This window comes from Ciconia boyciana, chromosome 2, assembly GCF_034638445.1.
Source record: "Ciconia boyciana chromosome 2, ASM3463844v1, whole genome shotgun sequence".
Classification (NCBI taxonomy): Eukaryota; Metazoa; Chordata; class Aves; order Ciconiiformes; family Ciconiidae; genus Ciconia; species Ciconia boyciana.
The window spans coordinates 64,462,334-64,526,802 of NC_132935.1; the positions used below are offsets into that span (position 1 = coordinate 64,462,334).

Consider the following 64,469-nt stretch of genomic DNA (forward strand, 5'->3'; position numbering starts at 1 on the left):
TTTATCTCCTGCAACCCTGCTCAGGTGATAACCACCAGTGGTGATCTAATGGATGCATCTGGTCATGATGGCTGCATCCAGCTCAAAGTGGATTTGGGAGACAGATAACAACACAATAGCCTAGGGCTATTGTGCAATGCACCCACCGGAGAAACTAAAATCTGTGGTCAGCATGCCAATATGACTATGGGTCAATCATCTTATCCCCATAAATAGTGAGCAGCCCAAGAGCTCTTTGGGCTCTCCTGCATGGCAGCGGGCTGCCTGCCAGGATCTCCCCTTGGGCAGGGATGCCTCCCAAGGTTACTCCTCGAAGTTGAGAGATTCCTTGCTGCAACAGATCCTCGGTAAGTGACTAACAGCATGCTAAACTTTGAAATCTTAGCTAAGTGATATAAAGGATTGATTGCGCGCATATATAATCCTTTAGACGTAAACCATTGACCAAGTCTGGGACTAGGACTGGATCTAGCTGCGCCTAGACTCCTCTCTGAGAAGGAGCTTAGAAAGCAACGGGATCCTTTTCTGAACCTCGTGACTCAACGGGAGGGTCTCCGTGACAGTTTTGTCTGACCCTGTCCTCTATGCAGTAAATGATCAAGTGTACCTTGCCATTGAATCTTGTTAAAACACTGTTGCATTGAACTTTGTTAACTCCCTATTCTGTATCAATAAACTATATTTTTACTTCTCTCTTACGAGTGAAGTGGACGCTCACTCCATCCGCGACACTGGAACTCTCCATGTCAGCCTCCCATGGGTACTCTGTGTCCACACAGTCTCTGATCGTACACTGCTGTCCCTCACGGCGTGCGTTAATGATTTTTCCCTTGTAGCTGGCTAGCTATTTTTACAAGTAGTGTCAAAATTTAATATCTCCAAAACCTTTTGCCTCCTGCCAAATTTATTTGACAATAGCCAATAATTTCAAAATTTTTCAGGGGAAATAATACACACTTTTGATTCCAAAAGTAACAGTTATTTAGAAAATAATAAGAGCAAAAGATGGGTTAATACATTTTGCACTCACATTACATAAATAATTTCTTCATTGGCTGAGCAAAATTAGATGAATCCACACCTGAATCTAACCTTGTGAGCCATTGAGCATCTATTTCTGCTATGATTTTAAAATCCCAGCATAGGACGACAACTCTTAAAACAGTCACATTCTCAGGCCTGGAGAAGATGAGATATTTTCTAAACACTAAGAAAAGAACTGGTAAGTTACCTGTTCCACCAGAAAATACACTATGATACTCATCTTGCTTTCAAACATAGTGGTTTTTTTATCCAGAATAACAAACCTGGTGTGACAGCATATTTAGTGCACAACTTTGTTTTGAATTTGAAAAGGGGTTTTTTTGGGTTTTGTTTTTTTTTAATGGTAGAGAGTCCTGTTGTTTATGCTTTGACTTCACAGTATTCCATATCCAATAAACTTCTGATTCTCTTTTCCTCCCCTCTCAAAGTGGCTGTTCGAAAGGAAGGGAGAAACAACTACTCTTGCTGCACCAGTACTTTAGATATGTAGAATAATCTGTAGTTGACATATTTCATTACTAGAGGGAAATCCATTACAGTGCTCCTCTCAGTAATGCTGGTAGGCACACTATTCTCCAGAGCTGCAAAATGTGCAACAGGCTTGAGTTTGGATGCAAAAGTTTTAGCAACCGAGTATGGCATAGGGAAGACTGTTTTTCCCTTTCTCAGAAGGGTGCCCAGGGGAATTGTTCCCAGTCTCATCACATCACACCGGAAAATAAGAAGGAAGAGGCTGGAGCACAGGTGTTCCTGGGAAAGAGAAAACCCCAAACTGGGCCAACCTTAGCGGTCCAATTGTCCTGCAGCAGTGTCTCCAAGCCAAAACCAGGACAGAAAGCTATCTCCCTGAGGGGAGCACAGGAAAGGAGACACTGAAGCCTGTTTGCACCACCAGCCCTCAAACCTTGGACACTTGGAAGAAACAGGAGCATTTTGAGACACTTGTAAAAACTACTTCCAGCTGCTAGTCTCCATCTTACACCAGAGCTCATGTTGCTGTTGACCATCAAACAAGATATTGAAGACACCTTGTTCTGTCCAGTTTTAAAGGCCTGGGACCAAAAAGCCAATTTGGAAATTAATGGTCATAAATGAAAAGCATGGCAAGCAGAGAGCTGGGGTGCTGCAAAGGCAAATTTATTGCGCTCTGCCTCATAGCCTTGATGTCACCTTACATATTCCTGTACTCGCTCCCTGTCTGCTACGTGCACTGCAAGCTTTCGGGACAAGAACATGCTGGATGCGTACATCCTTGCCTCGCCGCCCCCGAGCCTGCTGGCTGCCAGCACTGCTGCCTGGGGCAGCCGCTTGCTCCAGCTCCTGCTGCACATCCCGGTGCCAGCGCAGCACCCGCCCTCGCCCAGCTCCCCACGGGGAGGGTCCCAGCCAGCACCTGCCCCGGGCGCTGCTCCAGCCCTCACATCGCTGAGGATGATCTGCATCCCTAAGAGAAAGATAGAAATGAAAGAGAACTGCTAACGAGAGAGCAAACCTGATTTTCAATGCTGGCTCTTAGGGATTTTATAGTACATCTTATCTTTGACCTCATTTGGTAGGAGTCAAAGCAAGTCAAAGAGAGAATAGAAGAGGATTGCATGAGCCACTGCCATTTTGCATGACAGTTTGTCCACTTCCAGTTTAAACATTTCATTTCAAGATAATAAATTGAACTTGTCTCCAGAAACACCACTTCATGCTGGTTTTACAGTGACCTTCTGTGGCAAAGCACTACAGAAATCGGTGTTGCGTGTGTAGCTGGCATTAATTATGCTCCTTTTAATCAAAAACTCATTTTTAATGAAACAGAGTTGCCACAATTCAATTCTTACTACTTTTATTTTCCTTTTAAAATAGTGTTATGCTCCTTACCATTCAAATATTGCATCTAAACATCAGGACATTCTAAACCCTGAACTTCATGCTATGAATGAAAGAAATAATAAAGAGATTTCTGAGTGATTTTTTGATAGACAGATCCTCACTTTGCCCTCCATGCTTTCTGGTTTTTTGTTTTTCTCTCCACTGCAGTGGTATACGCTAGGAACTACTTTGCTGCTCTGGTGTCCTACGCACAGATGCTGAAATATGGAGTAAATCTTTGGATTGACACAGGGTTATGTTGACTTATACTGGCAACATCCTAAGCTCTGATCAGCCTTATATATAATTTCCCAAGTATACTGTTCCTTTAACTCACTGCAAAGTGATTTTCATCTTCTTACACAACTTTCTTTGAATGCAGCTGAGCATTAGATTACAAGATTTTCAGGCTTCACAGATGAATGCCTGAACCTCAGAATCATCAAACCCTCGGAGACCAGACTGAGGAAATACTCGCTATAATTCTAGTTTTGAACAGCTGTCAAAATCCATCTAACTTTCAAAGTTTCTTATTCTGTTCCAAAAACTGGAGTAGCTCTGTGTTTGCATATTGAAGAGCTGAAAAACCAAGACACAGTAATACATCATGTGTCCTAGGAGGCTTTTTCTCCTAACAGCATTTTCTTCTCCTATGGACATATACTTTAGTACACAAACTATGGTCATTTAAAAAGGACTTATATGGGATTTAAGTGCTATTCCTAGAGAACAGCGACTGGCAGAGAAAAGAAGATTAAGAAGAGCAGGAATACAGGGAGGAAAAGAAAAAACTAGGGAAATCGCGAACAAGTTATCAGCGAAGGCTGATCAAGACAGGCTGGTGGAGACACCAACAACCTGCCTCCACCCTGCCTTAGGCCACCACCTCCGTCTCATTGCTGCAGGTCACTTTTTGCTATGCAGGCAGGCAGGACTTATAGATTTGCCTGTTTTGGAGCTAGAAATGCCAAAACACCCAGCATTCAAGCCTGTTCCTAGATTTTTTCCCTCCAAGAAACAAGTATCTTGGGGAAAAAAAAATTAACTTGCAGAAATCCATCAATAGTACCTCCTTACTCACATGGGTTGGTTGTCCTATAGCTGATTTTCCATACTTACATGCTTTAGAATAGCAAGATAAATGACAATCATTTTCTTTACTCACTGATTTAGCCAGAATGCCTTATGACAAATTTCATACTGATGTTTTCAGGGAAAATTATGTCCTTAGGCTGGAGCCAAGGAGTAACCTTCTTTCAGTACTTGTTTGCATACACATTGCATACACATATATGTATGCAATACAGTATGCAATTGTATAATATATATGCAATACACATACAGAGAAACTCATAGAAAAACCTCGGTCAGAAGGATCCTCCTGATCTCATCTAGTCCAATCCCTGCTCAAAGCAGGGCCAGCCTTGAAGTTAGATTCAACGTTAAAATTAGATTGGATTGCTCAGGGTCATGTCTAGTCAAGTTCTGATTATCTCCAAGGATGACCATATATGCTCTTTCCATAATAAACAAGTGGCTTAGATCCAGAGCACAGGCAGCTCAAGGACTTAACCTTTTGGAGTTTATCTGCAAAATAAATTAAGAACACTAATGGAAGGGATCATGTGGAAGCAAAGACACTTCACCCCATTCACTAGAATCAGATCTGGGCTTGGATTATAATCTACTGTTCTGTGATTAATTACACTTTTCCATTTGCAATGTTTTACTCTCACCCTAATAACACAAAAATCATGGGTGTTTTTCCCTTGGGGGAAAAAATTAATTACATTATATGCAGGTATGCAATTTAAGGGCTAAAATTAAAATTGTATCAAGATGTTTCTTTTATGTTCTCTCTCACACACAGACTCCGAAAAACTTCCTTTACTGGTTAATAGACTTCTGGCAATCAAATAGTCCAAAGTTTTACTGGCAGGACTGAACTCTTTTGTTCTTTATCGATGATAAGCCTTTTCAAAGAGCTGTAAAAGTAATTAGTTAGGCTTTTTTAATAAATTATCTGGGGAAAAAATTTTCCTTTTCACCAGCTCAGAGTTGTCAGTAAGCAAAATAATAAAATCAATTGGCAAAAAAAAGGTTCATTTCGAGATAAATTTCAAAATGTTGTGGCATTTGATGTGTTCCACATTTATTTTGAAAGGCTATGCAAAATGTTGATGTTTTGCATTATAAAATATAATTGCTTAAAAATATGAATTGTTTTGGAAAAAATTAGCATACACAATGTTTTAAATACACAAAATATGGAATAGCAACATGAAATTTTTCAGCTAGGTAGGTCCCAGGTGAAATACAGGACCCGACTAGAAAACAAGGGCTGCTCTAGCTTAAGCCAAAGTCATTTCAGATATTCTTGACCCCGGTGAAGGTCTCTCTTCACCACCGAAGGTTGCTGAGCCCATCCCTGTCTCCATTCTTCATCCATCACAGTCATGGCCACTGCAAACCTCTCTCTTATGAAGATGGGCTTATACTAATATGCTGATTTGTAAACTGGGATATACGCCAGCTGCCACTGGCACAGAGCTGCAACCTCCAGCAGAATGGGGCTAAATCCACCACTACGTGTCTGTGAAAGCTATTAGGCTCAGCAGTACACAACATTAAAGCATTTGTCCTCAAGTGAAGAACAGGCTCTAGTTTCCTTCTCCCTTTGCCTGCCCCTCATCTCTTAGAAGAAATGTTTAGCCCCCACTGTGTAGCATGCTGAGTCTCAGCCTGTCCATGTTCTCAGAGGATACCAAAGCCATTCCTCTCCGATCAAGCTCTTGGGGACTTTAAGCAGAAGGACATCTATTTTATGGTTCACATGATCGAGGTATCAATTTGCTCAGCCTGGTTAATGCTGGGACATCTCTGGATGCGCATACAAATGCTACTGTAGTCATGGGGGAAACTTAAGTCAGAAAGAAAGGTTTTTCTCTAGATACTAAGAGACTCCTGGTTAAGCAACACCCAAGCATAGTTTTCAGGACCTCTAGTTTTGGACACCGGGCAACACTTTCATCTGGCTTCCAGCACCATCAGCAACAGTATATCAGCAGTAAGAAATAAAACAGGACCAGGGCACAGGTCCCCACCGTAAAGACCTAGCCCAGGCAGCCCTACGCAGCTAGGAGGGTTGTGGATGGCACAACATGCACAGTGGCAGGCAAACGACCCGCAGAGGATGAGTGCATCTGAGGAGGTTGGTCGCAGCTTGCTGATGTAGCACCATTGCTCCACGGAGCAGTGAGTGAGTGAGACAGCATCATGCAGAGATGACCACAAACCAGGAAAGTCACTTGCTGTAACCTCAGCTGACTTCTGTCTGCTAGCCTGGGCCTCTGGTAAATTGGGATTGCCATTGACTCCTCTTGTCCTCACTTCCAGACAGAGTATCCAGAGCACATCAACACGTCAGTGGGTTGAGAAGCGTGATCCTAAATCCGTCCTTTAACAAGGCCTCAGTTCTCATTGCCTGAGCAAAGGCAGCCCTTACTGTGAGCCTAACCCAAGCCCAAGAGCAGCCTGTGCCATACTGTCCCCAAGTTGTTTGCATGCCATTTCCCTGTTGGGACATGAGAAGGCTGCCATGACCCACCAGGACACTTGTCCTGTGCTCAGTCTCCAGCCTCCAAAAGATAAAATCACAACTGCAGCATCAGCCATAATCTTACCCCATCAGATGTAGGACAGGACATGGCAAGAAGTCCCAAACTTGATCGCTCGGGGCTTCTTCTAACTGAGGCCTTATTCTTGTTCAGTGAACTCAGGCACACATCTTACCCCCCCCCCCCCCCCCAAATCGACCTACGCTGATTTCCAAATCTGCTCCCTGTCTGTCCCAGCCCTTATTCCCATCAAATGTCCCATCATTGCAGCCCAAGAGCAAACAGCTGCAGTTCCCTCCAAAACATTACCTGTTCACATCAGCTTCCAACAAACCAAATGCATCTAACCATAGCCCTAATCCTTTACACATGCTTAAAAAGGCAATCCTGATCTAGCTGTCTTCCTCAACACATTTCACACAAGATATTCTGAGACTCCAGACTTACAACTTTAAAATAAATAACCAATAGCTCAATATAGAAATTAGAAAGTTATGTCTTAAATAGTTATTTTATTTCCCTAATGCCTCACTTCTTTAACTGAAAACTGTAATTAACTCTAACTACAAATTATCCAAAGGCACTCCTATCAGCTCAAGAGGAAAATCAAGCTAGGACATGTTTAACAAAACTGGGCATTTTTTCTGAATGCAAGACTTACCTCTATATTTAGACCACTGAAAAAACCTACTCCTGCAAAGCCCAATCAAACATTATAGAATCACAGAATCACAGAATTGTATAGGCTGGAAAAGACCTTTAAGATCATCAGGTCCAACCGTAAACCTAACACTACCAAGACCACCACTATACCATGTCCCTAAGCACCTCATCCAAACGTCTTTTAAATACCTCCAGGGATGGCGACTCAACCACTTCCCTGGGCAGCCTGTTCCAATGCTTGATAACCCTTCAGTGAAGTAAAGTACCTATTACTAGGAACCATTGTACCTATTGGTACAATTACAATAACCATTGTACAATTGGTACAATTACTAGGAACCATTGTACCTATTACTAGGAAAAAAGGTGCTTTGCAAGCCCAAAATGCACCAATGCTAACCTGAGCCCTGGATGAAGGGTCTTTTGAAGGTGGAGACTTAAAAAAAAGCCCTCAGACCATGCCAGTGCATATCCATAGCTTGGTGTAGCTGCCCTTTACACCAACTTGCTCCACTGGAGAAAAGGGTGGTCCTTCCAGAAGAAACTCAGAGGAGCAGCCCCATGAGTTAGCCTGAACTCATAGTAGCTCAAGATAGCCATTTTTGTAAAAGCAACCAACCTGTGTCAGAAGCACTCTATCAAACCTCCTTTCAGAAAACCGGAGTCCGAAACATACAGAAATAAATTCAAATCTTCCTAAGACCTAAACCCAGATCCCCAGCATAAAAACTTTTTCTGCCTGCATCATCCTCCCCCCACCACTAAAAACTGTCAAATCCCAAACCAAACCCCCAAATAAGTCTTATTTATTCTAAACAGCTCCAAAACATACACACCCTCCAAAGCATCCCCCACTTAGAAATCAGGCTGATTAAGGAATGAGACTGGGGATAAAGTTAGGAATATAAGTTACCAAAACAATAGCCAAGAGCGTAATATGTTAATTACAAAATAAATGAATCCTCCCCTCCCACCTAACAGGATTAAAAATTAGCATCTGCAAAACCTTGGTCACCAAACCCAGGAAGGATCCCATGCTTCTTTGCAAAGCTGACATGGCAAGGGGATCCCAGCACATGACCCATGTCAACCCTAGGCCAAAACAGAGAGAAGAGAGCCTCCTCTGGTATTGCCAACACAAAATTCACCTTGCTACCTCTGACTGAGCCCAAACACTTCCAGTCCTCTCCCACCTCTCTCTGAGGCCACCATGAGTTGGTGGCTCCTGGCCCAGGAGAGCCAAAGGTGTTGGGGCTTTCCCGACAGACCTCAGGCCGAGATGAAAATCTGGCTTCAGGCAGGGTCCGCACCACCGTGGGAGGCCAGTGCCCCAGTGCCAAGGACGGGGCGAGGGATGAGGGTGCAGCACCATAACCCAAGGGGGCTGAGAAGGCACCAGGGATCAACCCGTGGGCTGATGCCTACACGGGTCTCTGGACAAGCCTGAACTTGCTTTCTCATGAGGACCCCTGCACTGGTGCCCCATCCCACAGGGGATGGTCGTGCTGGGTCACGGGCTCATCCCGAGAGAAAACAGGGGCCCGGGACAAATTTTGAGGCCACATGCACATGGGGCCACGGGCTCAAGGTGGGGTTTCAGAACCTGCAAAGCCCGATGCAGGCAGGCGACTGAGCTGATAGAGGCTCACCGGGCTGGACCGAGGACTGCTTTCCGTGTTCGGCACCATGACGTTTCAGCACTTGGGGCTACACGGGATGCCTAGACTAGGATTAGGTTTGGGGTAACTTTTCAGGATGGCATGAGTCCTCAGGTTTAAAAAACGGGGCGTCCAGGACACACTGTGGGCTGCAGCCTCATAAAGACGGCACAGCTGTTGCAGGTAACAGGGCACAGGCTTTGCTTTGACTTTGCAGAGCCTCAGGACAGAGGCTTATCAGGCTTGCTTTGCCTGAATTTGTTTAGACCTGCTTGAAGCTTTCGATTTATTTGGTTTGATTTGTTGCTGTAACAGCCATTTTTCTAATGACCGTGTAGCTACGCCTAATTTGCCTTGCTTACCTTTGTACAGTATAACCATAGCTTTTATACAGATAGTAGTAACACGCAGCTGTTATGTGTAGTGTGAAATATTTATGACCTTAGCAGAATGATGTAATGCAGAGAAATGCAGGCCTGGTACGAGAGCGGAGGCCCTGAGGGTGGGCTCGCAAGAGGTGGTGTAGAGGAGTACAGGCGCAGGACGACAGGGACGGGGCCCGGGATAACGCTGAGGGCTGCAGGGCTATAACCAGCACATCAGTGGTCAGCTAGAGAAGTACAGACATGGGAGCTGAACAAAACCCATCTTAGGAGCAACAAAAAGTAACAAAAAGAATAAAGAGCAAGTTTCTAACATAGTTAAAATGCACCTTATATAGTAAATTCAGATGTAATGTAGAATTGCAGACCAATGAAGAAAGAACAAACCGCAAAAAGCACTAGGAAACATGAAAATGACCCTAAGTGGATCCTAGAGGAGGAGGAAGAAACCACCAATACCATACTCTTCCCAGCAAAGGACTCGGGATGCTGTTGCCTCGCCATACCTGCTCCCTTAGGCTGAAGCCATTGACCCAGAGAAGCAGTGGAAGGGTTAGCAGAACACCAGGGGAAAGGGGTAGATCCCAGACAGTGCATGCATAACAGTTTTGAATTATTATTATTATTATTATTATTATTATTATTATTATTATTATTATTATTACTGAGGCTTTCCATAAATAATAATAATCCTAATTTTTTTCCTCCTTATTCCTGTTTTGAAAAACAAACAAACAAAATCGATCTGCATAATACCAATTTTTTTATTAGCCTGATAAGACTTCAGTTATACTAACACTAAATTTTCGGCATCCCCTGCTCTCTCCCCATAAGATTTTGAATGTCACAAGGTTTGTACAAGCATGGATGTATTTAGGCAAAGGGCAGCAAGGGTTGCTAGACACTGAGGCTGGAGTCAGAGTTTAGTTTAAGGTTGGGTTCATAGCTCAAGTTTGAAGGGCTCTTCCAGAAAGCATAGAGCTTGGGCTCCAAAAGGTCTGTCAGGTGTGGCTGAGCTAAACCAATGTCATTCACTGCGATCCCTTCACATTTGCAGCTACATTTTTGCAGGCATCCCTAACTCTAACAAAAGCATCGGTCCTTGTTCAGTGACCCTGTGCAGAGATGGAGCTCAGTGACCCATGCAGGCAGCAGCTGACGGCTTAACCTGCCACCACCTTTTTTAACCTATCATCAGTTGCTTTGGTGTATCCCGAATCCCAGCTGTGGCCAGGTTGCGGGCGAGGATGATGGCTCGGGCTTGCACACACCCATGAGTAGGAGCCTAGCTGGTACTGCCGGCACTCCTGCACCTTCCTGCCTCCTCTCCTGCTGCTGCCTGAATTTGGGGGCCTGAAGCTCAGAATCACAGAATCGTATAGGTTGGAAAAGACCTCTAAGATCATCAGGTCCAACTGTAAACGTAACACTACCAAGTCCACCACTACACCATGTCCCTAAGCACCTCATCCAAACGTCTTTTAAATACCTCCAGGGATGAAAAGGGCTCGGCAAAGGGTCATGCTGTGCCAACAGGAGAGGAAAAGGAGAGAGGCTGCCCAGGGAGAGCCCAAATCAGTTCACTGTCCCCAAGACAGTCTCACCTTTCCCTTGGGCTTCCTGCTCTCTGGTGTCTCTGGACTTGGCTTAGGTCTCAGGGAATGCATTACTCTGGATGTTTTTTCCTCCAGTTTGGATACTGCACCATGATAATGGCTCTTAGGCAACAGAAATGGTTAATTAAGCAGCGAACCTCTGAATGCAGTTGTCATGCAACAGGGTCAATTTAAACCTTTTGCCTTGGACTCTGTCCCAGGCCTGTTGCCTCCACACAGTCCAGAAGGACACAGTCAAAGTCCGAGTAAACAAGAGATTATTGGTCTGCTTGGGCAACTGGGAAGAAGAGGAAAGATTAACTGCCTGGATAACCATAAAATGATTGATTGTTGTTACCAGCGTAGGACAGCGATAAAGAGAGGATAAGAGGTTTATCCAAGTTTTGCCGTGACAAAAGATAGAAAAAACATCAAGAACAAAGCCTTAGCTACTTACACTTATATGAAAATTACACATAGACACTGAGTTAAAAAATTTACTGAATGAGTAGGAGGGAAAAGCTTTTTATCATTTCCCCCTTTTTTAAAAGGAATCAAAACCAAGTGTAAAGGCCTTGTTTACTTTTAAAAAAACCAAACACATTATATTCTTTTCTGTTTACACACTTCATATTTACAAATAATTTACTAAGGCAAAAAAATATTTTGACCTATAATTACACTGAAAAAAAAAATCTTAAGGGTTTTTTTCCATCTTCTTTCAGCTTTGGATGTTTTAGCAAATGGGAATTTTTACAGACAACACTACTCTCATTCAAGATGTCAGCCTCATTATGTGTCTCCAGTTAAGCCCACAGCCTGACATAATGATATTCCTCATCACCGTAGAAAACCTTTTTGACAGCTAATCAGCTTCACAAGATTCCCTCAAGGACCCCAGCATTTGCTGTTCCCTTAGCGCAACTTTATGATGCCTCGCTTCTAAGGTCACGGAATTTCTTTTCATTAACGCGCACTTGCGTGACACAGCTGATCCTGGCACACCTTCAAAAGAAACTCCTGAGCAGCCTCTCGCAACCCCCCAGAGAAATATTTGCTCTGAGAGCTTAGCAGTCCTCAGAGATGCCTGTGAAAGGAGTCTCGCAAATAAAAACGTACTAACAGAAAAGAAAGAATTATGGAAACACAATAAGCAGCCCTAAAATATCACCTTTATGACCCAACTCCTCCACAGCCAGACATTTGTTTAAAAAAGCCTCAGCTGTAGCTAATTAAACCCTCGGCCGCAGAGGGAGTCGGCAAAGTGCCTTCAGCCAACAAGCCAGCACTGGCAAGCCTTGAGAAAACACACACGAATACAAAATCCCCTGTTCTGTGGTGGGTGTGCAGCATTTCTTCCTCCTCTGAACCTTGAAAACTTAAAAAAAAAAGTCCACTAAGAATGAGGGAATCATCCAGAAATTCCCCTGGGCACAGACTGAGCCCCTGCACGACTCAGAGCCCTGTTACTTCAGCAAGGGCAGCAGGAGTTAGCCTGAACTTACTGTCAAGCAGCATGTGGCCCAACATTTTTTTAAAGGCACTGAGTTTTCTTCTGCCTCTGCCTAACTTTCAATTAAAGGTAAACCTAAGGGAGTGGGACTGAGCAGGGTATTTATACCGATTCCCCAGCCGCCCCTGCCTATGGCATGCTCTGCATCACCCATGCTGGGGAGAGAAAAGCTTTAAAGGAAGAAAGCACAGCAGCAGTGCTTACAAAAGCCAGGTAACCCCATACGGCATCTATGTATGCAATTTTACCTTGACAAGGAAAAAAATGAATAGATCGACTCAACCTCTTGGAAAGTGTTTTGTTCCTCACTGGTCGTGTTGTCTGGCAACAGAACAGCTCTGTGTTTGGGCTGAGACCTGTATCTCAGCTGTGTTTTGGCACAGCTACAAAATCCAGACACAGGTTTTGCTCCACAGAAGAAGGTGTTAAGGACTTGAGCGAGAAGGCAGAAGAGAGCTATTCATTCTTAGCTAAAAATTTGAACAGACGTTTTCAAAAAGAAAAGGATTCTTCAGTGTTCGGTTCTCATGGATGAGCAGATGAGCTTCAGAATTGATTTTTTTGAGAGAGCTTTCCCTGTTTCTGTTGTTAACATATATCTATATATATGCAGCTAGATAATTAGGATGATATCTAGGTCCTTTCAGCAGCATAGAGCATTAATCCAACTAGTTTTTGGCATTAAGCGACCTTAAGACCCTGATACCTTAGCTCAGTAAATCTTTTTGCTTTGCTCAAGTATTTCTAATAAATACTGTGTCTCCTTCACGGTTGTGCCTCTGAGAAGTGCAGCTACCTCGGCACTAGGTTGCAAGAGGCTTGGAGTATAGGTGGAACAAGTGGGTGACGGTGGCCTTGTTTTGCCAGCACAAGCCCTCTTCTTGTGAATGCAGCTTCACCGGTACAAAGCATCTTTAAACTGAGGCAATGGTGCCCATTTTGGAGGGATCAGCCCGGTCAACGCAACAAGGCACTGCCGAAGTGCTCTGGAGTAAGGATACCCTCTGACACCTGAGGAAGCTTCAGCAGCCAGAGCGTGGTGGCTTAGTAGAGTACAGGAGCTGCAACATGTGAGGAGCAGGGCAGGAAGACTGTCACTACCCAAAGATAACTCTAGAAATCCTCTGCTTTTGAAAATCGGCACCAGCGAAGTGTTGCTGGACACTCAGAAGGTGGCATAAGAAAAGCAACTCTTACTTATTGTTAACTTAAAACTTGTTAAACTTGCACTTACCTTCCTTACTCTTTTCTCTTGCCAACAATTTAAAGAGCCCTGATGAGTCCCATACACTATTTCTATTTTACTATGACACTTCTAATCTCCGAACTGCTTGGTGACGTGGTAACTCAGAATATCATCAGAAACTGGAGGAACTTTTGGATGCAAACTTCAGTATTAGAAATACTAGAGTTTAAAAAAAAAAAAGTAATGTAGTAAGTTGGCAAACCTTTCATTTGTCTTTTAGAGTGGAAATCAAATCAAGTTCTGTTCACAGTTCACTGTCAAGTTCACAACGACTTGTGAAGTCGTTGAATGTACCCTATGAAATGTTTATTACTAGGGCAGAGATATGAAATGCCTGCACTCTGGCTTGGGCACATTAAATTGTAATAATAAGACTCAAACTATTTCATGAAATGGAGAAATCAGGAGGAGGATGATAACCAGGTTATACAGTATATCTTTCGCTAATGTCTTAGGCACTTAAAAGCCACTAAAACTTGTTTTGATACTACTTTCTATTTATATTGTTTATAGTGCAACACATTGATAAAGATGACGCCTGTTTTGTTATACTCGTAGGAGACAAAATTTGTCATATGCTGAGCAGCTGCTTGAATGGATTTGTGGTCTACACATAGCTCATTTATGCAACAAGACGCTAAAAAATACATATGCCTAAGGGAACATGTTTCTGGAAGAAGGCTATCCTTATTCCAGAGCATTTGACAGCACTTTGTTGCATAGACTGGGTTGATCCCTCTAAAATGAACACTGTTGCCTCAGTTTAAAGTTTATTTAAAGTTTTAAATTAAAAAAGAAAGCATTTTTATGATATAGCAATCTAATTTCTGTGGAAATCCTGTTTTCTTCATGACATTCCTGCTCACTGATCTCCAAAGGTAACATCACAGCCAGGATACGATCAACAAATACTAGAACTCATAACACGTATATGACACTTTAAAAACCTAGAAGTCCTTTTTTATTGTGTTAATAAAACAAGTATTAAAGTAAATTTAGCCTTCTTCTAATAGCATGGTATGAGTGGATTCAAAATGAGATTATTAAGGGAAGGTTTACCTGAAAGATAGAATGACTAGAGTGCAGTATGCCAGAAGAAACAGCATGCTGAGCAACATGCGTACCCCCTTGCTTACTTTTAAATAACACTCCATAGCACGGCACACAGCCACAGTTCATCACAGCGTTCTCAGGTGGTGTCTCATTTTGTGCTCAGTTGCAAGACAGAGTTTGTAGTCTTAATTCCCTCCATACTTCAGATTTTTAATTGTTCTGGTAGTTTACATAGTAAACAAAAAATCTAACACTGACATGTACAAATTTGTATTTATAAGGGAATTTAGACTTACCCGCTTGCCTGCAAGCCCTATTACTGATACCCTTTTCAGCAGTGTTATTAGAACTACAGAGCACTCCAAACAAGATCAGAATCTGTTTGCACTAGGTATTTTACACATGAGAGTGAAGTCCCTGCACTGATGGTTTTAAAATATGTGGACTTTTAAAGTACAAAAAAAATGCATTTTGGTGATTTGTTATTAATGTCAACCCTATGCTTTTTTTTTTAAATTCATATTAGCAGCTGGAAGTAAGAAGGCCATCTATTTTTAAGGGATTCATAATGAGCTCACGCTGACTTCAAGAACAAACCGAAAGGTTCCCACGTGGAAGCGTGCGGCAAGTCTGGAGCTGTATTTCTCTGCCTCATGCAAAGCAGAAGCGGGGCCCAGCGGAAACCAGTAAGGTCACGCCTACGGGAATGATGCAGAGTGTGTCCAAGCTCACTCTAAACTAGGCCACAGTTCACCCAGGCTGTAAAACTTTGTCCAAGAATCAGGGTAAATATTCAAGCAGTTCATCTGTTCCAGTGAGAGAAAAAACAATGCCGAATTCATAGCAGAGAGGAAAGAGTAAGACTCTCTGTAGCTTAGCATTTGGGGCACCGAGCTCAGAAAGAAAATGCTGGATGATAGTCCTTGCTTCACAGGCTATTTCTGTTTTCTCCAGCGACTGTTCCCGCTCTTTCTCACCTGCTGACACTATTTGTGAATAACAACTTACTGTATGAAAAAGCACAACTTGTGAAGAGTCTGATCCTGTTGATGCGTGTTGTATGTGATCTGAGACACCATCCTGGATCAAGACTCTCATGGGACCTTGAGGCAGGAAGGTCTTGTTTGGCCAGACTTACACATCTACTAGATGTTGAGCTTCTCAACCATGTGATCATATATCCTTCAGCAAAGGTGCAATAAATTATCTTGCATGCAACCACGATTAAGAGCAGCCCACCACCAGGAGCTGCCAGGGAGCAGCTAGCTTTAAACACCCCAGCTTGTATTCTAGTAATGTGTTCACCCATATCCTCAGGTCTGAAGATCTCCTCACCATCACAACGAAGTATGTTATAACCTGTATTACTCAAGTGTCTTTGTCACTTCAATAGGGTCAAAAAGTAGTTCTGCAGAATCACCTAAAAAATAAAACAAGGTTTGCTCATTCTAATCCCAGAAGCTGTGACTGCTCCAATACCAACTTCCCTTTATCATTCATAAATTGCTTGTCCTCCTCAGACTGATGCAGAGAATATTACTCATTGCAACACTACTCTGAAAATGGATCCAAATAAATATGAGTTGGGAATCCATTCCGTTTACAAATGAAGGAACACATCTTCTTGTGTCCAGTTACCAGTCCACCACCCTGCGGGCTTCTAAGCAGCAGGCTAAGCTCTTATTTCATGTCCACCCTCAACACCTATGTAGACAACGTACCTATCGTGCTCTTATGGACACCCCTGCAAGTCATGTTAAAGACTAGATGAGTGACAAGAAAAGCACTAATTGGCTTCCGAAATCTGTGACAACTGATGTGAGAGGAGGATGTTCTCTCCTTATTTTCAAGGGGTCATTTAGGAAAGCACTCCCCTTGCTGGCTTACCTTTTTCTCTCTAACCACCCCCTCCTAGACCTTGAAAGCAGTTTCCAGAACACATTCTGTTTAAAGAGACATTTTCCCACAGCTGACAGGTAAAAACCTTGTCATTTCAAACAATACAAGGCTGCATTTATCCCGGGCCTAAGGAGGTGGAACTCCAGAGATACTGTGGAACGCTCTCACCCTGCAATAGGATCAGTCAATCAGTCAGCTTTATCCATAGATGGCGGTCTATGGAAGAAGGCAATATTTCTGTGGTAACTGTGCTACTGGGTACTGTTCCTAGACTCTGGGGGCTGCATGAATTCTGAGGTGCCCTGTCCAGAGCACCAAAAACCCTTCCCTAAGGTTTTCCTGTGTGTAACTCTTCCTGCCTGACAATGCTATTTTCCTCTTGGTGAGCAGAACTGACAGCTCTTGACAGTACACTTCTGCCTAAGTGCAGTAAACTGTAAGACACAGGCACAGAAATTATACTACACAGGATAAAAGTCAAAATCTGTTCCTTATACATGAGACTCTGCAGTGCAATTGAGTCCATTCTGAGCTCTGTTTTAGCAGCCATCAGTAGAGACCAGTAGTTGCGTTTATGTCCCCAGTTTTAGAAAGCTGGAAAAGAAAGTGTCAAGGACTATTTTATGCACACTCTTACATGTAAGAAGATTAAGAACACGTCTAACTAGTTTTCAGAACGCACAGAAAATCCACCATTAATCATCTACTGAGATCCAATGTTCCAACATTTCTCATGAATTCATGTGCTTGTCTGCCCACCTACTTATAAGCCAAGTCATTCAAAACTCAAAATATTTCAACACATAATGAATTAATCATGAGAAGGAATGTAAAGTAGTATGAAAGGAAAGTAAAATTCAAACATATGATCTGTCAGTTACTAGCTTCACCTCAGATCTGGCCAGGCATTAGAGCTAAGCATACAGGAGAATGAGCTTCCTTCTCCTCCTTGTTCCTCTTATACAGTTTCTGAAATCCTTTTCTATAATAGTGTTACAGCGTTTTCTCCTGAATGATGTTCTACATGTTTTGTATGATACTTCGATACAGCTCATTCATTCTCACTGAGTTTTGGTTAATAATCTTCATTGCCTGCCTTGCAGAAAATACAGCAAGTTTTGCTCAAAATGGCCAAGAATTTATAAGCATTCGTTTACTGTCAGTAGTCAAACATTCAGAGAATAAAACCAATAGTGCCTTCCCATTTTTTTGCCTCTGAAGAAAGATACACTGTGACTTAAAATTTGTGGTCAGCTTCCATTTGCCTAGCTTTTACCCCCTTGCAGTTTCTCTCTAGCATTCTGCAAAATCCCGGCTGCAGCACAGCATTCAGCACTATCGAAAGGCATTGGACCACTGTGCCGAAGCAAGCAAGCCAGCGAAAGGGACAGCACACTACCTTTTTCTCATCCTAGCAGAGGGAGCAAGTGAACAAGTTGTGCTGGCTTTACTCCACAGAGACCAAGAGGAAGCCAAGGCTGTCTCCGTTTAATGGAGCTCTCTGCCACTATGCATTCTTGTGAACAACAGAGGAGAGGCAAATGAAGGCCAAAAATGCAGTGCCCACATAATTTCTTTCAGGATACAAAGGCAATATAAATATTGAGAAGTTGTACAAGTAAACAACATGAGATGACATCCAATTTAAAGCATTAACCACCAAAACCTGCCTCTCCACACAAAAATGAGTATTAAAGCTAACTGCCAGACAATTAGAGCAAGTACCTTCAGATCAGAGGACAAAGGATTTTGTTCTGAGAAGAAAGCAGGCTCTCTCCATTTTCTTTTTGCTCTCAGACCATAAAAACATTGACTATCCTTAATTCATTTGACTAGTTTTTCAATAGCACAGTAATCCACTCCTCACCACACCCATATACCTTTTCTCTTCCTCTCATATTTATAATCAAAAGCTACAGTCACATAAAACCTCCTGTATGACCCCCTATGGAAAGCAGCTCTAACCTTAGGGTATTAAAAAGAAAATTATAAGCCTGATTATTTTTGGAATTCACAAATTTATCAGTTTACATTTAAAAACCTGAAACAGTCATGTCCACCTCTGAGAAAAAACTTACACCAGCACTGGTAGAAGGGAATATGACAAGACCAACTACAGGGAACAAGCCGTGCGCACCTACATTAGCACTTCAACTTGTATCAGTTTTTGAAGCATTGCCTACTCGTCTCCACTCACTGTGGTTTTGGTATGCACTGTGGAAATTCCCTGCACACACCAGCTGGACTGCTTTTAGATGGAACTGAGCTTGCACCGGTACTCCAGGGGACTGCATCATGTGCTCCAGCCCCCAATAAACATCCAGTACATGGGGCCCAAACGGAGCTATACTATGCTAAAACTCCCAAAACATACACAGCATGGAAAAAAAGGCTTTTTGCAAGAAGTGTTTTGCCTTATGAATCCACTCTGATTGCACTACCCTGTGTGCTGCTGTGGACATAATTATCCCAGTTTGAAATTCTTCCAAAAAAGATACAAAAGGTTAAGCTTTCTGAAGTTGTGGGGGGGAGGTTTTTGGCCTTACCTAGATATGTAAATTTAAATGTTATTTTAAAAACAAACAGAAAATTCAGTACTTCAAATCTGATTTACCAGTCTAAATACTAACCTAGAGTTAATATATCCTTTTTAAAGCCTATCTGTAAAAAGTCAATAAGGCCTGAATTTTTAAACTCAGCTTCACCACATTCAGAGGAAGAGCTAGGGCAAGAACAGGACAAAATAGGTTAGTGCTAGACACAATCTCAAACACTACCATTTGTACTGCAGGCTAAAATTTACAAGGTAAAGAACTTAACAGGATCTACTGTGAGTGCATACCTCTCTACATCTGTAAACCAAGTCTGGCAGAACGCATGAACACAAATGTTAAGAGGTCCTAAACACTTTCACAGTTGAAGCTGAGAGCTCTTTATTTGCTGTAACAGTAAAGGAATTCCCACAACAGGAATCCCACAATAAGGAATTCTTAAAGGATTCCTATATTGACATATTCCTAGGTATGCACAAGACAATCTCCTGAAGTCACAGCACTTTTTTTTTTTAAAGCTATGTACAATGTACTCTTTCAATTTGATTTGACTTGACACAGGGCCTAAACTGCATGCATCTTCCCTGGTGCTGCCAAGAGGCAGCCCTTGGAATAGTGTTTCAAGTCCTGATGTATGTCAGGGAGGCAGAGCTTGCAGAGCCAAACCACTGTTAAGTCATCAGTTGGTGTTGAGGTTATGCTGATGAATATTTACCTGTGCTAACTGCTCCATAGTACACTTTTCCCCAATTTTTATATGCAACTTCCCTGTATAAGGAAAGTATCTTGACTTTCAGGATGCACTAAACAGGTACTTCTGAGAAACATCCCAATATGCAAGAGCATCCCTTCCAAGGCCTTCAAAAAAGTTTGAAATGAATGTATTTGAGCCAGCAAGAGTAAGCAATTAAACTTTTATTCATGATCATTTGCATATGACTAAAAGTGTTCACCACAAAATGCAAACTTTCAGTTATCTTGTATTTAGCAGTGAAAATAGTAATCTCTTCATAGTAAAGCACCAAGGAGGACATCACAGAACAGTCAGAAAAAGATTCTATGTATCAGTTTTTCCTTTACAATGTACATGACAAAGTTAAAGATTTTTTATAAAAGTCTAAAAGTTCCAGAACAAATTCTAGACTCACCTGAGTGCTTGGCAGGAACAGTATTATTTAGTAGCAGTTACATTACCTGTAGTGGAATTTACATAGCACTTTTTTCTGCCTTTTTTACAAAAAAAAAAAGAGCTACTTTTCACAAAACTGAGACAGACCTAATTGGGCCAAACATGGTGTTTCATATTTTGCCTGAATTTTTCAATGGGAGTCAAACAGAACAGTTCACTAGCAGGAGTATCTACAACAACTATAAGAGCAGATGTTAAAAGGAAACTGAAAAAAATCAGCTCATTATAGCCTGATTGGTAGGGCCCAACTGCTTACAGGCACCTATACCCACTACTCCACTCAGCTTTTTCCATTACATTTAATTAGCATTTCATTCAAACATACTACATTTAAGAAGACAACATGATTTTTTTAAGTTAAGTTGTGTACATGGACAAATACATGTCCACAGTTTTGGTAGTCATTTAAAGCTGTAAAGTTTATATGTAAAGAGAGTCCTATGGACCCCATTACAGATTAAAGAGAAATAACCAGAATCAGTGTTACATACAAAATATTCTAACACAGAAACCAATACAGTTATCAAATAATTCATTAGTGAATAAAAATTGTTATACAAAAAGAAAAATGCTGCCTTTTTATCACTTTGGAACAGCAAATAAGGCAACATTAAGGAAAGTGCACAGCAGAAAAGAATTGCTCGGTTTTCTGAAAAAGTTGAATTTTTCTTCAGACATCAGGCTTTTGTCTGGAAACATATTGGGTTAGGATTGCTTATATTCTCTCCCAGATCAGTCTCTTCTTGCATTAGTTCTCAGTAAGGTGCTTACTCTGACATGTAGGAACGATACATCAGGGCCACGATAATTGCTGCTACTGCCGGGATCACCCAATTGGACCATGAACTAGAAGGAAGTTTGAAACAGCAGTTTAGGAAGTGACAACCAGCAAGTTTAAGCAAAAAAAGTCATTGCTTAAAGAAGTCCTTCCTCCCTGCCCCAACAAATACTTCAAAATTAGGCCAACAGAACACCTGGGCTGGCCAGTAATACCCTAGCCGAGTAAAAAAGCTTGTACTGTTAAGGCTTCGTACTAGAGCTTACAAGAAGTTTGCTTACTAGAGAAGAGTAAGACTCTACAGACATTTAAAGTTATGGCATGCTGCCCAGAATATTATTCATTCAAAAGCATTTACGTAGCAGCATCACATGACACTTACAAGCACCCAAGCTCCCCCCTCAGAGGGGCATGGAACAGTCCTCTGAGGTTTCATTAGTAGGCAATTGTCAGCAGGATATAACTTTATAAACTTTGATTCAGTGGTGTTACAAAGTGTTTTTTCCTCTCTCCCAATTCTGACAGATTTTCCTTCTTATAGACACAATCCTCTTATTTCCCTTAGATGCAACAGTTGTAGCAAGTTTTAAAAGTGAGGTGTCCAGGTCAGTAAGAAGTCAGCAATGGCACCACACCAAGCATCCTGTATTCACCTGATAGCCTCCAGAAGTGAAGGCTTGTGTAACATAAGCCATTTGGTAGAGACTGATACATATCAACGTGAGAAAAAAAAATCTAGACAGTAAGCTAACGTGCTTGTAAAGTGGTACACAGATGCCAACTTGGACTTTACATAGAACATAAATTTTCATGCACCATCCTCTGACATCTAAGCTTCCAGCAGATGGAAGCTATTCAGCTTTCTAAGCTTCAGAAAGATAATCATGAGGAACTTCAAGTTTGACATCAGGTGTCATACTATACCTGGAATTAGACTGCGCAGTGGTAATAAGAGTTTCCTGGAAAGCAAAGCATAAAGAGATATTTACATCAGGCGGACACCCCTCTCCATCTTAACTAGCCCCTCAACTTCTCAAAACTCATTAAGTGGGACTAATTTAAAAACAACTCAGTGCACTGCATTTGGAACACATTTTCTCAGAATTCCTATAACAGACTGTTGTATTAGAAGCTAGCTAGCAGCAGTTTCTGTAGTCAACATTCCATCAAAAGTTATTAAAAAATATCACCACAAGAAATTTTGCTGCAAGTTCTCCATGAAGCCAACTTCAACTTCAGGTTACTTTTGAAAAGTTTTAGTCACCTAAAAGACAAAAGATCCCTTACTTGCCTAAAATCCAGTGAAAAAGACTCTGAATTAATACACAAATATTTCTTATATGGAACCTGAATGAAGAAAGCTAGTAATTTACATCCACAAGGCTTATTAAGCTCATTTTTTTGGTGTGGTGTTTCAGATTGCATAAGAATCAGTCAAATTATTATAGTAGCTTCTGATACTGATTTGGAATTCTTGTTCAGTTTCCATAGAAAGAGAACTACAAGATCAAATCCCAGTTGCATACATGTGCACAATTTATATGGACTTATTAATTCAAATACCACTAATTGCACCTGGCCCTAAGAGCATTTAAAAAGATCCAAGCATTAAAATTGTACTTAAATTTAGTGGTACAAGATCCATCACGGAAAAATGAATTGCTTCAGTATCAGAATATTTGCAATTCCTTTAAAGAGCAGAAGATTCCCAACATCCTCTGACAGGTTCAAACAAGGCTACTTTTTCAAGCACCCAAATCATCACAGGTTTACATGTGACAAATACCATGTTTAAAAGAGTAAGACTCAGTGATTACATCTATATCGGTTTTGTGAACACCTCCATGAAAAACTAATCCCAAAGCCAAACAGTGTGGAACAGCTTGTGCCCACACTATCAAGGCTAACACCTTCTACAGCCAACTTGCCAATTCCAGGGCCAGGGGGTGGTTCCCCCCACACCAAGACAGTAAGAGGAACGTGGCCCAGCTCATCAAAAACCTCTTTTTAAACAGTATGACACTGGACATGTACACTAAGGGTATTTTAAATACAGTGCAAGGACAAGAAGGACATTTGAAAGCACAAGGCCTTCCGATGGCTCCTAAAGAGCCAGCGCACGCAGGACCTAACATGTCATGTTGCAGACCCAGGGCGCAATGCAAAGTGAAACTGTCTTATCAGCTACACCCACACATCCTGCTGGGGGAAAGTGCTCCGGCTTCCTTCTGGAATGATGGAACACACGCATGTAGTGCAGATAACTATGACCAGCACTAAAACAAGGGAATAAGCCAAATAGAAGTGTAGTAAAAAGTCATTTGGACACATCTTAACTCCCAACTGACCACACTTTGGCCAAGCTAATATTTCAAGTACTTCAGTTTAGTAAGTTCCTGTGAACATAATCAAAGGATTTGTATTACTACAACTTGCACTGGGCAGTCTGTTTCTCAGCTGCATTTATGGTTGCTGCTCTTACAGCTTAAGTGTAAATTTCCCTGAATTTCAGAAGAAATCTGAATAGCAGATGTTATTCTTGGTGGGAAGAAGTTCTGAATTCCAGTCACCACTCTATTTCTTATTTTTATTAGTATACGAGTTCCAGTCATTAATTAATAATAAAAATCAATAATTGCTATAGCAAAAAGTCTGGTGTGTATATATATGTTTACTTTCTTTCCTTTAACTTATTCCTATTATTGGAAGATCTTACAAAAGTGATTGTTTCTTAAAAGTAATCTCTCAAACAGCAAGAGTAAGATCCTATTCCTGCTACACTTAATTTAAAAATAATCTTCAACTATTTCCCGAGTGCACTGCTGTACTGTTAAGCCAGCCCTGAGCAAACATCCTCTATACACACAGCAGCAGCTGTACAAATTAGTCCCTGATGCACTTGCTCCTTTAAGGGGCATCTGAATTGAGTTTGATAGTTGAGTGCCAACATAACTTTATTCTATTAAGATAGAAAAAAAAGAAAATAAGTGCAATACTGCATTGACAGGACACTCAGCAAAATCTACTGCAACAGTCAGGAAGCAAACAGTATTTTCACCTTGACAAGGGTTCACAATATCTATAATACAGCAATCAAATGCCTCTATATTCTATATCTACTAGTGTTACCAATATTATTTAAGCACCACATTTTTTCCCCACAAACATATTAGACAAATGGATTAAACTATAAACCAATTTTTTTTTCTTAAATTGAATACTGGAAAACCATTGACTGATTCTAGACTCACCTTTTTGCTAGAGTAATGCCATCACATTTAGTAACCTCTTGGTTCAAAACCACACAAATTAAAGAAAAGAACAGCTAACAGAAAGAATAAGTTGAAGCCAGATCAACAGGTTTAAGAGATTTATGACCTGAGACACTACACTTAAATCAAGCTGAATTATTTTTGCCTCTGGGGGTATACCATTTACAGAGAGAAACCGTTCCTAATGCCTAAAAGAAACCATGTGGCATTTCAAGAAACACACTTACTGTTGGTTTCTGAAGCTTCCCTCTATCATCCTGCAAGAAAACAAGCAAAAAAACTCAGACAAAAACCCAAAGCATTCACGTAGCTTTATTACTAAATTCAGTTTGCAATTCTATTCTGTTAATGTGTACCTATTTTTAGCTATGAAACAGACTTGCAAAAGAACAGATTTCAGTGTATGATTTTGAGCTACCATAAACAAGATGACTTTCTTAAATACTTCCTAGTATACAATAAAGAAGTGAAACCTGAGTGTCCAACATATTTCATTATTTCTCGTGCCCATGTTTTTGCATTTCCTTTGTCTCTAAACAGTACACATAACCTTAGCTTATACACTGATTACCATCATATTAGTTTACTTCTACCTACATCAGCAAAGTCACCTAACTAGTTTTGGTCCAACGTCCACTGCAAAGGTCCCAAATTCTATGGATCTTTGATAAACTCATGAAGTTTTACTTGAAATAGTCACATTCATTACAAAAAAGTCCAACATTATATAATCTTGACAGTGCTGTATTTGTACATTAAACTATCAAGCTGTTTGTTTCATATCAAATGAAAACAGGCACTTGTCAAACAAGGAAGAACTGGACTGGTAGCCAGGTTAAGAACAACTTTACTGGCATCAACTGCCATCTGAAATAGACAAGCCTGCAAGGTTACAAACGTGCAGAGATAATTATTTCATATTAGGAGAAGCTACACTATTAATATTTATCAAGAGAGAACCTAAGACAGATACAAGAGCAGGAATCTTACTGTGAAATTTACTACTCGAGAGTGATATTTACCCCGCATGCAAGACAAAACATATGGAAGAGGAAAAGAGAAGAGGCAGGGATGGGCAGTAGAGTAGAGCAGATGGGCACACTAGCAGCCTAAGTCTCTAACAAGTGGTTTTCAACTATTAAGATGCAGGAGAGCTTAAGAAAGGCCTATCTGAAGGAAGCCAAGGCAGCAGCTCTGTAGCTAGAAATAAAGCCTTCAATGCTTGAGGCAGCAGAAAGGTGCTTGTTAAAAGTACAGGAAATAGTAAGGACAGTACAGAAAAGAGAAAGTGACAGATGATCCAGCAGGAACTGATCATAAACAACCCTGACAACTACAAGTAGGGAACACAAATAACAGTACAAAATGGGGGGAGCCAGAAAAAGGGAAGACAGAGCATCCAACTAGAAATAAGATGCTTAGCCGTTTTCTAAACATACATATGAAGAGCCAGGACTGTACTTCTAGATCCAGATGGAAGCCTGGCATATATATTTACAATGATGAAAGAATGAAAGCAGCTGTTAGTAATCACTCTGCATATTGACATAAGAAAAGGTCTAGACATTCTGACATATCACCTTCAGGGGTTATAGAGTCTCATTATAAATCTCACAGGGTACACCAGAAGTAGCATGATTCCATATTCAGTTTATTCAAGAACTAGACTAAAATATTTCAAACCAGCAAACTTTAGATGTGACTATCCTTACGCTACACTAATCCAGTCCCTTCACATGGCGGGAACCTATCTCCAGTCCAGGTCCATTCACAAACAGCTGCAGGGCTGGCATCCAACCAAACTAGCAGCTCTCCTTTATTTTGAAGTAAGTTACCAGAGAAATAACTAGACACAAAAACACTATAGTAAACAGCAAGTATTGGTACTCCCACATACTCACCGGATGAAGTTCCCCAACAATAAAGGTTTCTGACAGTGTCCTTGCATCTGTGGAATGGCCAACGTCTTCAAAGTTCTCAGTACCATCTCCTCCAGCTTGCTCCCTGAGAACTTCTTCACCACCCGGGTGCTGCAATTTTTAATGAATTTGAATTTGTTACTGAAAACCATTCCACATTCTAAAAATGGAAAATCTTCATTTCTACATTTCTAGAGAAAAAATTGTCCTTGCAAAATCAGCTGCTAGACTTCTTAGCGCAAAGATAAGCCTCTGAATAACTACAGAGCTTTATGTACTCTCTGAAGTCAAAACCAAGGAAGCTAAGTTTCTACTCCATCAGCAGCAGAGCAGTAAGAGGCATTACCCATAGCAACTAAAGCATTTAGAACATTATGGGAATCAGTCAGTCTTAATAGCCCAACTATTGTCAAAAGTTACATTCCATGTTCTCACTTCTGCAGGATATGTATATTTTTATCCTAATAACACTTTATACAGCAAAAGGATAAAAGCCAAAAGGTGTAAGTTGTAGCAAGAACATTCCACGTAGATATAACAAAAAAGCTATTAACAAGAAGAGCAATCAATCACTGAAATAAGTTGGCAAGGGAGCACACAGAATCTCCATCCTTTGAGGTTGCCTAGACAAGGCACTAAGGAACCTGACCTTCAAGTTAATCCTAGTTTGAGCTGGGGGTTGGAACAGAAAACCTTCAAAGGTCCCTTCCAAAAGGAATTACTGTATGATTAGCTAGTAAACAAGCTACTTTGGAACTGCTTAAGTGCAACTGAAAGCTTACACAAGTATAGCAATTGGGTTTTAGCAGACTATGGAATCCCAAAACCACATTGCTGGTAAAACCTTTGAGATGTAGTGAAGTCATCTCCCAGTATCTCCTAATACCTCAACCCATCATCATTCCTTTAACCTAAATCCCCACTCTCCGTTGACTTTTATTCTTCCTCAGCACACACTTTTGGGACCACATTTCCATCCATCAAATAACTCCATAAGTACTGCAAGATATTTCACATCACCTAGTTCAGTGAATTTTCTCAGCTTCAAGTTACTCATTCATATAACAGATAAGTAACATGCCATAAAAATTCACCACTCAGCTCTTAAGTAGGAAACTACTACATAAACACCAGGAATGATTAGGTAAACCAGATGAAAACACTTTAGTACTACTGCCTTGGATTAAGGCAACCATGAAATAAATTGTAACACTTTACCAGTGACAGAGGAAATAAGGCTTTGGAGCCTCAATTCAGTTTTTAATGCTTCTGACTACAGGCTCTAAAATGATGAAAATAGGAAAAATTTCTACTATTTAGGGTCACCATGCCTGGAGTATAGCTGAACAGAAAGGCTATGCTTAGACAGTAGATTAAAGAAATGGCATAAACTTTTCTGCTAGTCTAGGCAATTCAGATTAGCATTTACTTCAAATCTACCATACTAACCTCCTATGAATCCTTCTCTTCTGACAAAAATAAGACTTATTCATACAAATCAGGAAGACACTTACTACCAGTTTCCAGTACCAGAACCAGCAGCACCAGAACTCCAAAACTTGAATCTTTGCATTAAAGGCAGACATTCATTTTAATAGATTAAGTTGCCTTTTTTTTTTTTAGAAAAAACAAAACAACCCAATACTTTTTTTAAAGAACCAAGATACCACAGCTAGAAGGGTAAGGGATCCCTACCATGACTAAGCAAAAGCAAGATTAAGCAATTGATAGAGAGATTAGGCACAGCAGCTGAGCCAAAAAAAGGTTAAAATAGTGCAATGCAGAGTAAAGATTATGCAAGCACACATGCAAGTGTGGCATGCTCACCAAAATCCTGCCCTTGAATCTATTCTGATAAGTATTCAGGGAAAGGACTGGACAAAAGTTGAGGGATCACTCAAGTTCAGTGCCTTGAAATGTATAGTACATTTAAGAAGCTGAACTTGGGTCTAACAAGCTCTCCCAGATATTGCCACAACTAAGTCTTCAAAGAATTCCTTCATCAACATGGGGTTTTGGGAGGGTTTTTAGTTGTTTTTTTTTTTTAATACCATGCTAAAGAATTGTGCTCCCCAAAATAGAAAAATATATGTAGCATCTTCAGCAGAAAAGGCAGCAAAACTCCTTGGAAAATATGCTTAACAAACAAGACATCAACAAGTAGCAAAAGGCACCAAAGTTATACTACCCATAAAGCACTAGTAGCATGAGTACCATGTAGACTCACACTCGTGCATTCCAATGAACCCAAACCCTACTCATACAAGTAGATAAAACACTAGTTACTCAGCAAGCTGTCAAGATCACATGGTTTACCCTAGTTCCCCCCAAAAATTCACCAACCAGCCAAACAAGAGAATACCTACCAGTATAACTGTATCTACATAAAAACTATTTCAGAGTACTTTAACAAACTACCTGCAGGTCACTGACTACAGAATGATCATATACTAAATTTGTTCCCAAATCCCTCCCTTGTGCCACTACAAAGCAATCATGTAGCTATATGGGCAGCTTCACTGAGGCACTCCAGCTTTTCTCTTAGGATTAGGTTTTGGTCTAATTAGTAACTGATCCCTCTGTAAACAAAACCACAATATTAGCATCACCACAGTGCTCGTGACCAACCCTCTCAGTGGCTATCACACATCAGCTGAAGGGGAGAAACTCACCCGGACCTCTGCTACCACAGCTGGACAACTGATAGTATTTTTCCTCACATCAGCAAGATTAAGGTAGGGAGAATCACATGCAGAGTTCCTGACTTAAGCCATCTAGCAGATGTTACTAGTAACCTACTATACATACATAAAAGTACTTTGAAGCTAAACCCTCTTCTTTTAGATGGCAGCTCTGCTTAGACACGCAAACTTGCAAATCTTCTGCAAACAGCTAGCACACAACACAAGTAATTAAATAAAAGATTTCACCTCCCCTAATGAAAGGGAGCAACTGTCATGTCTCAAAGGGCAAGAAGTGACTTTTCCATGGTTCAATGGGTTTCTCAAATTTTTTTTTTTATACAGGGCCTTTGTTCATACTTCTACATGGTAAACAGAGCTTCCTACTAGAATTTCTACTTTAATGAAGAGCCTCTGGATAGACCCTGGAACTGGAAGCTCCCAAGACTATACAGATAGTGACTCCTAACCTGAATTCCTGCTGATACAAGTAACAAGTGTTTTTGCAGGTAAAACTGTGGTTCAAGGGAAATGAAAGAGCTTTTGCTGATAAATTAAGCTAGTCTAGCTCATTCCTAGGACATTCCCAATATAATAGCACAGATATCCAAGTACATGTGTAACAGAAGTCTGTACAAAGCCAGCACTAGTACATAGCATAGACTAATTCCTAACAGCAGCACATTAGAAAGTTTTAGATAAAGCAAATGAGCAGTTAAACTCACTGCTCTCATCTGGGTCAGAAGTCTGCGATTACTTCATCCTGAACACCTATCACTTCTTCTCCCTCTTGCTACAGTCATGCAACTTTCTCAGTATCATAGTTTAAGACTCCACTAAAGTATAACTATCCTAATTCACAATTCCTGCCCCTTCCCATACTGGGAGAATCAAATCTAGGGTTCAATTTAACTTTTGGGTCCAATCTAGAGTCCAATTCTAGGATCCAAATCTAGGGTCCAATTTAGCTAACAATTTAACCAGTGGCAGTCTTATAAATTCAAGTTTTGCTTTCTGCACTACAGGGAATGAGAAGCAGAAGAGGGCAGCGACAGAGCCAGAAAGACCCAGAGAACCTCAGCTTTATTGTGCAAGACAAACACTTGTTTGTTTTAAGGGTACTTTCATGTGTAGTCTGAAGAGTCTTGCAAATTAATTCCATCACCTATTTAACTTACAGGACAGAAATTCTGTACTCATGTAAAATTTTAGGAACCTAGGAGAGCAGATCTCTATATGAGAGTGTATTTTTGAAAACCATCATTAGCGTTTTAGATGAACTGCAAAAGAAATGCCTAGCAGCTAGGTGCCCATTTCCCCACTTACAAAACAATTACAGCTTGCAGCATCTTGCATAAAAGAGTGCTGAGAAGTACTATTTTTCAAAGAATTTTCAAATCCTCCTGCAAGCTTTATCAGAGCTTAAGTGATAACACTGGTTTTAATCCTTGGACTGCAAGGTTCCAAAATAAAAATTAACATGGTACATTGAGAGACTTCAAAACATGCTAGTACCAGCACCTTTTGTTGTAAGCTGTTCATTACCTTAAACATGGAAGGTATTATGCTACTCCTCCACAATATCATCATATTGGATGAATGTAACTTATCAGAGAACATTTTTCATTCTGACAGAGTAAAACAATATTTGTTTTTCTGCACTTTATTTGATCAGCATTACAAAACACATTGTGGCAGCTGTCCATTCTGTTTAGAAACAGTGCTATGAAAGCACAAGTTCATACCTTATGAAAAGCCCATTTTCATTGGCCACTAAATTACAACAGTGCCAACAACTGATGTAACCTAAACAAAGTCTGTATTAGATGAATATTAAATACATACCATAGTTAGTTTCCAGAATAAGGAATTTCTCTCAGGTAGAGATGTTCCTATTCCCTAAGCTAAGCTTCACTGCCTAGCTTAAAGAATCCAGATGAGTTCCCACAAAAGCCATAGGGAGGACTCTGGCCACAATGGGAAGTGGATCAGGACACTGATCATTTCATTCTTATTTTCATAGGCCCACCTACTCTTGTTCAGCTCATTAAACTGATGTCAAAGCCTGACTAGTGGGATTGCTTTATTAAACTATGGAGAAATAATATCAAGCATTACCAACATACTTAATCCATTAATTGACATTTAATATTATTCACATATGTAATTATCTGTAATACAGATACAGCCATAAGATGCTACTGTGAGTACACATGCATTTCTAGTAGCTATTTTCCCTTAAATTATGTAGGACTTGAAACTACGAAAAGGTTTCCCAAATTTTCTGTAATACAGGTCTGACAGCCTTTGAATGAAAAAGATTATATACAAGTTTCTGGTCTCAAGAATAGTCTATCATGCCAAGAGCTTTCAGATACTGCATTCCAAAAGCTGAGGTCTCTGGATTTCTTCTCCTAGAGGATACACTTTGACAATCAAAGAAAATTCAGAGATTAATATATATTCAAGTTAGTTTTCCTGAGAGCTGCCATTTAAAAAAATATATTAAAAAAGCAGTTGCTGGAATTTTCATCTTCAGTAACCCCTAGGATAAGGTGTCAGAGTACACAATCCTTTCCTCCTCCAGCACTTCATCTGTATTTCAAATGATCTTTTTTAAGCCTTGTCCTTAGGAAACCAAGCTAATATGGTCACTCTATGCAATACCTTCACTCCTTTCCAGCCTCACCACTCCCAACACATATACGTCATCACCCCCACTCCACTTACTATCTAACTTCAATCAAGTGTTCACAGAGGCTGATGGTTCCCAAAAACCAAACAAGTTTCACTAAACATCTACAAGCTTTATGAAGAGAAAACAGCTGGACAGAGGAAATACACCCTTTAAGTATTGTAATGGAGTAAAAGATAGCAGCATACTTTCACTTACTTAGGCATGACAGCATCCAGGGTGTCTTTAGCACTGAAGCACTGTAAAGTTTTCAACTTCATAATCAAGAAGAAAATATTTCTATAGGTTAATGCAGTGGCTGGAAAGATTGCTTGTCAAATTAAGAAATCGGACTGGTGAAGTCAGCTTCCATTCCCAGTTCTTCACTCCCTAGCAATCCGATACTTTTACTTATTTACTACTTGGGAAGAACAGGAGTTAGGTGATGCTTTAGCAGTGCATCCTCTTTAGTACTACTGGACTTATTTTAGTAGCCCACATTTAATTCTTGAAATATTTTAAGCTTTTCTACTCCTGCGACAAACTGCAAGACATAAAACTGAGTTTGACCAATAATGATATTGAAACAGCTAATGTAATCCCCATTTCACTGAGAAGCATTTACCATACTCCAGAACACACCTGCAAGAGGCTAGCTCCAATTTCTCTTCATCTGTCATATGTAAATGCCTCAGGGCACCTGACAGGGTCAAAAGAATTAGCACATCACCTGATAAATTAACCAGGTATCAAAAGCATTCATAAGACACTAACTTTTTTTTTTTAAATATTTTAATCCAAGCGTTCCATCCCAAAAGTCACCAACACAATGAACAATATCCAAGAGCTTTCTTTAGGAGTGTAGCTTCATTTAGATACTTTGTTGAAAATAGTTATCCAATCTCATTAATTTATTATCTCAGAACATGACCCAGAAATTTCAGCTCCACAACCAGACATATTCTATTGAAAGCTGTTTAGTGTGAGGCTAAAGTTTGACCCATGTGTACCAGAGTGCATCAGACATACCACAGTTGTCCAAGACAGAACTATTTAACTGCTCACAGACAAACTGAATTCTTTTAATGTGCTGCTGAATTAGCAACACTGTCCTGAAGGCTGAAATGAAGACTTGGAGAAATTTGCACAAGGTAGTGCCTCTTAGTATTTACCAATTTCATGCCGTGTACTTCAGAAAGAGGCTGTCAGCTTCTTTGTGCAACTAAAATCCAAAAGCTCATTAGATCCTGGATTTATTTGTCAAGTGTGGTTTTTTTCCGGGGGGGGGGGGGGGGGGGGGGGCTTTTTTTTGTTTGTTTTTCGGTTGGGGTTTTTTTTTGGTGGGGGTCCCCCCCAATCTGGAAGTGCTTATACAATTATGTATCAACCAAAACTGATCAAGTTTCCAAGAACAGCTACTTCAGTTTCTCAGGCTGCATGAAAAACTGAATTCTCCTCCAGGGATTCTATAATTAAATTGGCCTTGCCTGCATAACCAAACAAACATTGCCATAACTAAAGGATGAACCAGACCAGGGACAGAGCTAGATTAAAAATAATCAAGGAGTTCGTAGATCAGTTTCACAATCCGCCTTGCTGAAAAGCCAAACAATTTGTGCTAGCACACAGCTTAAGAACAAAATACTACCTGTGTCAACACTGCCTTTGAAATATTGCCTGTCGACCTCTTATTTGCAAAATGCTCAATTTACACTTTGAATGTCAGGTGCTTGCAGCTACAAAAAAGTCAAGATGGGGCTACAGAACTACTAAGGCTTGAATTCTGTCATGTCTCTACCAATCTGAACTGTATGCTCAAAGAAATTAATCTACATCTACCATAACACTTTTTAATTGGATGCTAGATCTTTGCAGATTGGGAATAACGGGAAAGAGGGAGAAAACTCAAAATATCACTAATAAATCCTAGCTACACTTAACACTGAAAAAAATTGCTCAATAGTTGCATTACTGCATCTCCACAGAAGAATGTTTTAGTCCAATAACTAAAATGCTTCTTTGTTAACCATGACTATCAATGAGTACATCAATTGTTCAGCAGCAGCAAGCGATCAAAACCATAAATCGTTAACTAGGGGAAAAAAAATAAAACAGCCAAAGCCCTTCAACCTGTAGCAGAGTTTGACCTTCTGCAGCTTCGCAGTACCGCGTTGCACGCCCACGCCGAGTGTGCCAGGAGAGCAGTAAGAGCACAAAGCCTTGGGGAACTCTCTGCAATGGCAGAAAGTGTAAAGGCAGGTGAAGGGAGAAAGCGGTTCCTAGCAGCGGATTACACGCGAGTGGGGAACAGCGTGCTCGGCACACTCGCGTTTCTCCTGCAGCCCGAGAGGCGCCCGGAGCCCGGCCCCGCGGCCGCCCGGGCGCTACAGCCAAGGCCCGGGGCCCTCACACGGCTGCTTCTCGCGAGCCCTGTCGCGGCAGGCCGAGGGCCCGGGCTGTGCCGCACCCGCAGCGGCCGCCTCCCGCCCGCAGTCCGGGGGAGGCCGACGAGAGCCCGCAAGGGGCAGCCCCGGCCCCGCCCACGGCCACAGCGCGGGGAACCGGCGGGGGCAGCCGGCGAGCCTTGCACCGCCCTACGGGGCTCAGGGGCCGCTGGCACCCGCAAGGTCCCGGCAGGGCAGCGCCGGGCTCCCCGCCTCCCCTTCGCCCTCGCCGGGCACCCACCTCGTCCAGAAACTTGGTGACATCGTAGATGCGGTGGTGCAGGATGATCCAGGTGCTCTGGCTGTTGTTGTGCTGCTGCACCTCCTCCAGCCGGTAGTACCGGCCCCGCCACGACTCGCCCCCGGCCTCGCTGGAGCCCACCATGTCCGGTCCGGTCCAGCACAGCACAGCCCCGCCGCCTCCGCGACAGGCTTTAACGCCGCTCCCACGCGTGCACGCCGACGGCAGCCCAGCCGCAAGCCTATCACCGCCCGCCCCCGCCCCTCCCCTGCGCCCGCCCCCTCCCTGCCGGCTTCTCATTGGCGGAGCGAAATGCCTTTCAAAGAAGACGTCAGGCTGGCGACCGTCGCGGCCGCGGGGGAGGGACTTGTGGGGTGGCTCGGCGGCCTCGTGCCCCGCGCTCTCCCCCGCCGCGGGCGCGAGCGGCGCCCTCCGCGTGACTCCTGTCACGTCCCGCGTCGCGTGCCACAGCGGCTGGCCCGGCCCGCGGGCGCCTTCCAGGCCGAGCCCCCTCCTCCGCAGCGGGCGAAACGCGCTGCGAGGGGCGGTTACCCCGGCGCTCGTCACCTGTGCCAGCGGTGAACGCCGGGCCGCGTAGCGACGAGCTGGTCATTGACTGCCACCTCCCTTGCATCCCCGCGGCTGCCGCCGCTTTTCTCCGCAGGAGCGGCGGCGGGTCGGGGCGGGCACCTCCCGTGCCGGCAGGGAGCACCCTGTCCTCTCCTGCCCGGTCTTCCACCGGGCCAGGGGCTGGCCGGGGAAGTCACGCACGCACGCACCCACCCACCCCGAGCACCTGTGACAGGTCCCTGCGGAGCCCCCGGAGCGCCGGCGGCCGCCCCGCGCGCAGCCCCTTCCCCCTCCCCCCTCGCACGCGGGGTTTCCTCGCGCCGAGGGCGGGAGGCGCGCGGCCCGCGTAGCCCATGAGGGAGCCCGGCGGAGGCGGCTTGAGGAGCGTCCCTGACCCAGGTGCTTCCTTACAGCTCCTCCAACCCTCCCTGCTGCCGCAGCAGCCCCTCGCCCTGCCTTGGGAGAGCTCTGCCGGGGCCTTGAGCCGGGGCTTCCCTGTGACACCGCCTCGCCCCGCCTGCCTGGCTGCCGGGTGGGCTGAGGGCACAGGGAGCAGCGCCTTCCCCTTCTCTTGGCGACGCCCTTTCACCCGCCCGGCACCCTGTTTTCCTTCAGCTTTGTTTAAGCTAAAACCTGGTTCCTTCGCTCTGGCCTCACATGGCTTTGATGGCTTTGGTTGCTTGTTGGGCGAGAATGGGTCCACCCGTCACCTCCACGGCAGTGCCCCGCGCTGCGCTCCCGGCGCTGGGTAATGTCCGTGTGCTACTAGGGTGCCTCAACAGCAACAGCCCCACGTACGCGCTCCGGTGTGATTACAGGCTGGGTTTTTTTGTGGGGTTTGTTTACAGCATAACTTTACTGACATAAAATGTACCCAATGTGACCTGTTGAGACCCTTTTCCTTGAAGCTGGTGCTTAGGCAGTTGTTTTGTACCCTGTGCATTTGCTGTGGGTTATCAGTGTGCAGGGCAGCTTCATAATTCCTCGCTAAATGCCACTATGATCTTCAGATCCTGTCTTCAGTTCATTACAGTCAGCCTAACAGGAAGAGTAGCTACTGTCCCTCACAGCTTGGTGTCGTTCTCAGCTTTAATAAGGTTATTACTGAAAATAACAAATAATGCTGCCAAGCTGTGATTTGCCTGTCTGTTCTGACAGAAAACCAGCGATAGCCATTCTCTGACTGATGGCCTGTTCACCTTAGCAGGAGCTCTGTGGTGGTTTCAAGTTCATGTGTTGTGATTATCAGTGTCTAAGGATGTAATTTCTCCCACACACGTTCAGTTCTACTTGTACAGAAGGCAGTTGGGTTTATTTCCTGTGATTTATAACTAGTAGTTCTATGTTAACTGGTACTTCTGTCTTTATCCTCTCCCCTGAAGGGAGAAGACATTTGCAAGCACTCTGTCCCATTAGCTTTTAAGATGACTGGGAAGATTTCACTTACGCTGAATACAGCGGGTGGTTCCCACAGGGGAGTTGGCATTAAACAGCAAGCGGGTCACTGGAGCGTTGCAGCGTGTGTTTTGCAACATCTTTGCCACAAAAATCCCTGGTCAGCCATTTAGGACTCTTTTAAACATTATGAAAACAAGCTGAGGACCCAGCCTTTCTTTTCTGTGTTTGCAAACGGACAAGGTTTTTTTCTCATTTGTTTAAAATGGTCCTTTCCCTTAAGCTGTAGCTTTTGGAATTCTCTGATGAAGTGATAGTCTCAGGTGGCATTTTAAAAAAAATCTACTTTTCATGATTCCTAGAAAAAACTTGAAATGTGTTTTCCTTTAACAGTAAGAAACAAGGAAACATGTTATTTTCTTTAAAGTTACAGTTGTAAAACACCGATATTGTGATTTTTCTAGGATATGACTGAGGTTCATCTTTTTAATGTGTTACACTGTAAGCAAAGCAAAGCAAATCAGAACAGCAAAATTATCTTTTACATTGTTCCTCAAAAATGTTTCCTCAAGCAGTTCATCATTTTTGGATCACCATTTGCAAAATTGCTTTTCAGGTGAATATCTGGTGACTTCATAAAATTTGGAAACAAAATATTTATTTCTATCTTCACTGCTCTGGTAAGACCATTTCCAAAAAGGGGTTTAGGGTTTAGAGGGGGGAGAACTATTAAAACAGCTTTTTCTGGTGTGCAGTGTTTGTTCCTGGCTTTTCATAACAGGCAGACTTTCTACCTGCCTGTTTTTCTTTGAAACACTTTGATTGAGAAAGGTGCTATAGTTAAAAGGTGTATTTTCTTTAAATACTTTAATGTTAGATGTTCTTTTTTGTTATAAATATTCTAGTTCTTTTACACTCAGCCTGGCCTGTGCTGCAATACATAGGAGCATACAACAGGCCAGATAACAGCCATAACTTCATATTACTCCCACTCACATGAAATTTGTTAGTATTGCATCAAAGGATCACATTCTCAGGCTGAAATTCTGGTTCTTTCTGTTCTTCTTGTTGGTGCTTTTTAGAAAGTTCCAAAAATGACAGAGTTGCAGCGCATCTGCTCAGTGCTATGGCAGTGAACATACATGTACTCTGTATTCTAACTTTGCATGAAATATCAGGTCATGTGCACTTCAAGATAATGATTGTGGCCTGAGCCCAAAACTGCCTCATACTCTTGAACACAAAATATAGTCAATAATTTCTATTACAAGGCAAAGCTTAGGATGTGAGAGACAGCTTTGATAGAACCACTATATGTCTAATCACATTCCACTCCAAATACCAGCTATGTTTTCTTCATCATTTGATAAGAATGTAGGAGTGCACCTATTAAAAATTCTCACAAGACAAAATGCTGTTCTTCATACATTTCTCCTTTGAGAGCAAGAATGGGAGAACAAATTGTCTGTGTTCGTTATTAGTCATATAGCTGAATGTGATTCTGGATCAGTACAGCTTTCAGTACAGTGTAAGAATGTACTCAGTTCTGCATAGGTTAGAATACAGTGTTCAACTGTTGCTTGAGAAGAGAGATTGATTTAAGCAGGGAGCACACTAGTTCCCTGTAACACTACGAAGGGGGCCTGGTGTGGGGAAAAAAGAGATTTCCAGTGTGCCTCCATGTTTCTGTGGTTTTCATTGTCTCCGACAGGCCAGCAACAGTCTTTGTGTGACTTAGTAAGGAAATCGCTGTTGAGCTCCTGGGAATTAAACTTTCTTGCCGGACAGGAGGGGATCAAGATCGCCAAGGGATTCCTCAGCTCTTGGATCCCTGATAGATTCCAGCCCCAACGTAGACTGAGAAGAAGGTGGAAAGGATGCTTTTGTCATTGTCTTTACTCTGAATATTTTGACTCTTGTAAATAATTATTTTTTCAAGTATAATGCATTATTTATAGCAAAAGTATATTGAGCTGTCTGTTTTAGTTGACCAAATTATATTATATTGCCTACCTAATCTTAATCAGAAGATAACTGATTATTAATTTACCTGATACCATATACTTACAAAGTTCTGTTAACAAATATCTGCCTTATAAAAATTAATGAAAATTTTTCTTTTAAGACCCACGTGCCATTTTGGGGCAATCAACAATATAACATGAATGACACCAGGCACCAGTCCCTGTTCTTTGTCAGTCTGCCAGAGCTACAAAAACTCTGTGCCACTACAGTAACACTAAGTTCTCAGATACCAGAAACTGAGTCAAGGAGTACACAGATAAAGATTTGCAGGTAAAGAATTTTGAGGATTATTATTTTCAGAAGCTGTTGGTGGTTGTTATTCAAAGATTTTATTAGCAGTACTAGAATTAACTAATAAAATCAGCAAAATTATTATCATCAGCAAACAGTATAAAATTGTTCAAAATAGGGGGGGGGGGTTTGGTGGAGAACTTCCTGGCTATTGGGGAAAAACCCCACATTACTATTATGTTTTAAATGTCATCAGCTAAAAATAACAAGGCCACCTACTTGAAATTAATAAATAGTTAAAATTAATCTGTGTTCACTTGCAAAGTTGGAATGCTTTAGGTACATCATTTGAGATACTGTATTGCTTTATGTAGGTTGAGACTGAGTGAAAAGAATACTCGGAAAGCATATGTACGCTCCTTAGTGTTCACCAAGAATTATGTCATTCCCTTTAATAGGAAAGGGAAGAAATGAGAACTCTTCCAAAAGGAACACTTTTGGAGAGTTCTGTTCATGTGCCAAAGGCCCATAGTCTTTGTCTTAGACCACTGTGGGTGGGTTAAGAGCAAGTAACTTGGACTAGTCCAATATATTGTACTGAACCACTGGAAACCGATTAAAAATGGAATGTGTTATGTTTGCAGAAGGTGAGGAAAATAAATTTAAGCTGACAAGATCAAGTATGGAAAATTATTTTTGAAATTTTTTCTAACTTTTTTTTATAGACAGTTATTATTCCTGCATCAAGAGATCCTTTCTGCACCTGTTATTGGAACACTAAATCAAATTTCAGTTGTAATGGCGGTCAGTATCACTGTGTAAATAAGTATATGTAGTTACATACTGTCGCAGATGAGCGGACTGCACTTCACTCAAAAGAGAGAAGCAGCAATATATTTTATTGAGGTAAAATAATAATTTGACAGAGTTCAATAAGTTCGATGGCAAGGTTCATCTTATTAATTACTACATGGAAGAAACGTACGAAGGAAAATTGAGTTAGAATGACTCATACAAAGACCAGAGGCATGAATAATAAAGAGGACCCTCCCGTTGAGTCACAAGGTTCAGAGTGGACCCCCTTGCTTTCTAAACTCCTTTTTGGAGCCTAGGTGCAGCGGGATCCAATCTTAGTCTCAGACTTGGTCAACAACTCATATCTAATGGAATTATCCATACAGTGTTTATAATACCTGAGTAGCTACATGGATTAGTAATTCTTCATACTATTAATTCAGCATGCTATCAGTCACTTACCGAGGATCTCTCGTGGGTTAAGGGATCTCTCAGTCTTGGGTAAGGAAGGATCTCTTAGTCTCAGGTAAGGAATCGCTAACCTTGAGAGGTGTCCTTGCTCACGGGGAGAGTCGCCTGGCGTGCAGGCCAGATGCCATTCAGGGAGCTGGGCCCATCCTGATTTTAATATTTATAGGGTGAGGTAGTTGGCTGCTAGTCAATAGTATAGACAAGACAGATGTCTTTGGTTTAGCTCTGATATCTTGTTCTGTACTTTGGTTATGTTGTACTTCTGGGTTTCAAAACTGCCTTTCGAAATGTTTTTCAAGACAGCTTGTCCTGGGGGAGGGTGAGCAAGCAGCTGTGTGGTGCTTAGTTGCCGACTGAAGCTAAATCACGACACACCTTCACTCCCTTGTACGTGACCCAGGGGCTTTCCAGCTCGCAACTTCACCCCAAGGACATAAGGCCTGTTGCTTCTTGGTCAGCCTGAACCGAAGTACGGCTAGGAGTCAAGTGTATCTGTCACACATACATGCATGTTTCTCTAAGAAGTGTTTTGTTTGAGGATCAAGGATAAGTAAAATTATGTAATTTAAAGCAAACTTTTATTTTTGTGCATTAGTAATGTAGATGACAACTTATGTCTTCTACTCTTTTGACGAAATGGCCTTTTCAGATGGAGAACCTTTTGTGGAACAGAATGGACTCCACTGGTAAGATGCCACCCAATTCACAATGAGAGCAGCAGGGGCAGAGTTCTGTGATTTTGTTTTGGGCTGTCTTGTGCTTGCTTGTTAATGTATCTTTAGCTGGAAATGAGATTACACTATGACAAATGCCTCAACTAATTTTAGTTATCATTCTCCTTTAAAATACAGGATATGGTGTTTGTTTTAACTATTCCTTAGCCTGTTTTTCTTAGGCAAAGTCACTGATGGACCAGAATTTAGTTTATGATTTTCTAAAACACCCCTTAATTTCAGACACTTGAACTTTTTTTTATTTTTAGATACCATTTTACAGATCAGGAATATGTCAAGCCTACATAGAGAAACAAGGAGCTACCGTAAGTGCTGAAAGATGTCACAGTTCTTAAGACTGTTATGCTTGCCCGCAATTGCTGTTGCCAGAGATGAGTATTTTTGGTAGGGCATGCAATTTGCACTACAGAAGCCAAGTTTCAGGGTAAAAAAGTCTGTCCCATAGACAAAATGTCTCTCACGAATCTGGGTATAGTGAGTATATTTTGTCAGAGTCAAAAGTTTTAAGAAGTTCCTGAGCAATTTCACTAGATTTCTCTGCTGCAGTGGGATGCTGATCCTGTTCAGGGACATTGGGATTTGGCCCCGAGGCAACGACAGACCTGTCCTTCCGGCCAAAGACCTGCAGCTCCTCTGCTAGTGTCACCCCTTCTGCGTGTGCCCTATAGGTTCCGTGGGTGGGGGTGTTCAGACATCTGAACTATCTCCCCATTCACGTTTTGGGTCTATCCAAGCTGTGTAAGACAGTCTCAGAGAAACAAAACAAAAACAGAGAGAAGAAATGGAACCCATGAGCTTAACAGCTCATTACATCTAAACAGCTTAACATCTAAATTTTTAGACCATTATGCATATGCTTTACTATCTTCGAGTATGCAATGTTTGTGGGTTTTATGAATGTATGTGTGCACACACTAAAATTGCTGAGTCAAAAGACTGTAAGCAAAGCCAGTAGCTCTCGTGATTCATTTACACAGCCTGTTGGGTGTATTTTTCTTTGTTCCAGGAAGTGTAAATGCATATCTGGATTAGTAAGGCATATATTGCTCAAATAGGCTTAACTTACAAAACTGCTTTGTGTTGATAAGTGTAACTGACCTGTCATTGTTAGATTTTCCAACACCGGCAGATTAGTAGTATGAAGTATATTTAATAACCATGACCTGCAAGCAGATTCTTGCAGGATCTCGTTAGAAACATCCTCTTGGAGGTGTATTAGTTAACTCTTTTTAACCCACAGGAATTAGTTTATTTTTCTTGACTAATGCTAATTGTCAATAGAAAGCTATGCAGGACAGGCAAGCAGTCAGGCAAGTAGTACTGCTGGGTGAACAAAGCTACATTTATCTATTGTTCTTGTGATTGCAAGAAAATGTCTCTGGTCTTGAGTTTCACAGCAGAGTTAATATATGTACATTTTGGAAGTTGTGCCTATTGTCTGGAAAGAGATGCATATCTAGTAAAGTACTCTAGTAAAGTATAGTTCAATTAATCTTTTCCCCAAGTCTGTTATCAGCCTCGTGAAAACATTAAATGAATTGTAGTGCACCTTACTTTGATGGTGCATGAAATCTAAATGCCTACATCAAATAACGTGCTAACTTCTTGTAGATGAAAAGTAAAGATGTGTAACATATACTAGGATTTGGCTCCAAGATGCAGTAGCACTATCTTTGATTAAATTTTGACTGAAGCCTTTAAAAAAACCTGTTAAATTATTAATAATGTATTTTTCTTTTCTCACTGATGTTATTAGCTGGAAGCACCACAAACAGTTAGTCCAGCCATTCTCCAAACCTGTCTCTCCTACACACTTACAGCCAGACTTGCACCCAGATGGAACAAGGCTGGTCATCTCTTGGTGCAAGGTATTTGACTCACCTGGGTCAGGGATATTTAGTTTTCAGTTCTTTATAGTTGCATTTATTTTCCATAATTTAACTTCCATAATTATTTCATTTCCATCATTATTTCATTCATTATATTCAATTATTCCATTCATTTATCCTCTGATTTTTTGTCTTTGATTGCATTTTTATTGTTCCTTTATCCAAGTTCATTGATTCAAGTTAACAATCTGAATGGTCATATTCACTTTTTCATCTTCCTCCCCATCTTTGTAATAAATCAAATAATTATTTCAACTGAATGCAACTTATCAGATTAATAATTTCCAAACCAAATATTGTTGGACAGTAAATGTCTTCTAAAAATTGGGCCTGTTTTTCAGATTCATGCTTTCATCAGGGTCACTTCTGCATGTGGTTTGCATGCTTTTCTAATACAGAAGTGTTTTTCTGTCAGACCACCTCCTTCTACCAAGCTCTGTCTTTTTAGATGGTAGTTCTTTTGCCTGACATCTCTCTACCAACTCCTGTGTAGGATAAATGTGAATTACCAAAGTATGGAAAAACAGATGTGTTTCACATACTGTCATGTGCTCTTAAGCTGAGCAATTGTACAGATCATTCCAAATATACATTGAGAAATGTGTTTATGTTATTGTCTAATTTCCAGCCACAATATTAACACTATCTTGTTTTCAGTATCTTCAAAATATATAGCTCTCTGAATGAAATCAACTTATTCAGGAATAGCAGCTAGAAGTAGAGGGCTAGCTGGTAGGTGATATAAAACTGGTTTCAATGAAAGACATTGACTAATAGCAATGTGACCCTGGTACATGCAGCTTGTCTAATCATCTGTGTTGCTAAAGCTGGGCAAAACTGATGATAGATGGTAAAATATGTAGTAGTACTAAAATTGCTGTATAAATTGCTGTCCACTAATATACTTTCATATATCTGTTATATAAGATGTTAATGAATCAGTGAAACATTAATTGATAGAGGGGTTTTTCTCTCCTTAAAACGAACAAGCCTTTCAGCATTCATGACACACACAAACGAAACTGTGTGATTTCTCCTTTTTTTTGCATAAAGACATTAGGCATAGGGTTTAGAAAATAATGTCTATCTATTTTATTTATTAAGGAAAAGATTTTTTGTCTCATTCAGGAAGGCAAAATGCTGTTGGTAAGTACAATATTCTGTTCATGGTAAACTTGTGAGAGCAAGGTATAGTTATGTGCTTCCATACAGCCATGATCTTGGTATTACCAACACAATGTCTTTTCGTTTTTCATTCTGAAATAACCTCAGTCAAAATACACTTGATGGCAGATGATGCTCTGTACATAATAGTTGTCAGCTCAACTGCACCTTTGAAAAATTGCCCACAAAAAAGGTAATTTCTGTACTATTCATCTACAGCCATAGATTGAAATTTACCATTTAAAAGTTACGATAATTACAATTAAATGCACTTGCCTCAAATTATGAGTCTTGCAAGTGATGTGAAAGTTTCATAATAATAGATAGGAAAATGAGCTAAAGTGACTGTCCTGTATGTACTACATTTGCTGTTCACAAAAATTAAGTCACAAAGCATACTGCTTAGCTATTGCAAAAATTACAAAGTAATATTTTTATTCCAGTATAAAAGTTAAAGATTACATTTGGGGATATTGAAGCCTAAATTTATATCAGGGACACATGTTGAGGAGCACAATACATTCAGTTCCTGTGCTAGAGCTTGCTCAGAGCTGGGTGGATGTTCTGGAGACGTGTCAATAAATGCTTGCCTTGCTCATGTAGTCTTTCCTATTGACCACTTCTGGATGCATAATACTGGGCTAGATGACTCAGTACAGCCAATGGTTATAATAACCACATTTGTTTTGGAATTGGGTGTTTGTGTATCAAGGACATGAGTATCAAGCATCCAGTTGCATGGACAGCCATGAGTTCCTTGGGAGGTGTACTGTATGAATGGTAATTCATTATTATTTTAATTTTTCACAGTTAAAATGAAATTAACTTTAATTTCCATGCTGAGGAAGTCTAGCCTTTTGATTTTCCAATGCAGCACTTTGACTAACAATTACTTTAAATAAATATTTGGTTTAGCTTTCTAACAGATGAACTGTAGTTCAAAACAGGGCTTTGCGCTTTGTTTTTATTTTAGTTATAGACCTCAATGTATCAGAGAGACAGCTTTGCATCAGTGTGGAGGCTTGCTCAATTCGGTTGCCACCCCCTGAGGTATAAACCAGTTATATTTGCTATGATTGTATTTGTCTTACTAATCTTTATGTTATTTTCTGTTAGGTGACTTGCAATTAGCATGATGGGGATAGGAGTGCTTATTTCTGTTTGTATTAAGAGAGTAATCATACTCATTGACTATCTGCATCTGCTCTAAGTGCATAACATCCATGTTATGTCTATATTGATGCATTCTAGCAAGCATTGTAAAATTGAGATTCTAGACTAATTAAGAGACCTTTCAAAAATGCTAACAGAATATAGTAGTGAAGTGTCTTTATGATTCTAGATTTCCTTCTAGCAGTGTTTTCTTGAAGGCATTCACTTCTCACTGTAATACATAGACAGTTTTGAGTAACATCTTAAAAGTGAAGCTACAGGTAAGTTGTCAGCACATGTTTAAAGGCCCTGTATATAATTATTCTGGAATCTGCTTCATTTTCTATGCAGCTTCCAAAATACAGAGGCAGCCTGGATTATGCTGCATGTAAGCATAATAAATAAATTGTTTAAGAAGTCGTGGTTGAGGCTGAAAAGTTACCATCCTTCTGACAGCCATGTCACCTTTGTTGAATATGTCCATACATACAGGAGCATATTTGTCAGGCCTGCTGGTTTCTTCCAAAATAAGTATTTCTGATCCAAACCTTTCTTAGAATAGAAGAATAGGATTTCTTCTGTGACCTAGTTGGACAGCATAAACATTAAAGCTATCTTTAGGAATCCAATTCTAAAATGACACAAAGCAATGATGGAAGTGATCATGATGTGGCTTTATTATCAGTTTGATAATTTTAATACTTTCTAAAACAGAAATGGTGAGATTTTCTTGTCAGTGAATAAATGCAAACCCTGGTAGACCAGTAGAGAGGGAAAATGTTTCTTAAATCTCAGTGTTTGATTGGCCCCTACAGTCAAATATTTTCACATTGTGAAAATGTGTGGTGTTTTTTGACTTCTCACAGGATGAAGCTATACATCCCATTAATTCTGTTGCTTGGATCTTTGCACTTGATTAGGCAAGGTGGCATACACAGTTACTAGACTGTCAAACATGGGTTTCTCATGTGAATTTTAAAAAATGCACATGGAAGTGAGTTCTTAGTTTGAGAAATTCCTTCTGTACTCTTACATATTAAAACACTTCAAATAAAGTTTAAATCTCACTGATTTAAATAACCTTTAAACCTAGTACTTGCATAACTTTTGGAAGTGTAGGCTCTAACATAAGATACTGTGCAATTTGATAATGGGAATATTTTCTGAAATAAGCAGTCTGTGAGAGCCGATAAAAGACTAATAAGGTGTAAGCTTCAGTGTATTGTGATACGCAATTATTTTTGAAAATTTTAATTTTGTACCGCTGTAGAAATACTTGCAAATAACTTTGTTTTTCTGTTTTAAGCTGGGAGATTTTGATATTTCAGCAAACACCTTAAAGCTGTTTGACAGCAGTGAAAATACAGTTATTCACCAACATTCAATATTAAGTAACTGGTGCTATGTTTTGCCAAGGTAGGAGTCTCTTTACATTTCAGCAGAAACAAACATTTCCTGGAATGTTTGCCATACAAATTGTGAATTTGATATTAGTGATAAGAACACTTCTGTTTTACAGTCTGTTTTACATTCAGGAATCTTACTTTTTTCCTTTTGTGCTCTCAGTGTTATGGAAAATGAGAAAAATTAATCAGTGAATCATAAATTACACATTTAAATATTTCAATTTTAGTAATCTCTCTGCTACTTCTGTGATATGCAAGAGCATTAATTTTTCTCACATATAATTTTAGCAGAAAGTGTCAATTTAAAGAAAAAACATATTTCCACCTTTGCCACAAAGTATCTCTATTTTCATCTATGATGTTCATCTTAAAAATATGAGAAGTAATGATATATTTGCTTTTGTTCTATATTCACTGGTATTAAGTATTAGAGACAAGAGAAATTAGACTTATAGGTGCCAAGTTCTTTTCCATACTTCAGGAAATATTGATATTGTTCTGTCATAAACTTATGAGCTAAAGGCATTAGTCCTCAAAACATAAAAATAACCCATAAATACTTTCAGTGCCAAAAATTAAATTTACTTTTTATTTCCAAAAGTCCAGTATATTTTCAGCTGAGTTTTATGACACCCTTTTTAAGCATCCCTTCTTTACCTATGCACAGCATGAAAATGGGTCAGATCATAAACATCAGCCATGTAATTCCTACAGAATCTCCTTTCCATTCATATAAAGAATTTCAGATGCACTGGAAGAATCTGGTAAGAAACAATATACACTGCTTTCATTTTTCCCTCCTTTTTTTGTACCTATTGAAATTGTATTTGTAATACATGTTTGTGGGTTTGTTTTTTAAAGTATGGATATATTCTTCCAGAAGATCTTGAAGAGACAAAAATATACTTCAGTGTTTACTTCAAGCCACTAGGGGAAAGGTTCTTCACGTATCCTTTCAGAATATTTTTGTTACATTTCCTCTACTACACTTCTAGTGAAGATCTAAATTTTCATTTTTGATTGTGCCACATTTTCTTCTTCTGTAATTTCATAGAAGTCAGTATAGAATTGTTTCACTAGACAAATTGGAACAAAATACTTAGTCAGGTCTCTTTGTACTAGTATTGACTAATAGTAAGTTGAATAGATCAGTTTGCTTCACAGCTTCTGTAAACATGATAATGCCACTTTAAATGGTGATGTAAAAGGAAGAGTTAAATTCCAGTAAAAATATGGCCAACAAAGATTTGTTTTAAAGAGAATTTTCCTTCTAGGAAAGACTAGACTAAGGATTGCTTATATTAAGTAATCTTTACTATGGTAGATTATTATGGTATAATCATGTTGAAGTCCTGTAATGTTATAAGATTTAGTCCCTTAAGAAAGTAAGTGCTTTTGTTCACCTTTTTGCAAAAAGCTTTAGACATGTTCATGCTCAATGAAGGATGATTCATAATTATAGAAATGAAAAGAAACTTGTTATGTATCCCTGAACAACTACTCAGGTACCCTTTAAGTTGCATTCGAAGTCAGCCAGTGCAGTATTTCCCTAGAACAGATTCAGAAAGTGTGTTGAACTCTTTTCTTTCTGACATGAAGTGTCATCTTTCCCATCTATGTGGATTTCCAATAAAGATGACAAATAAAGCACTTTATGCTACACAGGAACTCTCCAGAGCTCCGGTGCGTGTAAGGTTTTTTCATAAACATATCAATGGTATGTACTTTGTTCATGGTATGAAGTGGTCTTTATTGTGTTCAGAACACAGGAAAAGCATAAAACTATGCTTTTCACAGCAAAAACTATCAATCATGTAACTTTAATTAAAAGTGTAATTAAATATTATATTGCTATTTGCCATTGTTATGTTGTTGTTCACATCACAAATACATTAAAAATTGGACTTAGTGTTAATTAGTTGCTATCAATATTTGCAGTTCTAGAGGCCTTATTTTACAGTTGGATATCCAGAACTTTCTCACACCTCTTCCATAACAATAACAATAATTATAATAATATTTATTATTGTTATTATTACTACTATTATTACAATTTATTTTTTAAAAAAACAAACCAAGAAAAATATAAAGTTCTGTGGACTTATGCATTTAAAAACACTCAAGCTGTAAGATTTACTCCATGTCTGGTGATGGAAAGGAGGCAAGCGATCAAAACTCCTTTAATTTGAGGTTGTGACAAAGGCTGAGACTCAAATTTCTTTGGTAGTAGTGTGTGAAAGAAGAAGTGAAGTAATTAATTCCGAACAAAGAATAGTGACAGAAATTGCGGAGATTCTAAAATACTATAATCCTCTTTCAGAAAGCTGTTCCTGTTTATGTCTCTTCAGTGATCAAAGCTAGAATGGCTCCTCTTTGTCATCTGCAGTTTTTATAGACATCCAAACTGTCTTTTGTTCAGAATACAGATGCCCTTAGAAGTCTTAAGAGACAAGGAGCCCTGTCAGTCAAATTCTCTGCAGACCCCCTCAAAAGGGCTAGGCATTACCCAATTGGAAAGCACTAAACCAAGATAATAACCATAATTTAAGTCTTTCCTTCTGAGAAATATGATATTCCAGCATAGTTTATAAACGAAGAACTGGGGGAGGAGAAAACAAATCTTCATTTATAGTGACAACAAAATATTGTTTAAAATATAGTTCATTCTAATTCAAAACAGGAAAATGTGTGGTTATATATTGTGATGTATATTAGGTAGATATCATATAGTGATGCCTTAGGTGGCACTGTCAGATTTTTAAATCCAGTTCATTCAATTTAGCAACTCTTGTTGTATTGCAGGAAATAAAACCTAAGCATATGAAATTGGCTGGTGAGATGGTTTGTGTAGTATCTCTAACGCAGGCTCCTCCAAGAAAGCAGACTTTGCCTAGAATTTCTTCATCATGCAGTATGGAAAACAGCCACTGGATGGAGCGTTTGATCAAAGAGCCAGAAACACAGACTTTTTCGAGTAGCAGTAAGGGTAAAGAAAAGGTTAGCATTGAAGCAACAGAGAAATCAATGAATAATAGGCAAATACCAGGAGTACCAGAGTTACCAGTTGTGAAATCTTTAGGAATGCCTTTAAATTCAGCCTCTGAACTCTCCACCCAAAAAATCAGCAAAATTATACCAATTTTCAAAGGAAAGTTGATGCAAATGAATGGAAAGACCACAAATCAGATGGGTGGGAAGAAAAGAGAAAATGCTGAAAGACATTCACCAATAAAAATTACAGGTGTTTCATCTTCTATGCTGACCGTGTGCAAGTCCAGCATAACTGACGTTTACAAACCCATTCAAAATATGTCAGTCAAAAATCCTACTCATAGCAGCGTACTTCAGGTAATGAATGCAAAAAAGTGTGCAAAACATGGAATACCTGTATTTCGATGGAAAACAGAGTCTGGTGGACAAATGACTAATTCTGATTTTTCTGATAACTCAGCTTCAGGTGGGAATTCAAGTGAAGTCAATCACAAAAAGGCAAATTCTCCTTCCTTTCTTAAAAATGTTGGGTCAGTGCTTCAGAAATCGAACATCAATCTGAGTCTGAATACATATGCATCGCCTACTTCCAGTGCAAGAAGGGGAAAAAAGTTTGCAAGTCAAAATACCACGCAAGTTCTTGAGAAACACCACCAGTCAAAAGAAGTACATTTGCAGATTTGTAAATTAGACAATGGAATGACAAATTCTGGTTTATCACAGGAACAAACAAAGAGATCAAATGAAGAAGCAGGGTTAAATATTCATGAATCTGTCTTAAATGATACAGTGTGCATTGCCAAAAATGAAGAAAATAAAGCAGCATGCCATTCTAAGGACTATATCACTAAGACAACCAGTCATCATTTCAAATCTAACTTTGAACAGGTACGGTAAATTACACAGCTCGTTCTCACTGGTTCTCACAAATTCAGTATATTCTAAAACAACATTAAGCAATAAAGAGCATGGCTTTCATCATGTTCTACCATAATTCTCAATATAGTTTTCTAAAATTTCTACCATATAAGTTAATGTTTTCAGCCACTGCTGCTTTTTTTTCTGAAAGGGAAGATGATTTACTGTCTTGTCTGAGATACACACTTTTTATTTGGGACTTTTAAGGTGGGATAATTAGTTTTCCTTTCTTTAAGACAGTTTATCAGTTTATCAAGATTTGTGTGAGGTTAACGTGGTGAAATTTTCAGTGTTCAGTCTGTCTTCATATGAAACCATATTAATGAACAGCTCCTGGAAGGAATCTCAAACCTCATCAGTTATGTAGTGCTGACTGCAGTGTGTGTTAAGTCATTGTGCTGTTAGACAAACATGGAAGTTTTGCAAATACAAGTTTAATTACAATGTCACTAAAAGCACAAGTTGAAACAGGAGAAATTCCTACTGGGCATAAGGGAAAAAAATCTTCAGAGTGAGAGTGGTTAAGTACTGGAACAAGTTGCACAGAGAGGTTGTAGAGTTGTTATCCTTTCAGATCCTCAAAACTTGATTGAATGGGGCCCAAAGCAATGTGATCTAACTTTGAAGTTAGCTCTGTTTTGAGTAAAAGTTATAATTAGATGACCGCTAGAGGTACTTTACAACCTACATTTTCTATGATTCTATCTTCTTTTCAATAAAATAAATAGCTGAGCTGATTTAAGTGCAATTTTTTATGAGGATGATACCCCACAGATTGGACACATGGATGAAATGTGTTGTGCTTATCACTTTTTTCACCTATAAAATGTAATTTGGAAGGTTATTTCAACTTTGTGTTATGAGGGCACCTTTTGAAAAAGTAGGTCATTTTAACAAGTACAAAAATACTGGGGTTTTTTGCTAATGAAGGTATAAACTTCTATACTTTAAGATGATTACAGGGAATGAGTATCTGACATGTGAAACACTGACGTCAGAACCGACTTCTTCAATCAAGGAGAGCAACCTGGAAGCATCTCTAAAGAAGGGTTGTGCCAGAAAAAGACAGGTAAAAACCCCACACACATACACCCTACAGGGACCAGAATTAATCCAGCCTACAGGGACCTGAATTAAGAGATAAAAAGGCAAATTTAATTTTTTTCATTTTAGCACGTTCCAGTTAAAACAGGGAAACCAAGAAATCTTATTGAGCCTGCTCTGGATAAAATTAACCTTAACCAGGATAAAATTAACCTTAACCATTGGTTATGTTGCTGTTACTTCAAGCATGCATTTTGTCTCCTGCAAAAGATACTACTGAAATGATAACATTTAATGATGTTACTTAATGTAAATATGTTTCTGAAGCAGATTTTCTGATTCTACAGAAAACAGTTTTATCTTGCCCAATATAACTACGGCCATTCTCATTGTCTCTGTAAGTGTCTCATCTTTAGTGCTTGAATTCAGCACATTCTGTAGAAATGAGTTCCAAAAGGCTATTTGTAATTTATTCTGGGTTTTTAGAAGTTATATGCTCTTAATTATTTTATATATTTAAGTTGTTATTTTATTACTAGATGGGGTCATCAGCAGCAATTAGATAGGTTCCTAATATGATTTTTTTTATATACTTTTTCCTCTGGATGCGGATCTAATGATAATAGTGTGTACTTTTAAATTCCTCTTCAAAATATTTTTTCATTATTCTTAAATATTGCTTTTACCTACCACTGGATTACACTTCTGTTTCTAAATATCAGCTCTTTAAAGCTCAGTTGTATCTTCCACCTCCTTCTCCTTACAACCACATTCTCTCTGTTTTTACTACCTACAAATTAGGCCCATTAGAAGGAACAGGTCCCGAGTCTCCAATGCTCAGTACAATTGTATTTTCTTATATAGATATGTATGTATTATTTCTGCTAATACTCAACTGAAAATACTGTGCAATAAGTCTACAAAATAAGCCAGAAGGAAAAGTTGCACATATCTAACTCCCTTTTCACCCAGGTTCTCTTGCCTTTTGTATTTCATTTCAAGTGTGACCATTTGAGGTCTCATTACCCATGCTTGATCTGAAGTGCTTTTGCCTAGTCACATGTTGCAATATATAAACTCACCTTGTCAGCAAACTCTTTAACTGTTGATTAAGAACTTAAGAGTGTGTATCCATAATTCAGATTCTTCCACTTAATTTGCATTTGTTAACATTAAATTTTATCTGTCATCTTTTTGTTTTGTTATGCTTTTAAAGCCAAATACAAGACAATTCTGTAACTTTTAATGGTAATTAAAAGAGCACAGTCTGTGCTATCCGTGCAGTTCAGAAAGGGCCAGTAGAGCAGCCTCAGGGGCCTGCTGCAGGAATGCACTCGTACCCTAGAGCTCGGGCTGCAGCAGGGAAGAGAGGAGTTGGTGTGGGAAACGCTAGCCCAGCTGCTCTGAGCTGGCTCCATCCACCTGCAGCTGGGAAAGGCCCTTCCACAGGGCCATCACTGAGTCACTAGTTACAGGCCCAGCGCTGCAATACTACAGCAGTAGAGTCAGGAGTCAGTCTCACAAAGAGGAAAACAAAAACAGCAACTAAAAACTGTGGTTATAAGAATAACAACCCCAGGGGTCTGAGTACTGAAGGGAGACTTCCACCATAATACGAATTAAGTGCTGAAGTCCTTTGCCTGCCACTGGGAATGACTCAGTCAGACTAGGGCTTGTGAGCATGGAGCTACAGCTTGGGCAGACTGGGCAAGCAGGGAGCTTGTAGCTGGTCTGGCAGCACTGCTGGGATGGGGAAGGGGCACTGTTCTGTCCTAATCATGAGTCACAAGTGCTCTGTGCCATTCCTCTCTCTCCAGACAGGCTGTGAGTAGCACAGGTACCAGCCTGAGCCCTGCAAGCTACTTTTGGGAAGCGGCAGGGGACAGCAAATTCTCATTGTTTGCCTGCCACACTGCCAGTGCAGCACTGCCACTGCTGGAGCCAAGTGAGGTGGATGCACAGCTCCAGGGAAGCTTCAGCTGGAGTCTCAGGATTAGGAGAGGGACTTGTCTATTAACTGGGGTAGGGATGGACACTCCAGTGCTTGTTAGTCTGATTCCTCCTCTCTCCAGTTTCAAATACGATAGTGCTGACTGGGGACACTGCTAAACACTTCTCTGAAGAGTAAGCCCTTGTCTTTATCTCAAGTTTGGACACTAAAAATGATCAGTTGGTTTTGAAAGTCTTGGCTGCCAGCATGTAAAAGGGTATTTTCAAAATAGCTCTGGTTTTAATTATTTACCCACTGTACATACAAACATACTTTAAATTATATTTACATAGGAAAATAAAAACTGTTATTAATTACTTCCCATATCATTCAACTAAGCATTTCACTCAGATACAACCTTTTAGTTGAGCTGTTAGCTTAGTATTACTGCTTTGTTTGCTTTACTGTTTTTTGCCTTTTTGTTTGTTTGGTTTTTGTTAACAGAAAGAAGAAGGTTATTCAAAGTTAAAGAAATCCAAAAGAAGTAAGCCTTCTATTTAGGATATTCTGGAGTACTGAAACAAAACTCTGGGTATGCTTATTCCAAATTTTAGATATTTTTCTTTATTAAAATAATATCACATATCTATAATAGTTCCTACTCTTTTGCGTCATGATATTGATATCAGCTGTCTCCAAAGGTATCACCTTACTAAACAAATGGCTTCTAGAGCAAAATAACGAGGTAACAGAAACAGATTCTTGGTTTTATTGGACACCAGCAAATAAAGCTTTGCTTTTTTTTGTGAAACAAGCAACGTTAAATACAAAGACATCTTGTACTTAGTAGAACTTAGAATTTGGCTTAAATTTGTATTTTGATTGGCTCATTTTCTTTCAGACTAAAATAAACCTGGTTGTTGTGCTGCTGAGTTTCATTTGAATCTGAGCTGAAGTTAAAACCATAAACCATTAAAGTGAAACTATGTATATTATTTAATATCATTACATGAAATAGGGTGGCTAAATGCTTTTGTGGTGCTAAGATCTAATCCAAGGACAAAATGGTCTGCCATACAAAAAGAATAAATTTAGTTTTGTGACCAGATGTTTCAACCCACATCATGGGTGGTTGTCGATAATAGTCTTGCAGGACAGAACAAGCTTTTCCTGTGAATATTCCTTGAATATTAAGGATACATATAGCATATGACCTATGTGATAGGCATTAGGTTTTATTGGCCTAATGCCTATCACAAGTTATCAGTAGTAAAACATGCAGGAAGGAGTAGCCTATATAGTTAACTGTTTCAGAGATAAATAGAAGTATATTTATTCAAAAGAAAACATTGATGGAAGCAAGATGGTCACACAGGCACAACAGCACAAAAATGTATATTATACAAAACAAATAGAAAAACAGCAATAAAGAAGCAAAATATAAATTGCGCATCTTTTAATCTGGCTTTTGGTTTCAACATAATGGTAACAAGTAGCCAAATGTGCATTTTGTCTCAGAGATGCACTTTATGTCCTTCCTTTCTTTGCATGGATAAATTTCCTCCAGTGAACATGTATACCAGTTGTCTGCTTTCCCTAAAGAAAGTCCATTGTATGGATGGAAGCTTTCCATATAGGGCCTTCATACTTCAGTATTCAGCATATCCTGTTCATGGGTCTAGCACTTCATCTCTCCTGCTTCAAGCCAGGAAGTTCAGGCATGGTCCTTCTTCAGAGGTGACCTGTTTTAGCAATTCAGCATAGATATATGTAGGTTCAAAGTCTGTGACTTTCACTGAGGACTGATGAACAGAAATGGTGTCTCTGAGAATGGTTAGAACTTCATTTTTTTTTACTTAAATTAAAAAAATCTATTTTTTTTCTTATTTATGAGTTAAATGCCACGATCAAGTCGATCATGGTAGGCGATGCTTAAACCCTGGAGAGGAAACAGTGTCTTCCATAAAGTTTTTAAAATATGATTTCTAAGAATCCCATTGGTATGGGTTCTTCATTGGTGTTAATGATTTAAAAAGAAAAATAGAGCTAAAATAACTTATGCTATTGGATTGGTGCCTACAATTTTGATTCTGAAAAGCTTTGCTCTGAATTTCTTTATTATGTATTACTACACAGGCAATCAGAGTGCATGTTTTCATTTAAACACTTGAGAATTACTTGTAAGTTTTCAAGTTTACTGTGTAGCAAGATTTATGGTGCAGAAGGTCTTACAATGGAATTCAATGATGTAGTCAACAGGAAGGATTTAGATCTATAATTTATGACAATAAAAACATTTTTTTATAATTATGTTGCAAAAAGGGTCAGGTTTTATGACTAAAATGCCAAGTTGCACAGCCTCTTAACTTGTCCAGGAAATCACAGCACAATCCTGATTTTCTTCTTTGTTTTGCTGGTGAAAATAGTGGGTCTGTTAATAATGCAATGTGAGAGAAGTATTTAACATTTTAAGAAGCTGAACATTTGATTTTAATACTAAATCATTCTCATTCATTCTGGTTTTGCCCATATGTAGACAATCCCCCACTCTCTGGGGAAGGACTCGCGCTTTTCTTTGGCATAGCTAGATATTAAGCATGAGTTTGAGATACCCCCTTCCCGTCCCCGTGTTTAGGGGTCTGGACTATGCTGGGCACATTGTTCTTTTTCAAGGCCATGCAGATTGGGCCAGTGGAACCTCCAAGGCTGCAGAGGTGCCCAGCCCGCGGGGTGGGGGCAGGATATCTGCTGCTGCGTGAGCTCTGTAGAGTCTGTTGGGTATGTCTACTAGATTTCCATTGAATTTCATAGGAGTTTTGACACCTAGCAGATACGCAGACAGCTAAATGTAGGTGGTCTAAATCTGGAGCTCAAAACCTTCCCAAGAGTTAGACCTGAATAGTTATTCAGTTTAAATAAAGACTATTAAGCCATTTTATTTTTGCTGTCAAATTAAGAAAAAGTCTCCATGCTTAGTCTTTTATTAACAGAAGTCATCCTATCGTTTTTCAAGGTCAAAAACTACTGTGAAAGGGAAGTTTGGCTTCTAAGACCAATCAGAAGCGCAAAGCTTCCAAAGGAGAGTACACACTAGTACAGAAAAATGACTTAAAAGAAAGTTTTGCATCATTACAAACATTGGTGCTAGAACACACATATTCAAAATAGCAGCAATGAAGTTCCCAAGCCTTTTCCACTGTTCTGCAGAACCCTCCTGTTGCTCTGCTCCTGTGTTGTCATATGATACTGAACTTTGGTTTTAGTTGTCAAATTTAATGTAGAAATGAGAAGCTACAAATTCATCACATATAGTAATAATAGTATTACTTTTTACGTGAAAGTAATTGCTACCATTGCTTTAAAGTTATTGTATGAACACAGGTTGAAGGCAGGGAATCCCACACAACTGGAATTAGGTAAAAATTCTCTGCAGTTTTGTATGTAAGGGCTAGAGATCTATTGGAGTGTTTCTTCTAAAAGGTGGATTGCCCCAAGCCAACATTTAGGAATTTCTCTTCTAATTAGAAAGCTATGGTACACAAATTTCAACAAAGCTATCTTTCAAATGCTTTGTTGATGTGAAATATTAGGCTAAAATAAGACCTTTTAAGATATCATATAAATATAATAGTTTGAGCTGTTTTTATAAAGAAACAGATTTAACTTAAATTTGAAAATATTTTCATGGAAATTGTATGTGGTGAAAATATTTGGGTTTTCATTGAAAAAAGATTCTGAAAATGTTTAGTGTACAATGAAAAAGCAACTTCTTTTATGATGGGGGAAAATTAATTTCCTAGTCAAATCTAGTATCAGAAATAACCTTTGGACTGTCTTCATTAGTAAGTTGTTGGTACCTAAATATTTGAGACATACTCCAAAAAATAGATGCTATCATAACATTATTGCCATTATCCTGTCCATTTTTCATTGCTGCAGGATTGTTCCAGGTTAGGGTTAATCTAATTTACTGCATGGTTGACTATTTAAAAATGCTAAAGAATAGTTTCTTAAGATTCTATCTCTTACTTTCTGGTAGAGCTAAGAATGTGGTTTGGCTACCTGATCTCAGCTGGTTAAGAAGGTATGAATACACTTCTGCAATCAAAGTTCTTTCCTCCAGCACCACAACTGATTAATATTTTGAGGGCTTTAAATTTAAAACCCCAGACCTAAGAGGAAGGATGAAGCTGAGAACAGTACCATAGATTTATCAAGGAAACAATTCTTTCTTGTTCTGTGTAAAAATGCAAACATTTAACCTGAATACCCTAAATCCAAACTTTGTAACCAGAATGAAAATACAAATGTGGAAATACAGCAACTTTTGTCTGCATATTAACTATACAGTTCTGAGTTGTCTTTCAGTTTCTTTTGTGATCTAAACTTTTTCTATGTTTTCCTCCATTCAGATTCCCAGGAGGGCATTAATGTACTTGAGGACCTCTGAGCTTTGTGAATTTTGCTCTGCTTATTTCACATCATTGGTACCTGTTGCTGGATGAAAAACTGAGGGTTAAATACATATAGCCAAGTGAATCCATATATCAAGAACTTCTCCAGACAGTTTAGGTTAATAAGCTTCTAATGAATTTGAAAATTTAGCTAATTGCTTAGTTTTTGAATCACATTAGGTCTGTCCTAGTACTTGCTTACACACTTAATCATTATTCCAAGTTATTTTGAAGTTTGAAGTCTGTCTTTTTATGATATAATTATATTTAATTCTTTGCTACAATGTCTGGGCCTCTTTGTTTCGTCAGTAAAACATTCCTAAATAACTTTTCCTTGTCAAGTCAAATGGTTAGAAAATAAACAGTACAATTTTTCTTAGGGGAAAAATCTGAAGGCTGGATTTGATTTCAGCTTCTTTAATTCTTGTTATAATTTTTAATGAATTTCCATTTTCAGAAATGAAACTGCTCTGTAAAAGATTTTTTTGAGTCTAATTGATAACACCATTCTTCAGCAGTTCATGCAGAATGTGTATAGCTGCCCTTTGAGTAATTTTATCAGCATAAATGTATCTTCAATGACCGACTTGAAGGTGTAGTTACAAATATATACATATATGTGATTGTTGCCCCATAATCGCTGTTTTTAAGTGAATATTATTGTGTTACTTGGAAAGTAAGAATCAAATGTCACAACACTAGCTCCTAAACTCAAACAATCTAGAACTGTAGTTTAACAGTGCTTTGGCTATACGTTTGCAAAACTTTTTTCCTAAAGGAATTGGTACAATGGAACTTTATGCACTTTATGAAAACCTTTTCAGGTTTATATTGCCATAGTTGTATTTTTATTTACCTCATTTTTCAAAGCAGGATTTTGCCCTACTACAGTGACAACTTTTGTTGTGTTTGTGTTTTTTTTTCTCGAATGGTGACTGTTAACATAGCTCTAATTTAATGATGCTGGTGTTTAAAAGGAAGTAGGCACTTCAACAACATGTAATTTTCTCATACATAATACAAAAAATACAAACCAACACAAATATTACAAAAATTAGAGCAATATGCTCAGAAAGAAATCAAATCGTATTTACATTTTGTCTGGAAATTGGTATACAAAGCTATTTTCAAATGCTGTGGATTAGTTATTCTTTCATAGGTTTGGCTATATGTAATTGATCTTTTTCTTGTCTTACAATATGAAAGATCCTGCAGAGCAGTTGCATTTCTACTATGCTATATAAATTAGTGCTTCATCTGATCTATTTCCTATTGTTACTTTTTAAATGCTGCCGGTGGCCAACATTTGCCTTGTATTATAAGAGAAGTCATTTTGCATTATTCTTGCATTTTAAAATGTTTACATCCTTTGGTGTTATCTATTATAGCACTCAAAATACAGAAAATGTAATTATTGCAGATCCAATTTCTTCCATTTAAAATAAACTATTGAATTATTCATTCGTGCTAAATTGACGAATACTTCCTTGTCTGTGCTGGGGGGTTATTCTTCCCCATCCACCCACTCCTTGTAAATGTAAGGTGTTGATAGTGAGTGGAAACATGCTGGGTGTAGGAGTGGTGGTGGAAATGCCACTAACGGGGAGGAAGGAGCAGTGCTGTGGCTGCCTTCGGAGGATTTGGCAATGCTGGAGGGACCTTTGCTGCTGCCTTACCCTTCGCTGTTTATATGGAGGGGTTGGAAGAGCCCGTCTCAGTCTCTCCTTTTAATCAATTCTTACTAACTGAGCAGAATACCCTCACTTCTGGCAGGTACACAAAGCTGTCCAAGCACAGGAGCCCTCGACATCTAGGATTACCTGGAGCCTCCACGTGTGATGTCTGCAGGCTTGATTTCTCAAGATTAAAGGAACAGACCCACCCACCTGCCCCAAAATATGTAAATGTACATCAGGAACAAGTGGAAATGTAACAGGTTAAAACAATCCCCGGGTGTGAAAAACTGGTCAGCTGGCAGAAGATATCACCTGCCCTTTGGCGCCTGCTGGGTCTTATAGTGTTTTATAGCTTTTTCATCAGTTTTCAAATCATCTGATTCTATGTCTAAGTCGATTCAGATTTACATTTGAGAAAGCTTTCTTTGGCCACTGTGTTAGAGGATTCAGAAAGCTTCAGTTGAAGTATTTGTAATGAGTTTACGTTATTTAGTAAATGTGCACTTCCAGAGAGTGATCTTTTCTCAAATACTTTCATAAGTTGACAGTGTTCTTTTCCTCCCTACCCTTCACAGATGTAAGCCGAAGGGACTTCTTACATACTTTAAATTGGCGTATGCTCAAGTGCTCTCTCAAATCTGAACTTAGAAGTTTACAAGTTATTTTATAGGTGCTTATAACAGCAGGGAAGCTTGCTGTTTAGTTCCTTTGGTGCTGGTTTCATACCAGCTTGTGGTTAATGGCTGGTTTAAAAATAGTTGGATTAAGACCTCTGAAAGTACTATGTCACTATATCACAAAGTAATTTAGTAAATACAGCAATTTAAGGACTTTGGGCTGCATGCTGATTTGCATCAACATGCTCGTCCTAGCTTCATGGAGAACTGTGAATTGAAGAATTGCGGCATCTCTTGTACTAGTTCAGGGAAACGATTCGTTGCAGCCCTGCAACAATACAGCGTTCTGTCTCTTCACAAAACTATGTTGTTCTGCTGGCCTGCGGACAGCACAGAGCAGCGGCTCAACCCCTCGCCTAAAAATTTGCAGCCAGGACAAGAAAGTATGTTTTCCCTGGGATCCGTGCAGAACTCGATGCAACCTCTGAACAGCTTAATCCCCCCAGGGTAGCATTAGAATCTGGGACAAAGCAGTCTAACTTTGCTGGAAAATAATATGTGAAAATTGCCCCCAAAGAGCTTACAATTCCATCAGGAACACACATAGCTTCTTGCAATGATTTTTTATTGTTCAAAACAGTGACAACAAATTTCTTGTTAAGCCCAATATGTAAAAGGGATTTAAGTTTGCTCGAGCAAGAGAACTTCAAAAGTATTGGAAGCCAACACATCTGATCTTCCTGCAGGATGAAGCTCCTTGTCTAGGGTCAAATAACCACTTTTGGGAACAGATGCAGTTTTGTTCCAGTGTGAGAGCAGCCCAATATGTGTGTAAATAAATATATCTATAAATATATATGTACACATATGTATATGTGTTAGAGCATGTGTGTGTGTATAGACTCGTACATACATATAGCTATGTTTCATTACAGATGTTTAAAAATATGCAGAGTATGCGTAATATGCAAAATGTTGTTCTAGTACAGCCAGTTCAGACTGGGCAGCAGTGTTTGGTCGTTCCCTGTTGCCAGGTACCACGGGGTGATGGGCGAGGGATAATTTTCATTTTGTCACCCTGGTTCCCTTGTCAGAATACACGACACAAAACTCCATTTACATCAAAGGGAACAGGCTGCCAAAGTTTAGCTGGTTTCAACCGTGCTGTCTCTATGGGTATGAGTTTAATTAAATACTATTAACCCATCAACTACTATTTAAATAAATCAAGAATTAGCCAAGTGCGCTGATAGTTGCAACTTGCAGTGTGGCTGTGGTATGAAATCTTGGGTGATGCCAACTTAGTAGCGAAGGTAAAACTTCCAGTCTTCTACGTCCCAGGACCTACCTGTTCCAACGCATCGGTCTGTGTGCTGCAGGCGTGCCTGGCAGTCAAAATCATCACCTGGGTAAATGATCCAAAGTTGAACCTTAACGTAAATAAAGATAAAGCACGTGATTGCGTGCTTTTCAGCTTCCCCAGTCCAGTAAAATGCATTTCCCTTAATTATGCATCATATCGCAGCACAGATTTTAGCAAGAATAAACATTCGCCTTGCCTTGCAAAGCAGCTGGCCACCTGTCTCAGTTCAGCCAGTGAACAGCACCAGGGAAAGCAGCTAAGACTGCTCAGTGCCAAAGTGCTTTCCCAAATAAAAATAAAAAGGGTTATTCCACTGGGAGGTGCTAGCAAAAGATACCTAAGCCTACACAGCTGAAATAGATGCAGACACATATTTAACTTTTTATGTTACATTTTTTATTATATTATGCAGCAGAAATATTTTTATTGCACCTGGAGCTGCATGGCTCTGGGATATTTCAGAGCAGATGAGGTAGATGAAACAAAATTCAGCCTCTGCTGAAAAGGGGAAAAAAGGGTGATAAGTCATAATTCAAAATGATAATGTGTAGTTTTCAGTCTTCAAAAAAAAATTGTCAGAAAATTAACTTCATTTCTTTTTCTACCATTCATATGATGGAAAATAATATGGAAAAAAAGAAAACCAGACCCTCTGTAAAGCACTTGTCATTCTGCAGCTTACTGTGCATCTTTTAACCTATGTGACCAGCATTGTAAGGAACTGAAATTTGCATAAATTCATACATTTGTTAACCAGGAAATTTCTGTAGTGCTCTTTCTGTTGAAAGAAAGACTTAAGTAAGACTCCATTCCTTAAGGTTTTATTTCGTGGGAGATCAGATGCTTTGAAGGCTGACAAAAGCATTTCATTTCATATCAAATCTCACAGCTCCTTTAGGAATGCCCTCACTAAAATGCCACCCAGACAAAGTGAGCACTTTGTCCTATTGACCAAACTTGGGTTATTATTTCTCAGTCTTATAGTACTAATTGGATATTCTGCCTCTGCAGTTTTTTTAATTTAGAAAGAATAACAATAAAATCTGAATTCTGCACATCAGTGAGAGTAAGTGCATTCCAGTAATGGAAAACACATAGCTCCCAATACCTGGGCACGTGGCCAGCTTGGTATTAAGCGTACATCTTCATTAATTCTCATTTACAAGAAGATGAATTGATTGACGTTAGCAGCATAAGCTCAAGTAGTGTAAACCACCGTTCAGATGTAAAGGAAAAACAATATCAGTTTCAGGATTTTGCCCGTACTGGGAATACTGGATGTGCGTATATCCATCGGCTATTGGCATGCATGCGCCTGCTGAAATCTGAGGCCCCAGCTGGGTGAGGGATGCTGAACTGTACTCCCTCACGCCCTCCGCTCCCCCGGCAGAGCCAAATCTGCCGGCCTTTGGGTCAGAATGCCGATTTTACCTACTTTCCCAGGCTTTTCTGGGCTGGAGGGAGCCGACTGGGTGGGAGTGGGCAAGAAGTTGTGTGAAATCACAGAGACACTCCTTTAGAAAGCTGGTTTACATGTTTGACATATGACTACAGGCATTAATTCATTTTAAATGAATCCAAATTAAAAGGCTAAAAGCTACTTACTTTCTGCATTGTTATTCAGTGATAATAAGCCAGTGGGAATTTATCATAACAATTACGCTGAGGGTTTCAATACTCTGAATGCTGTGTACATCTTTATGGAGGAAAGTTCTCATCTGTTTGGATCTTTTCAAATATTACTGGAAAGTTTAAAAGATGCTATAGAAGAAGCTTTTTTTCCTGCTTTGCAGCTTAAAATATTTTGGTTTTTTTCCAAACTTCAGTCAAAAAAACCCTATTTTTATGCTGTCATATGGAATTTGTAACCCAAGATGGAGATCTAAAGCAGTCTTATTGGCAACTGTAAAGGAGAACACAGAGTGGCAGATCTCACAGAAAGTCCCTGTAGATTAAGTAGAAAAATAAAGATAACAGAAATAACAGAAAAATAAATAAAAATAAAGATAACATCAACAGTATGCATCATTAATTTTTAAGACAGCTACTGTTAGAAGAAAACTATCAGACTTTGTGAAGAGTGTAATAGACCTGTCAGGGCTACATTTTAACACCGCAACATTTTTATTTTCATGTCTCTGAAGAGTCAGGATCTGTATAAGTTACAGCAATACCTATTTATTGTGCAGTTTCACACAGTACCCAGGGGAAACTTGATGCAAAGTTTAGCTCCTTCAGATCAACTTCACATGCCTACTACTGCACAATCAGGGCGAGTATTTTCAGAATAATCCAGAATAATAACACAGCAGCCTTTTAACGTGTTCATTACAAAAAACAGTTTAGCATAGAATGCACTGAGTGTTTTTTTTATATTTTTGTGAACATAGGATAAAACATTTATGCAGTAACTCACTATTTCATTAAGGTATAATACGTTTTATCATCACTTTTAGATATAACAGTCTGTAAAAATTTGGAAGTCACACTAGCATCACTGCTGTTCTGATGAGCTTGTACTCGACCAGACAGGAGAGACACATAGTTGGAGGCATAGGCTATGGATAGGAACAGAGAGCTGTTAAGTATCAACATTTATAACCGATTATAGGTCACCTGATTCCCATCAAGTTCTTTGTACACTTAATTGTGTCGCCCTTTCGCCCTTTATGATTATGGCGGCAATTCTATTAAAGCTAGGCAATTAATCATATTAAATTCTGTGTCATTTTTGTCACTCCCCTCTCCCACAAGTTTATGCATGCTCAGTCCGAGGGCGTAGCTCTCTGCCTGCATCCAAAGGAGGGTCTTCCCACCTCTGCCTCATGAACTACAACGTGCTTAGAACTTCAGTGTGAATAATGCACTTTTGGGAATGCTCTACAGAAAGTAATTAATGGGGCTGGTTTTCATTCCTAGTGAGTCATGTTTGGGCCAGCAACAATTTTCACACAGTTCAGGTTGTTCGCTCTGTTGCTTAATAGGACAGATGTGATTAAATGCATTCAGAGTGTCAGATCCAGGTGTCTTTTGAAATGGGAATCTAACAAGAATTGAAATAAGCTTTATTTTTCCCATTTTGGTCTTTTGAGATTGAGGTATTTCATACACATTATATTTCTTTTACCTTTTCCTTCTAACTTTTATTCTTGAGGGAAAAAATATTTTGACTTACTTAAAATAAGACTGTGAGCATTGGTATTCTGTGCATATATTTGCTCGTGTCTTTTTTACCCTTGTCCTTTCTGCATCAACTTCCATTGCTTCTTGCTTGTGCTTACGGTGTGTTGTCTCACAAAACTACACACTCCTGTTCGTGATGATGGTTTGCTGCTCTTTGCTGCTTACTGCTTTTCCTCCTGC

At 39.7% G+C, this 64,469-nt stretch overlaps 2 protein-coding genes across 2 annotated transcripts; one reads left to right on the plus strand and one right to left on the minus strand.

Moving 5' to 3' along the window:
* Positions 1 to 19,967: 19,967 nt before the first annotated feature.
* On the minus strand, positions 19,968 to 34,498 carry CYB5A (cytochrome b5 type A). Its single transcript, XM_072852826.1, has 5 exons — positions 34,282 to 34,498; positions 26,224 to 26,352; positions 24,550 to 24,579; positions 21,975 to 22,009; positions 19,968 to 21,118 (listed from the first exon to the last, which is right to left on the minus strand). Exons 1-5 carry the CDS (start codon positions 34,423 to 34,425, stop codon positions 21,040 to 21,042), a joined length of 417 nt encoding a protein of 138 aa, XP_072708927.1. The 5' UTR covers positions 34,426 to 34,498; the 3' UTR covers positions 19,968 to 21,039.
* A 3,909-nt stretch (positions 34,499 to 38,407) lies between these two features.
* C2H18orf63 (chromosome 2 C18orf63 homolog) lies at positions 38,408 to 57,461 on the plus strand. Its single transcript, XM_072851322.1, has 15 exons — positions 38,408 to 38,541; positions 39,228 to 39,306; positions 40,751 to 40,807; positions 42,259 to 42,370; positions 43,496 to 43,537; positions 44,529 to 44,605; positions 46,014 to 46,123; positions 46,781 to 46,877; positions 46,975 to 47,060; positions 47,619 to 47,796; positions 48,916 to 49,992; positions 50,975 to 51,091; positions 53,501 to 53,588; positions 57,036 to 57,080; positions 57,409 to 57,461. The coding sequence occupies exons 1-13, from the start codon at positions 38,408 to 38,410 to the stop codon at positions 53,555 to 53,557; spliced, it is 2,223 nt and encodes a 740-aa protein (XP_072707423.1). The 3' UTR covers positions 53,558 to 53,588; positions 57,036 to 57,080; positions 57,409 to 57,461.
* Positions 57,462 to 64,469: the final 7,008 nt, after the last annotated feature.

Excerpts from the sequence above, each read along its gene's own strand:
- CYB5A (XM_072852826.1), bottom strand. The coding sequence starts at position 34,425 with ATGGTGGGCTCCAGCGAGGCCGGGGGCGAGTCGTGGCGGGGCCGGTAC. Across the intron at positions 24,580-26,223 it reads TTGTTGGGGAACTTCATCCG|GATGATAGAGGGAAGCTTCA; the intron begins GTGAGTATGTGG and ends GTTTTCTTGCAG. Across the intron at positions 21,119-21,974 it reads ACTGCGCAGTCTAATTCCAG|TTCATGGTCCAATTGGGTGA; the intron begins GTATAGTATGAC and ends ACTTCCTTCTAG.
- C2H18orf63 (XM_072851322.1), top strand. The coding sequence starts at position 38,408 with ATGAATGACACCAGGCACCAGTCCCTGTTCTTTGTCAGTCTGCCAGAG. Across the intron at positions 46,878-46,974 it reads AGATGCACTGGAAGAATCTG|TATGGATATATTCTTCCAGA; the intron begins GTAAGAAACAAT and ends TGTTTTTTAAAG. Across the intron at positions 47,797-48,915 it reads AGGAACTCTCCAGAGCTCCG|GAAATAAAACCTAAGCATAT; the intron begins GTGCGTGTAAGG and ends GTTGTATTGCAG.